Genomic DNA, 72,089 nt, shown 5'->3' on the forward strand with positions numbered 1-72,089 from the left:
CTCCTCCTCCTCCTCCTCCTCCTCCCTCCCTCACTGCAGCCATCCTCATCGCCCACCTGAAGCTCTCCACCTCTGAGCTGCGTGAGGTTCTGATGAACATGACCACGGAGCGTCTGGAGCCCGCTCACATCAAGCAGCTGCTGCTGTACGCCCCCAACGAAGAGGAGGTCAAGCAGTACGAGCAGTTCGAGCAGGACCCCGCCAAACTCAGCGAGCCAGACCAGTTCATCTTCCAGGTACAAATAACTCTAACAATCACAAGACTAAAGAAAACCCTGAGAAAAAATATCTTCAATGTTTAAAAAGCTCTTTATTTTTCACTTTAGTCACATCCGTCACAATTTGATATATCATTTGATTACTGACAATTTTTCTTCGCAGCATCTCAGAAAAGGGTCCTTGTTTTGAGTTTGATTACCTCTTTTTATATTTAATGGACGCTGATAGAGCCTAAGGCCTCGTTTACACGGAGACGGAACGGGTTGTATCCGCTACAGTTCTCTATCGTATGGACGGTTCGTTCACACGAGGCCGGAACGGAACCGCGGAAACGGAGCCCTCAAACGATAACGGGTCCCAAGGTGGGTCGATCTGCGGACAGAACGCTCTGTGGGGCGAAACGGCTCCGTGTGTACGCCATAGCCCCGCCTCTCCCCACCTCTCCTGCTCACCCCCGTGTCACCCGCGTCATTGCTGATGTGTTTCGCCAACAACAACAACAGTGTTTCGAGTGTTTCGAGCCAGGTCCCCGGTATCTCGCAGGACAGTGCACCCAGCAGGAGCCTCCAGCAGACCCCCCCCGCACGGTTCCCTCGTCCCTTGGAAGAGGCGGAGAGGTGGGTGTTTTTCATCTGCTGGTGGACTTTTCAACGCTGGCTCAGAGTTAGTGGCAGGGGGGGCGGTGCACCTGCCTTTTACAGCAGGAGCACACGCTTGCCTCTCGGGGAGGGAGAAAAAGAGAAACAGAGGCTGCCGAAACAGCCAGAGCCCCGCCTCTCCCCACCTCTGCTGCTCACTGCTGTAGCATGGTCAGCTCTACTGCTACTGACCATGCTACAGATGTTAGTGCAACATCTACAGCTCCTCTACCACAACCATCAGCAACAAGTGGACATGGAGAACTACATGAACAACATGTTGCTAAATCCACCGTGGAGAATAAACAGTAGGGCAACCATGGCAACCATGCTCGGGGGTCTTCTTCGCTGCTTTTGGTGTATTTTGTGGCGGAAGTACAGCGCCACTTACAGGCCCGGCATATGTACTACAGCGTCTCCAGCGGGTCGAGCGGTCTCGTGTGGACGGACATGTTTATTGAGCCGATACCGTGTGGACGGAAGACTTTTTTGATATCGAATTCGGTTCGTTCTCCGTTTCGTCTCCGTGTAAATGGAGCCTAAGGAGCCTTGTAATTAGCTGCTCTTAAATTACTGTTTGCTCAAGGATCTCTTATGTTTGCAGAGATTAACAATGCCTAAATAAACACATTTAAAGGGGCTCATTGTCAGGTTCATATCAGTATGTAGTGTCTCTACATGTCTCCATGCTTTAATGTTCAAAAAGCTCTTTATTGTTCTCATACTGCCTGTGCTGCAGCTCCTCTTTTCACCCTCTGTCTGAAACCAGAGCCCAGTCTGCTCTGATTGGTTAGCTGATTGGTCTGTTGTGATCGGCCAACCTCTTAGAGAAGTCCCTTCCCTTAGCCTATCACGTACAATGTGTTGGAGCGCTAGCCATTATGACTTGAACAAAGGAGTCCAATGGAGACTGCTTGAAATGTTGTCAGATTTTCTGTTGCAATTTGTGTGATGTTTTCAACTTTTTTTCTCACAAGTTGCCCGTACAATTACAAGAAAAGATCCTGTGAACCTGACACACTTTTTTTTTCACCTTCAACATTTTTATTTTTTTTATTTTTAAGAAACCAAGAAAGATATTCATGTCCTTAAGTCATGAACACAGAAAAGAACATATTTTAGATCAAACGTTTTCGTCGTTTTTCTCAGTTTTTGCATGAAAAACACTCAATTCAAGTTAGAAAAAGAAATATGAAATGAACTAAGTCAAGTTTGTTCTTCAGATGCTGACGGTTCCCGAGTATAAAACCCGTCTGCGGAGCCTCCACTTCAAGACCACCCTGCAGGAGAGGACGGAGGAGATGAAGGTCGCGTACGATTACATCTACAAGGCTTCAGTGGAGCTGAAGAGCAGCAAGAAGCTCGCCAAAATCCTGGAGGTAAACACCCAGAGAAAGGAGAGGAAAGTTTAGCTTATTATTGACCTCAAAAGCAATCATTAAGTGTTTCTACTTTCCACAGTTTGTACTTGCAATGGGGAATTACCTGAACAATGGGCAGCCCAAGAGCCACCGGACGACCAGCTTTAAGATCAATTTCCTCACTGAGGTAGGGGAAAAACTCCTACGCTAAAACCACAATAGACCTTCACTCTTAGCATTCATTCTTTCCTCATTTATTTCAGCTTAGCACAACCAAAACAGTAGACGGGAAATCCACCTTCCTCCACATTCTGGCCAAGTCTCTGTGCCAACACTTCCCCGAGCTGCTCAACTTCTCCAGAGACCTCACAACGGTGCCTCTGGCCGCCAAGGGTACGATGATGTTTCAGCCTCAGGAATATCACTTAGTAGCAGAATGCAGTCATTTTGCGAATATGAAACACTTTATAAGCATCTAATGCAAGTTGATTCTCTTTACCTGCACCTGTTTTACAATATTTAAACAATGTACAGTTGCTTAAAGAGGACATATAATAAAAATGTTCAGGTGTATATCAGTATGTAGTGTCTCTACTGGGACATGTCTCCATGCTTTAATGTTTTTTTCACATACTGCCTGTGCTGCAGCACCTCTTTTCACCCTCTGTCTGAAACCAGAGCCCAGTCTGCTCTGATTGGTTAGCTGGCCGGCTCTGTTGTGATTGGTCAACCTCTAAGTGATGTCCCGCCCCTTAGCCTATCACGTACAATGTGTTGAAGCGCTAGCCAATAGAAGCACAAGTGTTACATAGTGATGTCACTACAGTTTGGATGTAAACAAAGGAGTCCAATTGAGTTGATTTACACTCACAAAAACCTAAACAAAGCACTACTGTACATGAAAGGGAAAACCCAAAAAAGGATAACAGGGTCCCTTTAAACTTTTTTTGTAACTAACCTCCATATATTTGAATATGCCTTCAGTGAACCAGAGGGCCATCACTGCAGAGCTGACTGACCTTCACTCCACCATCCTGGACATCAGGAAGGCGTGTCTGAAGATCCCGCCCACCTCCGAGGACCACTTCGCCTCCGTCATGAGCGTACGCCAAAAACTTTAAATATATGATACACACACATCAGACATCTAAGCATTACAAATATATGTGTTCATGGAAGCTACTGATTACTGACAGTTTATGTAATTAAAGGATCATTTTTGATATTTTGGGAAATGTACTTATTTGCAATAAGATGAAATGTTCAACCCCCCTCTCTCTGTATAGATAACAGTTTAGCTTAGCTTAGCATTAGGACTCGAAACGTGGCTAAATAGCTAGCCTGGCTTTGTCCGGAATCAAGAAAAAGTAACTATTAGCACACTTTATATCTTGTTTGTTTAATTTGTGTGTAACAACAACTTTAGTCTAGTACACAAAACCCATAACAAATCTAATTTGACATTTAACTTTCACAAATTAATCATACAAGATATAACATGTCTTGTCTTTGTGCTAAGCTAGCTGTCTCAAGCTTTATTAAATCTCTAACAAATCAGATGGTAACGCAGGCTGTCTGTTATAATTGTTTTGGACTGCAAAGCTGAGAATAAATCAGTGGTTTCTCAAACTTTAGAAAGGTCATTCAGAGCCGCAAGAGGACTTTTTAAAGTTTTACTGGCTGACAATTCCTCATGACAAGTTAGCTGACTTTGATGTGTTGAGTGTCGTGAATCTTGAATGTGTGACCTTGTTGTTCCCACAGAGCTTCCTGGAGAACAGCCACCCTGCGATCCAGTCTCTGGAGTCCCTGCAGACCCTAGCCATGGAGGAGTTCTCCAAAGTGGCCTCGTTCTTCGGAGAGGACAGCAAGTCCGCCAACACCGAGTCCTTCTTCGCCATCTTCGCAGAGTTCATCGGCAAGTTTGAGGTAAGCTCACCACAAAAACTCGACATCTTGCCAAGTATATTTGTCTAACATCTAGTCAGAATATGTCTCTACACCTGATATAAGACATAACGTCAGAAGTAACACTGCAGTGAGATATCGGGTCTTGTTGTTAGACAATGCATCATCTTGTTAAGTCAAAAAATCTTATTTTGAGTCGTATCTCAGATGAAACACATATTTTCTTTACATAATTATTAGAAAATCACCAGCTAACATCAGAAAACAGAAAACTTATGAGCATTTGCGGCTTATATTGTAACAACATCTCCTGATACTGGTCAAATATAGTTCAAAATGAGTTCTCACAGCTAATTACAAGATCAGATTTATCTAAATATCCCTTCTCATTTCAATAAATCTTACCAAGCTAATTTTTACTTACTTTTGTACTTATTTCAAGTGAAAACACCTTGTTTTCCAACTTGTTTTTGTAGCGGCATATTTTCCAGTGCTCAGGTTTTAATTATTACAATTTAATCTGTTTTAGTATCGTTTACTTGTGTCTTATGTATCTTTACAATATATATATGTAGTGTTGGTTGCTGCAGCCCATTGTGCTTCCACCTGGAATAAACTACGCTATATAATTAAGTTTTGCTTGCTGTTTTCCTCAGCTGTGTCGATAGAAGCAGCTAGAAATAATGTGGCTTATTCCTGCAGGTGAGCCGTTCATATTGTGATAAATGCATAATCAAAACCTCCAGAACAATTAGGGATCCAGCTGACAGCCGCCTGCAGCTACCAAGTCATTACTCTGCAAAGTGCTGCCGTCTGTGGAATACATCTGCTCCAAGTCTGAGAATAACACGGTAAAAGTGAAATAAAATCACATGAGATTTTGTTTTGTTTTGTTTTGCAGAGAGCTCTCAGTGAGACCAAGACTCCAGAAAACCCCAGAAGCCCCAGACTGTCCTCCCCTCTGGTCTGGTAGAAGAAAAGAAAAAAGAGGATTATGGTCAGATGTCGGCTTCATTTTCACTCTGCTCTCCAACAACCAAAGTGCCAAGATCACACACAGAGACACTCACAGCGACGGGAACAGAGAGCGCGTCATCTATAGCAAACAGAAGGGAAATACTGTAATCTAACTGTAGAAAATCACAGATAATGAGCGCCCTGTGTGCATCATTACTGTTATTTCAGGTGTGAACAGGAAGTCACCGCACACTAGTCTTTACTTTATTTACTTTTTAAAGCAGGTAGTCAAATAATTAAACCCTCTATTAGCTCCGGTGCATCTCGATGAAAGAACTGGATATTTAGGTTACTAGCGATGTTTAATACCTGACTATATAAAAGTTTATATTTTCTATCAGATCATATTTGAAAATTGTTAAAGAGTAAGCGTAGATGTAGATGGATGAATCTAGAAGCAGGTGTAGTTTAGGTAGCGTGTACAGAGCCAGAGAGTTCATACAGCGGTGCGTTCACTGCCTCACACACAGCATGAGTTCATTACTAATGGTAAAAATCTATGTTTTATTCCAGCATTATGTATCCACATTACTGATTTAGAGTTACATATGTTACAGTATCATCCTATCATACTGTGAGTTTAAAGGGCATCTACTGTATCATAGGAATTGTAATACAATAAAAAGATATAGGGAGATTAAGTTAAATTCATCCACACCCACTGGTTCAGTTAATAATCTCTATGGAAGCAAAACAACGCCCTAACGTTTTTTTTAAAAATCAAACCCCCCCCCCCCCGAGGTAACTTTGGGATTTTAGCCTTTGCAGACTATTTACATGCACCAATAACACACTACAGGAAAGGGAAAATACCCCCAAAACGGGTTTAAACTGCAGCAACTCATAGGCATTGTGATTGATTGCCTGCAAGGACTCTAGATTAATCCGATAGCACGACCGGGTACGTTTTTTAAAATGTACTTTTTCACATTAATAATAACATATGTTTTTGTTGAGGGCCTTAGTTGGATAAAATAGAAAACAGATAACATTTTGGAACTCTCTCTGCAGGGAACTTTGGGATGTTTGCCTTTGCAGACCATTTACATGCACCAACATCTATAACACACTACAGGAAAGAGAAAATACATTAAAGGGCCCCTTTAAAAACGCAGCTACTCATTTGCATTGCGATTTTTCTGCTCGCGAAGGACTTCAAGTTGAATGAAATAACATATATTTATTCCTGAAACATCCTCAGACCAGCTTTCACAGAGAGGCGACACTGAACACATCAGCATGTGGAGAAACCTGGCTCACAAATCCTCTGTTTGGCAAAGCGTGGGTCTCTGGGTTTAAATGAGAGCCGAGTGCTTCAGGCAGAGACTCCTCAGTGCGGTAAACACAGTGTCTGATGAATGAAACGCATGTGGAGGAAAATCTAAACGTCCTCCTGTAAATGGTTCCTTCCTGATTCTTGGTCGTCATGGTGACTCCTCTACAGTACAGTGTGTTGTATTTATGTCGATGAAATATTGTTGAGATTGTAGATTTACAGTTTTTGCTATGCACTGCTCATCATTTCATTTTTTACCGTATGTGTGTTTTAAAAAACCTTTTCATATTCAAGAGTGTGTCATCAGGACATTCTTGTTATTTATTCTTTATGCACTGCTTTAGTCAGGCTCATACAACGGCGTCTTAGGGACATTTGTAGTTTTAAAATAAGTAAATTACAGAGCCAGGAGAGGTGAGTAATATCTGAAAGAAATATCCAAAGACTAAAGTTGTAAATACATAAAAAAGTGTATTTTAAGAGATTAAAACGGGTCTTTTATGTGAAAAAACATGGATATATTTTGTGAATAAAGAGGTCAATTTACGTGAAAAAACATGTACATTATTTGAGATTAAACTAGTAGGAAAGAGTAATTAAATCATCTTTTATAATTACATGTTTTATATTATTAATCTGTAAGTAAAAAGTCATAAATTGGCAAAGAAATCTGAAATACCCCAAAATCAAAGGCTCACATTTTAATTAAAAAAATCACAATATTCAAGTTTTTTCCTCATGAATGTATTAATAATATTAACTTATTCCAAGAATATATAAATACTTTTTAAAATTTATAATCCTATGCTTTAACTCTAAATATGACTCCCCTCTGGCTCTGTTATTATTTACTTTTGAACCTCTGTGGTCCCAATATGCCGTTGTAGACGAGCTGACTGATCTTGTAAAATGCGACCCCAGCTGCGGCTGCAGTCTCAGTGTTTTTTGTCCAAATGGATCGCATGTTGGTGCAGTCGATGTGCGTCTGGTAGCACTCCCCCTCCCCTGGATATTTAAGTTTTAAAATAAATACAGTTCTGTCTACTTTATCTATTGTTTGTCTACAGGCTGCCTTTTATTATCCTTTCATTTGATTCCATGGAAAGTTGCTCTAGTTTCGACTGAGTAGTTTTTGTATACAAATAATATTAACCATATATAGATTTGAAATATATAGGTATGTTAAAGGGGACCTATCATGCAAAACGCACGTTTTGATGTCTTTTATACATAAATATGTGTCCCCGGTGTGTCGGGGAACTCACGCAGCGTCAGAAAATAAAACCCTCTCTCTTTTCCTCCGTACCCAAATCTATAAAAACGGGGAACAACGGAGCTGATCCAGATTTGCGTCCGATATGACGTAATATCTGAAATGTGGACCCACGGCCCAATCAGAAATGTTGCTATCAGAAACAATGCGCGACTGTTTTGGACGTAATATGGTCGGTGTTTACATTAGCATCGCTAACACTGAGAGCTAACCTGTACTGGAGAGCATGTGTGTGAAGAAGCAGGAAGTAAAAAGGAACTCACCTTGTGGTGTAACCGGCAAGAGAGAAAGCCTTTGAGCTCCAAACTGTTTCAGAGAGAATCCTTGATAATCCATGATATGGCGTTTCATCACGGCAGCATTTAGTTTAGACAGTAGCTGCCGGGTCCCGCATGAGCTCAGACCCCTTTTTTTTTTTTTAAAAGCTTTATACCCAAAATCAGCACTTTTGAAACAGGAAGTGAAATAGAGGGATATGAGGCATGGCTAGAATGGGTTTGGTATTTTGAGCAAAACACTTCATAGACATGTTTTTTTATATAACACCCACAGTACAATTATACTTTAACTCCTTAAAAGGTTTTTTGATATTTGTAAAGTTTATGTATATTGTAATATTGTGCTCGACACACAGCCCCCCCCCCCCCACATGAAAACAAACTCTTGAACCCCTCGATGGGGAGCGTTCATATTACATGTTTTTATTCCATATTTCAGCTCACCAGATGGCATACATACAAAACAATGGCGCTTTAAAATGCAGCATTATCACTTTTTAGTTTAATGGCGTTTGTTCGCCTTCAGGATAAGGCAGCAGAGAAGAGAGGGGATTATAACGCTCGAGTTTCTCTGAAAAAAAACAACATTTTCAGGGAAGGTGCAGCATCCAAGACGTTCTTCATTGGTACCGTATTGGGTCAGAACATCTGAGGCCGAAGAGCAAAAGCTTACAGAGATACGTTTTTTTTCATAAAGCATTTTTTTTGACCTGGCGAAATCTGACACCACTTCACTACTGAGAGATCACAGCGCTGCGTGCTCTCAGCTCAGTGGGAAAGACAGACAAAAAACCTCTCTAAACCGTTCACTCATAAACCACTTGCCTGCGCTCGGGTGCAACATCAGCTGTTTGTGCGTCTTTCTGTTCAGGCTGGAAACACCTTTCACTACATTCACTCACACACAGCCTGCTCAAAACACACACAGGATCGATGGAAAATAAACAGAAAAAGGCAAAAACAAATACTGACTGTTCAGGCTGGGCCGGTGGTTGCTACTTCTCCTTATAAAAACCCAAAGAAATCAACCAAAAAAACACATTTAAATAACAATACAAGACTTCTATTGCAGAGGGTCACCTTCCTCACGTCCCTGAAACAAAATACTGTAGTACTAGGAGCCGATACAGTAAATATATATGTATATATATATATGTTGGTTCTGGGAGGAACCCTTAAGGCATGATTTACATTTAAAGACTGCATTAATTACGTCAAGCCACAGGGAATGTGTGTTGAATCGGTAAATAAATACAGGAGTGAGGGGATGCCATACAAAAATCAAGTGTTTGAGACGACTGGAAACCCGCAGTCACACTTTACCAGTTTTTGTTTTCGCCGTCACCTGCTGACCTTTTGTTTTAGTTGATACCCCCCTGTGCTGTAGAAATACCTCTTCTTTAATTCATTTATTGATCTAAGGCCTTTTTTCAACATAAAAAAACATACACAACCTCACACCAAGGTCCAAAACGAGTCCATGTGTTGGCGTTCCCCCCGCGGTCGGTACCCACGCTCTTTACTCGTTTTCTGACGTGTTAGCGGTGAGTCAGAAGTCCTTTTTTTGTCCTCTGCTGGGTGATTGTCTGCGGAGTGGAGACAGCCGGGCGTGGGCAGCGGGGGTGCTTCAGTGGCACAACGCTCCCCACCGGCTGCTACCATGATGGAGGTCACGAGGACTCTGGGTAAATAACGGCGAGTGACGGCAACTCTGGGACACCTGAAGAAGAAGGGGTTTTGGTTTGGAGTTTCTTTCAGTTTTCATTAGCTTTCTTCATCTGTTTTTTTGTTGTTGTTGATCACTAGATAGATCTTAGATTGAATTCAACTGAGCAAAATCTAATTTAAATATTAAGTATTTAAAAACAGAGAAGAAGAAGGTGGTGGTGGTAGTGTGGCTGGAGGTCATAAAGAGTGGTCTAATACGATGATATCCCCCATGATAAGGGCTGCAACTATTTTTTGAATCTGCTGGTTAGTCTCAATTAATTATTTGGTCTATAAGATGTCCCAAAAAAGTTGAAATGCCCTCCCAAAAACCTTAGTTTAAATATTCTAGTAGTTTTTTTTTTGTGGTATTTTTAGCTTTAAAAATGATTTATGGATTATTAAATTGTTAAAGTAAATATCTATTGAATGTCTTTCAGATCCAACTATGACAATATATCAAAAAATACAACATAAATAGTCATTTTAAATATGGATTTGACTTTATCTGTGGGTTCTGGACTGTCAAAACAAGACATTTAAACTATTTTCAGACCAAAAGAATAATCAATACATTGGGAAAATAACCAGCAGACTAATCAAAGATCAAAGTTATTTGCAGCCCTGAGCCCCTAGATTTGCTTGTGACAAGAACATCAAGTTTAGTTCTTCAAATAAATTGGATTCCCATTTCAGTTTGGTGAAACTGGTTTTATAGCCGTTATTTACGAGAGCCGGACCTCCACCATGGTTTCCAAAAGTGTCGCGTCACATTAAAGTCCTGGGGTTCCAGATATGGGACGAGCCGATTAAATGAAATGGAGGGTGTGTGTGTGTGTGTGTGTGTGTGTGTGTGTGTGTGTGTGTGTGTGTGTGTGTGTGTGTGTGTGTGTGTGTGTGTGTGCGGTCTCCTCCTCTTTACAGGACGGTGCTCTCAGTGTCCAGCTCACAGTCTCTGGTTGGCAGGCAGGGGGGGGGCGACTGCTCTACAGCGATCTCAGGGACCAACGCTCGACTCAGGCCTCGGAAAGACATCGCCGGGTCTGAGGGGGGGATAAGTCAAAATAAGAAAGTAAATAAAAAAACAATAACATCAAACTTTTTTTGTTATCCTTGTGAACTTAAAAAAGTTACTCCGACATCCCTAGAGGACAAAAACATATGTATTTATATTATTTTCCACTAAGTTAAATCTCCTTTCGAAATTCAGTCCCCATTATCAATATTTAATATGTATTTATTTTCTAGAATACATTATTTATATCTAAATAATGCCATTGTTAATTTAAATGAAAAAAATGTTTTTCATTCAGCGACTTCACTTAACAGGAAACTAGGACAATTGGATGAATTTGCCCCATAAGACCAACAAAACCAAGTAGCACAAACTGGTGGAAAATAGCAACTGAGATATATGATTGTATACCTTAATGTATAATTGATCAAATGTTGTGGTTTTCATGAGTTTGAACTTCCAAATTGAAAAATAATAACACCCTAACTTGAACCAAAATGTATGCTATATGCACAAAAAAAGCCAAAAAGTCCAACAAGTGATGCAGAAGTTGAGCTGCACTAAACAAGACTTTGTGAAAGAAAAGAACAATCATTAAAATATATATATAAAGTCAAATAGAAAATGCTTATTTTAGTAACTGGTTGTGTTAGTAAGTAATGGTTCATATGTTTGTGTTGCATGCAGGCATTCACACAGAACACAACAGAAACGTCCTCAGAAGATAAAGCTCCTCTTTAAGCTGCATCCCCGTTTCACACCGCATCCACTACAAACTCCTGGTCCTCACTTTCAAAGCCCTCCACCATCTGCCTCCCCCCCCCCTACCTCACTGACCTCCTCATCCTCTACCAACCACCCCGGTCCCTCAGATCCACCTCAGCCGGTTTGCTTTCCATCCCTAAGGCCAAACTCCGGAGCTTTGGGGACAGAGCCTTCTCTGTGGCAGCCCCGAAGCTCTGGAACTCCCTCTCCCAATACCTCCGTGAGTCTGAGCCCCTCACCCTGTTCCAGTCCCGCCTCAAAACCCACCTCTTCAACTCTGTATCCATAAGCCCCCCCCCCTCTCAATCAACTTCCTCCTGACTGCTTTTTTGTTTTTGTTTTGTTTGTCTACCCTCCCTCCCAAATGTAAAGCGTCTTTGGGTTCAAGAAAAGCGCTATAGAAATAAAATATATTATTAAAATATATTATCACAGGAACAATGAGCGTAATCACTAACATGTGCAGCTCCTTCTCTGCTGCAGGAAAACACTTCACTGCAGCTGGGTGATACTTTCCAAAGCTTAGAGAGCAGCAGGTAGTCGTACAGCAGGGGGCGCTGTGGGGCCACACACTGAGAGAAGCAGGGCAACAGCTGTGCATAGTGGATATTAAATGGGAAGTGTAAAGAAACCAGGTTGGAATTCATTAGCTGTGCGATCAGAAGTGCAGAACAAGCTGTGCTAAAGTCCACAGGGGACATTTTAATACTTAGATTGAGAAAAATGCTAAAGTTTTGAATGTGTTGTGTTCATACTTGCCAACCTTGAGACCTCAGACATCGGGAGCATTTCAAAACCACCGCGGGGGGGGGGGGGGATAGTGGATCGCCGGAGCTGTTAGATTAACATTAACATGCTTAATGTGGTTCTAAGTACGCGCTACCATGGAAACCAGACAATGGTGTAGCTGTATTAAAGTCCGAGTGGAAACAGTCGTGAGTAAATCTGATTTTGTCAGAAATCGGGATAAATATAACCCCGGTAGGAAACCGGGAGAGGGCTATGAAATCGGGAGTCTCCCGCGAAAATCGGGAGGGTTGGCAAGTATTATGTTAGATAAAAGCTGGTTATACTTTCTGAATGTGTGCATTATCTTCAGCAAGACAAGAAACATGCATGTTAGAGTTAAACATGCGCGATACACGGACACTGGTTTAAAAAAAATATATATAGGCTATATATAATTGTCACAACACCTCTGATGACAAAAAACAAAAAAGCTTCACAACATAAAAAAATCAGGAGATACGTGCTGACAATTCAGAGTTTGTAAATTCAGTTGTGAAAGTGAAACTTGTATTCAATGCTGTTTCAAACCCCCACTGTGTGACTGATGAACATGTAGTGACTGTGAATGATGAAGAGTGACTGATGATGAAGGTTAGCCCTGATGGAAGACATGTCATGGTGCATAAAGTTGTATTTTATTATTAACTGAGGTGTTGCTTTTTCACATTTAATATGAACTTCTGTAATAGATGAACCCACTGTGGGAGACAAGAATCACCCATATTTGTTTTTGGGACTTAATGACCTTATTTGGACAATCTGTTGACAGTACATATTCACACACTGTGACAGTCGAGCATCAGGGCTTCACGTTGGCACATGATATCTGGATGAAGCAGCAGCTGCACAAAATGAAGATGATAGTGTGATTTTAGGGGCAAACAAAAAGTGATGGTGCTATTAGTGAAAAGTTCAATCAACAACAAACCTCAACAGGTGCCTCTTTAACCTGTGGAGGTATTACAATGCAACACTATTAGAAAGAGAGCACATTAGTATTACTCAGCAGAGAGTAGAGTGGTGCAGGAATGAGTCCTAAAACCTGGAGATGAGTCAGCATTTTACCACTTCCCTCTTCTCAAAGTCAATTTCTATTTTAGCATGTTCTTTGTTAGATGCATGAAATAAGGTGTGTGGTTAAAACAAGCTCAAGAGTTTTTAAGGTTTTGTTCTCAGACAGAAAATATGTCAGTAAATCCCCCACTTGTGCATCTCTGAAGCCTTTAAGTGTCTAATACGAGTTGGATGTAAACAAGATTATAAATGAGACTACTTGAGGTCATCACACTAAAAGTTAGCCACCTTTAGCTTAGCGGTGGTGACGTGAAGTGAAAGCAGGGGTGTCAAACTCAAGGCCCGGGGGCCAAATCCGGCCTGTGACTTCATTTTCTGTGGCCCCACAAGAGCTTGCAAAGAATATAATATGTTTATTATACGGTTACATGCAGATTTACAGAAGCACGTTGCCCATAAACTACATGTCCCACAATGCATCTCAATTGTACTTTTTCCTCATAATTTGACCTCTTTTTCAAAATGTTACTTTTTTTTCAAAATGTCCCTTTTCTCAAGATTCTGGCTTTTCTTTTAAAATCATTTTGTGACATTCTCACTGAAAAGACTTGCAATTATTTGCCCTAGACTTCTTCTTTCAGACGTAGTTAATTATGAAGTTATTACCCTATCCGAAAATAATCCAATGCAGAGGCAATCATGTAATATATTATTTATATATATATATATTTATATATGTATTTTTATATAGTCTTAAAGTTACAACCGGCCCTTTGAATGCAACCATAATGTTAATGTGGCCCGCGATGAAATTGAGTTTGACACCCCTGATGTAAAGGAACTACAGCATGGAAAACACATGATGCTCCATGACACTTATGACACCACTTTTATAATAGTTGAAGCCAGTTTTCGAATTACCCATTTGCTTTCGGGGGAGCCCTATTTTTCAGTGCACATCCTGCTACTAAATATATCACACGCACGCTCTGTTGACTGGCGCAGCAGCGCAGATTCGATCAATTGCTATAAAATCACTCTGCTACTACTACAGACGGTGTCACTACGCCGGCGGCTGTGGCCGTTGTTGAAGCCTCTTCAGGCTCCGCATCGGCAGGCCTCTCCCTCGGTGTGGAGCTGTCAAACTCGACCCTAACGCCGCTTACAGCCGGCCAACTAAAAGTTGTTTTCCGTTCACGTTGTCATTTTTAGACTCCTTCACTTCTTTGCTTGTGAATCCAAAAGCTGTGACGCTTGGCTGTTTTCGTTTTGCCATATTTTTTATTACAAAGCCAGAGTTAAAAAAATATATGAAGATATATGAACATATCAAATACCGCGCCGGCATCGCCACCGTAACCATAGCAAAGTAAGTAGCGTAAAGAACGCAGCGCCGCCACGTACACATGGCAACACCCAGAAATATTCACAAATATAAAACAAATATTCAGAAACTGTAATGAACAATAACTATTATTTATTTCAAGAACTGTTATTTACAGAAACTCAACATTTCTAATCGGTGTGACACAAATATGCACGATTGTTTTGGGCTCCCCCTATTTATCTCAAAGTCGGCCTTCAGGGGAGCTCCCTCCCTCTTCGGGGGAGCCAAGCTCCCCCCCATTTCGAACAGTGGTTGAAGCGTAAATGCAATGGCCAAAAGGAAAAAGCTAAGATAACATGATGTAGTTCCTTCATAGCTTAACGTTAGCTTTTGAATTTTAGCAATTGCATTTACGCTTCAACTATCAAAAAAGTGGTGTCATAAGTGTCATATAGCATCATAAACATAGCTTACTTTCTGCAATAAGTCTATGATCAACTCCCATTGGCTTGTTCTCAATGGAACCGGAGTGATGCTAACTCAGTTTCAGACTACAAACTCATCACTGCACCTCTCTATTATTATAAACGTTTCTACACACGAGACACACTCACCCATCATCTTGTAGGCGGTGGCACAGATCCCATTGGTGTCTCCGGTCAGGGTGGGGGGTGGCTGTGGAGGGGGGGGGGATGCTGGGCCGGTTCCTGGGTTTGGGGACGGGTCTGGGCCGGGGGAGGGAGCCAGACTGGAAAGGAGACGGGGACGGAGGAGCTACTTCCTGGGCAGCAGCAGTGGTGGAGGGTGGAGGGGTATCTGGAGGGGTGGGGGTGCCTGGGGGCGAGGGCTCCGTGCTCTGAGGGTCTCCACCCCCCCCGTGATGCATTTGAGGACTGGCGGGTGACGGGGGCTCGGGGGGAGGGTGGCTGGGCGCCTGGATGGGAGGCTGGTTGCTGGAGTGGCGTCGGGGCGTGGCACAGGGCTGTGAGGAGGGGGTGGTGGGGGAGGAGGGTGAGAGGTAGGACACGGGTCTGGGGGAGAGGCTGAGGCAGTGGGAGGAGGGGGGGCCGTGGTTTGTCATGTTACAGGGCTGAAAGAGGGGAGGGTTCGGCGGCTTGGGGGGGGCCGGAGCCTGCTTCTTGGTACCTGAGAGGTGAAGGTGAAGATCGTCATTATTGGTGGAAAGATACACTTTCAAACAGCAGCCCCCCCCCATGCATCTTTAAACAGTGAATATGAAGCTACAGACCGCTAGCCAGTTAGCTTAGCATTATCAAGGTGTATATTAATAGTAGGGCTGCATAATCAATCAAAATAGTGTCGTGGGCAGTCCCCATTAATCAGCTGTCACAAAAAACAGTAAATGGGGCAGCTTTAGCCAACATTGCTAATTTCCTGCTGCAGATGAATAGACACCTTTTTAAAATCACAATACATCAACAGCAGTAGTTATACATTTAAAAAGAACAAATCTCTTCAGTTTAGTTCCAGTTGCTTTAAACGTCTTGTAACCCTGATGTGTTCTTAATAGAAATATACCAATTTGAAGCAGATAATCACACAGACTCTTACCTCTGCGCATCAGATGTGGACTGGGCCCCAGGGGTCCAGCCCCGGGGGTCCCAGTGCCCAGCTGCCCCGCTCCAGAGCCGTTCCTCTGGAGCGGGGGGGTTGGGCCTGGGGTGTGGTCACGCAGCTTTGGGTTGCTTTAAAGAAGAAAGAAAATAATAGAAAGTATTTTAAACTTGATAGCGTTCTGACATTCTGGGTAGGGGTTATACCACAGCACCCACTGAGGGTTAGAGCGAAGGAGGTAGCGGAAATCAGTTAGCATTTTAACATTTTGTTTCCTTCATCTCAAAGTCAACATGTTTTTGGTTAGACGCCTGAAATAAGATCTGTGGTTAACACGAGCTGAAAAGAGTATACCATCAGTCAGTAAATAACCAATTTTTGAATGAGCAAAGCTTCCATGTGTCTTAAAAACTCAAATGTCATCACGACAAACATTAGCCGCAATTAGCTTAGCAAGTGCGACCCCATGTAGATCATTTATAGTCTAACGTTACCTTTTTACTCTGCGTTTACGCATCAAAAATCATAAAGTGGTGTTAATATGTGGAGAATATCCTGCTGAACAAAACTGGCAACTATAAAAAATGTGATAATGGAAAAAGCAAATAGCTTTTTGTTGAGGGAGCCTTTGCGATGCTACTGTAACATCCGGGTCGGCCTTCAAAAATATCTCTGCAACGCTTTATTAAGACAAACATCCCAGCTCTAATCTGGGTGTGTCATCTAAGTCTATCAGAGTCTAAGGACCAGGAGAATGCTGAATGGCGCTAAGTGTCTGGATATGAAGCTTGTCCTTTCAGCAGCTAAATCAAAGACACCCTTCAGTAAAATGCGAGGCTTTTCAAAGCAGTTTGGGCCGGTCAGTGTGAGATTCCTGCTGATTCCAGTGATTTGGGGGGAAAGCAGAAGGATGGGAAGTGGAGAGGCCCTGGGAGTGACCGTTAGCAGAATGACAGCGGCCATTGTTGTGTCTGTGGGATGGACTCAGACACTTCTGCATATCTGAAGCTGCTGGAGGAGTGTGAAGATTTTTGCACGAGAAACAACAAGCTGAACCAAAGTGACCCAGAGAGGAGGACATGTCTGTAATGTACCAGTGAAACATGCATTAATAATCAGAGGTGGAAGAAGTACTCCGGTATGTTACTTAAGTAGAAATAAGAGATATTAATTCATTCACTCATTTGGAGCTAATTTTAAAAGATTTTTACGGTCATTTTCAGGTTCAAATTTGTATTTAGTGCCTCTACTGCAGTGCTTCTCAAAGTGTGGTCCGTGAGCGGCCCCTAGTGGTCAGTGAGTATATTGGTAACATTTCACATTTGAAATTAAAAAAAATACATTTAAGTTTTCCGCACTCTCGCGGGAATAGCTCCGCAATGGAGTGAGCTTAAGTTTCACTTTCGATTGCATGATATAGCGCAGCGCAACACCTTCGTCACACATGTTGCCATCTGTTTGTACCATTTTCAGGCGATTTGTAATCTGTTCTTGAAAAACGATGTGTTTTTGGATATTTGTGGAGTTAGGTGGTCCGCGAGTGTTTTTTTATTGGTTAAGTGGTCCTTGGTATGAAAAACTTTGATCACACTGATCTACTGGGACATGTCTCCATGCTTTAATGTTCAAAAAGCTTTATTTTTCTCCTACTGCCTGTGCTGCAGCACCACTTTTCACCCTCTGTCTGAAACCAGAGCCCAGTCTGCTCTGATTGGTTTGCTGGCCGGCTCTGTTGTGATTGGTCAACCGCTTAGAGATGTCCCGCCCCTTAGACTATCACGTACAATGTGTTGGAGCGCTAGCCAATAGAAGCTCGAGTGTTTCAAAGTGATGTCAATATGTTACAGAAGTAAACAAAGGAGCCCAATTGGGAGGGGATTTTAGCCCTTTAGACCATACACTAAAACCTACATTATATAACACACTAGAGGAATTGGAAAACCCCAAAAAGCAGAATGGGGTCTCTTTAAGTTGAACAACTGAGCTCTTCTTCCACCACTGACTGAAGTTTAGTTGAGTTTATTTGTTTATAGTGTCGTGGACAGTCCCCATTGATCAACTGTCACCAAAAACAGTAAATGGGGCAGCTTTAGCCAACATTGCTAATTTCCAGCTGTTGTCCCCGGAGTAAAGTAATAACAGCATGCGTTCTCCACAGTGTTTCGATGTTACCTGAGCTCCTCCGTGTGCTGCGCTAGGAGCTGCTGCGCGGCGGCGAGGGCAGCGAGGCTCTGAGCGAGGCTCTGCTGGGTGTCGGGCCCCGGACCCCCTGATGGAGCCGGGGGCGAGGGCTCGGCTGAGGGGGGGGCCTCCACAGGGGGTAAAGGGGGCTGGAAGGCAGGTGAGGTGTGCTGCTTTCTACCTAAGGTGTTACTGCCTCTACGCAGGGTGTGGTCCGAGTACTTGTTAGGAGTGCTACACGAGGGGGGGGGAGACAGTGAAGGAGAAACAAAAAACACCAAAGCTTTGATCAAAAAGAGGAGAGAATCACCAAAACCCCAGAGATTTTAAAAACAGTGTTAAGGATTAAAAGGATTCAATTAAATCTACCCCAAAATCTACAGGAAGGGATCAGAAAAAGCCCCCGGATTAATGGCAACATTTCTAAAGCAATTAATCGGAGGAATAGATTAATGTTGTAGGCTTTGGAAACGAGAAGGTTTCAAGGTAAGAAAACTCCAGATGAATTACTTTTCTTTGCGTGTCGAGTCGTTCTCTGGTCCCACCATGCTGCCCGGCCTCTTCCTCTCGATGGTGCTACAGTCATAGTCCAGGTGGTTGTTGTGGTTGGATGCAGGGGTGGGCATCGCAAACATGCCGGACACATTGAACTCCACATCTGTAAGAAAACAGAGGAGACAGCAAGTTCAAACTACATGAAAACTGGACAGGAAGTGAGGATCAGGATTTTGACAGATGCTCATGATATGCTTTAATTAAGGCGTACGTATCAAACACCCTCTGCATGTTTATCACAGAGAATACAAATCAGAATTGGAATACCTTTATTAGTCCCACAGAGGGGACATTTACATTGTTACAGCAGAAAAGAGCCAAAGATAGCTTAATGTTACCTAAGAAGTACTTACACAAAAAAGTATAATCAAAAAAAGTTACACAATTTACAAAATACACATCCTGTAACAGCAGCAATTGGAGCAGGGCAGATGCAGCAGTGATTTTGATTTCTGCTGACTCTTCCTTTCTCACCAGGCAGTTCCTATTAATTGTGTTAATTTCTCAGAAATGTCCAATTTAGCAAAACAACACTGTATCAAATAGTTTACACAAGAGACGAGCATGACCATAAGAATAGACAAGCTACATCAGGCCATCTACGGGCACCTAAACCCAGGACAAATCTTCTGACATCTTCTGTGACTTATAGAGCTATAATGGAACTCATTGCCAAACTACCTTGCTGAAATAGAGTCCAGAGCCTCTTTCAAGAAGAGATTGACGTACCATCTACTAATGTCCATATACCCTTGTGAGCTGTGAACCCTAATTGAATTTGATTTCATGCTTTGTACTGGTGGCTGTCTTGTGCACTCATCTTTGGCTGAGTTTGATGTTGAAAGTGGATGAGATTGTTGGTGATGTTGTTAATGATGTCAGGACTTATGTCTTGAATGTTGTTGTATTGTTTTAAGTGTTGGACCCCAGGAAGAGATACTTTTGTCAAGGGTAAAAGCTAATGGGGATCCTAAATAAACATAGTGACTCCCTGGTGTCAAATAGTCTGTGATTATCTACAAAGATAAAACAGGACCTACCCTCAGGAAAGAACCAGTCAGCGTGCTGGATGATCGGCTCGATGATGGCCACCACGTGCACAGAGGTCGCTGCAGCCATCTCAGCCAGACTCCTACACACACACACACACACACACACACACACACACACACACACACACACACACACACACACACACACACACACACACACACACACACACACACACACACACACACACACACACACACACACACACACACACACACACACACACACACACACACACACACACACACACACACACACACACACACACACACACACACACACACACACACACACACACACACACACACACACACACACACACACACACACACACACACACACACACACACACACACACACACACACACACACACACACACACACACACACACACACACACACACACACACACACACTTAACTAATGCTGCTATGGACAGTCTTGCACTAATGTACATTTTTCACAGATTTTGAAGTGACTGTTATTTTGTATATATTGATTGTCATGCTTTTATTTATGTCTTTAATGTGTGCATATTTATAAATGTGTCTGTTGATTATACTTTTTTATATATATATATATTTGTATTTTTCGGGATTGTGGGAAACGGTATTTCGATCTCTCTGTCTGTACACACAAACTGAAAGATTGACAATAAAGTTGACTTTGACTTAAATAACTGGTCATCCTCTCCACCAACATGTACTACAATCATGCCTCTTGAGATGATGATGATGATGATGAATACATGTTCCTTGTTTTACACAGTAACTGAAGTGTTCCCCCTCTCACCCCTCAGTTTTGGCCCACATCAGATTGGGTCCCAGGACGATGGCGAGGTTGCTCGGAGACATTTTGTTCACATCGCTGTCCTGGGCCAGTTTGGCTAGAAACTTCACCAGATACCTGAAGGAAAACGTGGAGGTAATCAACACAGGTTCCAACAATAACCAGGTTCTAAAATTGATCACAAATATCACCTGAATTGCCAGAATATAAGTAAATAAAATGTGACTTGAGTGCTTGTTTGAATTCACTGATGATATGCAATTATTAGGATTCGTTTCAGCAAGATAAGCAGAAAGTGGTTTTTATTATCCCGAAAAAGAGTGGACAACAAGTAAAATAGCTCAGAAGAACCTCAAATGGTGAAAAGAAACTAAGAAATCTAGATAGAAATATACAATATTAGTTTAACACCTGGGCGTCATGTATTATTGTGAGTGTGGTTACATCAGAAACTATTTGAATCTGCTGCTCATTATGTCATTTCCATGGACGTTAAAGTCACATACATGGCGTGTTTTTATTCACTCAATCTGCTTGCATTGAACTTTTCTTGCTTCTAACAACTATTGCTCCTCAACAAGCATTTACCTTTTGGCTTTAAAGATTTTATCATAATTCGCTTCAGGTTTTCTTCATGCAAAAGTTGAAAATGCATTAAAACCAGTGCATGGACAACAACAAATTAAACCTAGGAGACAAAGATGATAGTAACAAGGCTTGAAAGTACTCACTTCAGGTTGTTCTTGTTGTTCTTTGGGAGATTATCACACACAACCCAGAGAGCCTGGAGCCTCTTGTCCGGGTCTGACACGCTGCAGAGAGAGACATGTGAACGCAGAGCTTGTTATAAATCGAGTCTAGAGAAAGCTGGATCCATCATTCTATTGCATCCATATTGCTGGACAGAAATACAACAATGGTTCATTTTATCCCCAGTGTTATTGTTACCTGCATGCCTGTATCCATTCATCGTAAAGCTGGAACGTCATCAGAGGCTCAGGGAGTTCCCTCAGGTAGGACTTCAGTGCTCCTGAAACCACACAGACAGAATTATTGAGCCACTTTTCCACACAAAATGGGGTAATATTTCATTATATCAAACTGATTAGTGAAATTATAACCATTTAATAAAACATCAAATAGAGTTCTTCCTTCTTTAATGAAATCTATGGAAGCCCTGAGAGGCAAACAAATCTGCGCATCTGTTTTCTTTGTCCTTTTTTTGTAAATATGACTAATTTACGTTTTCTTCCATATAAGTCGGAAGATTAGTACCGACCTGTTTTCGTGGAATGGAAAGAGCTACCGTATAATTTTCTAAATCCAACCCAATCCACTTTATTTATATAGCACATATTAAAAACAGAGGGTTTACCGAAGTGCTTCACAGCCACATAACATTATAATAAAATATAATATTACAATAATAGATAAAAGGCACACATAAGAATAGATAAAAGGCACATAAGGGCTATGGACAGACAAATAAAAGCATAAAGATCGATAAAACATAGCTCAAACTGACTCGAGGGAAAAGAGGTGGGTCTTCAGGCGAGACTTAAAAGTTTTAAACATTTAAACATTTTAATTTGCAGGTTTGAGACAGTGGCTTGTAGACCGTGTCAATACATATCAACTGCTCTACTGTCAGTAAAACAATCTCATTAAAATTGTACATTTAAATGAATTGGTCCGAGCAACCAAGAAAAATAATTGATAAAAAAATGACTAGTTTGGGACGTACCAGCGACAGCATGGGGGTCAGAGTAGAACTCCTCCAGTTGTGAAGTGGAACAGTCCAGTGCGGCCTTTAGCTTCTTTAGCTTCGACGCTCCGGCTGCGATTCTGAATAGACCCTGCCACACAAACACAAACACACACACACAGATAAATAAACCACACTACACTGCCAGCAAACAACAGAGTTGACACAGGCCGGCATTCACTGAGCACACGAGACCCCGTGCTTTTCACTGTAACTTACACACTCCCTTTCCTCACACTCAATTACACATAGACTCTGTATAAAGTCCCCTACCAGCTGCACATAATGAAACCTTAAAGCAGGCGAACAAACACGCACCCACCACTCTTTACTTTGACACACAAACAAAAGCCGTCTTCACACCGTAATGACACAGAGAGGAATGAATGGCTCCACAAATAATGTGCTGTGCAGTTACCACTCTCTCAGGCTCTTTTCTGTACACACACGTACACACACGTACACACACACACACACACACACGAGTCAGATTTATGGTCAGGAGACAAGTATTGTTTTCTATATTTGTATCAGGGTGGGGCATCTCAAACTTGTCATAAATCGTCTCTGGTGACACTTTCTTTGGAGTTTCCCTTGTTTATAGTTCGTCTGTCCGCCCATCTCCCAGTCCCAGATGTGAAACAACAAGTTGGAAGCTTGGTTTCAATTAAGTCAATGACCAGCGGAGCCGCTAATGGCAGCCACGGCTCCATGTGACTTTTAATGACCTACGCCAGCACTTCTTTGACTTTCATGGTGAGGCGAGGAACACAAAAGGAGCTACTGTCAGTTAAAGCAAACTAATACGGATTCTTCATTATAAAAGACTGGCTGTTATTTAAAGAAGGTTTTCCCTTTCCTTCAGAGTGTTGTATAGGTTTGAGTGCATGTAAATGGTCTCCAATGGCTTAAATCCCTGGGTTCTGTGTGCAAAATACGGCCCCTTTAATCCTGATTAATCAGAAGTTTATGTAATTCATGGTAAAAATCTGCGCTACAATTTTGGGGGGACATTTTGGGACAAATGTGGTAATGTGATTACTTTGCATAATATCTTAATACGTTAAAGTTTTCCGATGAATGATGGTGAGCTTTATCAAGTTAACGTTGACAGCTCTTAACTTATTCTGTATATTTTATATTGTGTACCCTATAGATGTTCTATAGATATACATATTTTTTACTGTTGATATGTATGTATGTATACACATCATTTAATTTTAAGCATGTGATCTCTCCACGTCTTTTTTATTTTATATATGATTTATTTGTGACATTATTAAACACAGGAAGCATACATACATACATAGACCCTCACATGTACAGGGTATGTGCAGGAATCCTGAAGTCAAATGTAATTCCTTTTAAAACCTTTTTTAAGACCCTTTCCATACATGTTAAGACCTCATCGCCACTTGGAGTTCTAACCGGTTACCTTGGCGACACACTTTACCTCACATTGACTATATACAGTATTGATTGTCCTTCCTCCTTATCTTCCAACTATTTGAACGCAGACTTGCATTTCCCCATAACGATGTTGTTTAACAACCGGCGTAAACGGACCTTCGCGCTATCAAGCAGTGAGCGTGCGATGTCCTGTTCAGATGACGTCAAACCCAACGGGATGCCATCAATAAACTACACAGAATCAAACTACACACCTACGCAATGATTACAATGAGGCACACTGTAGAATACAACCTCTTTGGACCATTTATTTACTTATTGAAAACAAGCTACAAATGTAATACCTTGGAAAATGCCCTTTAATACTTTTTAATAGCCTTCATTTTCGCTACATTGATTGATCAACTTTGAATACTTTTTAAGACACCCTGAATAAAGGCAGTTAAAGAGACCATTCTATCAGGGTCAACAATAAAAAAAAAAAAACATCTCTCCAGGTCTTCACCCCCTCACCTCCTCCTTCATGCCGGTCTCCAGCAGCATCATGACGCAGGCCTCCAGCGGCAGAGCGATCTCTCGTCCGCTCCTCTTCAGGTGTTCGTCCAGCATCGTGCCGAACGCTGGCTTCTCCGTCCACGAGTCTGAAGGCAGAAAGAGAGACGAATGGTGAAATAAGACGCAGTGATAGTTAGAAGATTAATGCTGTTGTGGAATATGTGCAGGGTTGGGCAGTAACGTATACATGTAACGTAACAAACACAAATAATGATATACTCAATTATATTTTGAAAATGTTTTGATGACTTCTTAAAAATATGGCAATTTTATAATAATGAAACTTTCCATGATAAGAAATACACCTGTAGTTTGTTAGTGTATTTGAAGCAAGCAACTGTAGATACACAAAATGCATTTCCTTGCATTAAAAATCCTTTAAGGAGTTTGGAAAGAATAAACAATACATTTGGAGATCTTATTTTTTTAAGCTACCTCCATTTATTAGTGTAAGGTGCAATATCTCCAACGTTGGATCTTGAAGATTAGACCACTTTTATATATTTGTTTTGGTTATAAAAAGGGACAGTTATTAGTTTGCGCTTTGGGAATGGAGAATAATTCCCATGTAATGTGTATCTAGTAACTGAATGACTTCAAAGTAATTCAACCTGTCCTTGGTCATTTTATAAGATCTGTCTTTTACTCTGGTATTCATTAAAGAAATATAAACATGTTTATATTTCGGCCCTGCTCCAGGCCTCTTGCTGATCTGAATGGCAGATTTTTGGTTCAACAGTCCTCTCTCCCCCAGCAGGGAGCCGTCAAATAATAACCACAGGAGTGACTGTTGAATCGTCTGTGTGTGTGTCTGTGTTGTTAGAAATTAAAATCAATGTTGATATGGCATAATTTGAATTAAATACACTGTATTTAATTTAAATCAATTTTATTCTGAAAAACCCGGAAGTTCACACTAACTATTAACTTAACACTTTTATTCTGAAAATTAATCATTTCCGGTTAGCTAATGCTAACCGGAAATGAATAATTTTCAGAATAAAAGTGTTAAGTTGCTACGTTGTCAAACCGTGATTTGAAGGTGAAATGGCGTGATGTTGTACCCTTAACACACAGGGTTTAACACTCATTTATTGACGCTGAAATCACGTTTATTAGGGAATGTTTAAATAACCACAGACACCAGAATGATGTAATTTAGCAACAGAAAAAGGGAGGAATTGCATTGGACCCGCCCCCCGACGACGTCGGCCAATAGGAGGAGACCTCGGATGACAACAGGAAGAGGAAGCGAAGAATCGATCTCTTCTACCCCCTGACCTGGGCTGACCGGACGCATGGGGCCAGAGCATGGGGCGAGAGCCGCCACTCGCACATTTCATTTGTACATCGCCGCATCTTTTGTGTAATTAAATGCTGTTAAATTGTATAGGCTTCCCTTAACTCTTTTCAGTATGTCCTGCTCTCAGGGTTCTAGAATTGCTAACAGTGTGCAAGTAGTGTGTGTGTGAGAGCTAATACACTAGTGAACAGGGAGGAGGGGGAGGGGGGGGTGTTGCTGTTAGCAAAACCCAGGTGGGTGTGAAGTGAGAAGGGTGTGTGTGTGTGTGGTTCGTGAGTCATCGCCACATGCTGGGAGACCAGGCTCGTCTGGTTTAGACCACATGTGTTTAACACTGAAAAAAAACAAGCTCCCTTCAATGAGACACATGTAACATTGGCTAAAGAAACTCTAGGAAATCTGCGAGGAGAGATGATGTTTTAAAAATGGAAAATGTGATTCTTTTTGGAGGGCAGAGGAGCGCTGAAAACAAAAGGCCATTCTTTAAGATCTGGGCCTCACTTGTAGAGTTTGACAGTTACCGCTTCTGGGAGAAAACAGAGTAGAGTGATGTAATTGAAATGTACAGTAGCTTTGAGGAGGAGTGAATAAGAAAAGTGTTTCTCCTCCAAGCAGCTACTTGTCTCACACCTCCTTCACAGGAAAATGCGTTTAAAGAGACCAAAACATTGGCGGCCCCTCGGTGAAAGGTGCATTCTTAAGAGCATGGGTGTCTTTCTGTCTGCAGTGTTTGTGTTGAACAGCTGTGAGTGCATAAAGCCATGTTTGCATGTATCTCACCTTGCTGATCCTGGATGGTTGGCAGCACGCTCTCCAGCACAGTGAGAGACTTTCTGTGGTAATCAGCTTGAGCTTCTAAGAGCTACAGAAACCAAACCACAGAGAGACGAAGATTAGGGTCGATTAAGACCAAGCAGTAAAAGACAGGCAAGTAAATAAAAAGCATTGCCAAGTCTGTGTTCCCCGGTTACTCTGCAGCTGGGAGTGTTCTCACAACAAACTCATGCACACACACATTTTTGTGGCTTGCTGATGACACGCTGTACTCACTGTTATGAAGTAGCGGGCATTGTCCCCTTCTTTGGAGAAGAAACTGTACATGTCTGCAGCGAGTTGATCCTGGTGGATACAACACAGATTACAAAAGTTAGTTCACTGATTCACGTAATATTAAAGAGGGCTTAATGTGTTTTTGACGTAACTGTCTCCATCAATGTCTGGTAAGACACTTTCATTTGTGTTAAAAGAAGAGAACAGTGAAGAAAAGACATGTAAAGGATAACATGGAAATAAATGTACCGAAACAAACAAACAATATCTCTGTGTGATGTGTGAGCGCGTCGGCCAGGAGCAAAACCAAAGGACAGAAAGGAGCAGAAACCAAGTGGGAAAGATTGCTCTTTTAGGCGGTTTCCTTTCCTGTAGTGTGTTTTATAGGTTTTTTGGCATGTAAATGGTCTGCACTCTAAAATCCCTGTGTTCCCTCCAGAGGGAGTTACTGTAGGGCCCCTAAAGTGGGGGGAATAGGGACTAGTTCAGATGTTTTGGTTTTGTATCTAATACATTTCCATATTCACTGTATAAGGAGATGCCGGTCACCCCCGAAAAACCAAGATGTGTCCGAGCCTGTTTTTCAGGTCTCCGGCTTGAAAATGACATTCCCAGAACAATTGACTATATCTTCACTTCTAAAAAGGGGTACATTAATAATCTGTGAGTTGGATGTAGAAAAGTCAGAATCAATATAGATTTTTTTTAATTTTAAAGTAAATTCAGATTGAACACACATGTAAATTAGATTACTTAGTGTATAGTGAAAAGCACCTTGAATGATGGGTTGGTAGACTAAAAGCTTTAGGAATCCAAACTATAACATATAATAAGTACCCTGTATCAAGATTGATGCAAAACAAGTGACATTTGACCTTTTTAGAGAGATTTAGAAAAAGAAACCCACTTCTGGGGTCATTTGGGTGCATTTTCCATATCTCTGGCCCCCCTCGGTCGATTTTGATGATTGACATCTCTTTTTAACCGTTAGCCAATAGAATCGAGGGGAAGTTCCTAAAATCCATCTAAACATTACCCATTGGTGAATGAGTGATGCGCAGCCAGAATGTGACTTCCTCGAAGACAGGAGTTGTTTACCGCTTTGTTGAGGCTCCATTTGTTATTGTGTGGTTCTGCTGCTGTTAACTATTATTAATGTATCAAAGATCTTCCATCTCCACAGCGTCATCCATCAGATGAACGTGTGCAGACGTCAGCGGTCGCTAAGCTTCTGTCCGTTATCGAACTGACTCATAAACCCTCCGGCTAATGCTGGCAGGACTCTGAGAGAGCGGGGGGGAAACACACGGCTCCAACCTTCCTGGATAGAAAACCTGACGCATCATGCAGCCGCTGGACACTCAGACTCACTAGTGATTCAGCACACGCACACACACACACACACACACACACACACACACACACACACACACACACACACACACACACACACACACACACACACACACACGCACACGCACACACACACAACGGTGCATTTTCAGTGTGTGCGTCGGCAAACTGGGTCAGAGGTCCCGAGGGTCTTGGGAAGTCCAGAGTCATCTATATTCAACTGTTAATCTCTGCAAACCTCACATTTCTTTGGAGCAAATATCTGGTTTTATAAACATATATTTTTTTATATTTCTTGTTTTTATATATTGAAGTACAATGTGTGTACAATTGACCTTCTCTTAATAAAAAAAATATTTAAATGTTATAATTTTATTCTAAAAAAGAGCTACTGTCATAAAATCCATTTCTCCCGGGGATACATCCAGTATTTCTGATTGTGACAACATGCTGGTTACCTTGCAGAGCTCCACTTTGTTCATGGCCTCGTCCATCTCCTCTTTGAGGAGCTCAGCCTTGGCCGTCAGTGCGTGAGTGTTTGTTCCTGAGATTATTGACTTGGTTGCCTGCAACCATCTAGAGTTTGGAAAAACAAGGAAACATCGGACATGGAGTTAGAATACCTGAAGCTGTTTACTGTCATACTTTAAAAAAACGACATTTTCATAAAGCGTGACAAACCGTGCTCTGGCAGAATCGTAGTCCAGCACCAGTTTGGCCAGCTGTTTCCTCTGCTTCAGGATGTTGGGAATGTCCACCTATACAATTATACAACACACAGACATGTTGAATGAGCCTGAGGATTATTAATGGCAGACATCTGTTTTGATTCTTCTTCCAGGATGACGGTTTTAAGATTTTCTTCTGATTTGGAAATACCTACAATTATTTCTAAAAGGTTGACTGAAACTATTGGAAAATGTACTCCTACTATATAGTGAAATAAATAAAAATATATATAAGTAAATTAATAATTTGGCAATATAAAGAGAAAGGAAAAAAGAAAGAAAATACTGAAATATTAAGACATACGTTTTTTTTTACATTTAAAAATTGTTCATTTATTTATGTATATTTAAACTATTTTATTTGTATACCCTTTCATTGATAAATAATTGAATTTACTTCTATTGTATTCCCTTTATTTATAATACATGCCTCCAGTCCAAATCTCAGTAGTCAATTCCTGCACACATGAATCCTTCTTTATCAAAACCATCTCGCACGGACAACAGGAAGGAGATGCAACGCTGAGTTTCTCACGCAGTGTGAATGTGGTGGGAGTTTGGGGAAGTTGTACAAGAAACAACCGAAAATACAAGTTTATGGGAACAGAGATACACAAGTCTGATAGCTAACAGTTACTCATATTTGGAAAACCCCCAATCATTAGTGACGAAGGGTAAAGTTCCTTAATTCATCTCGTGCTAACAGATCTGGAATCAGTTTTGTTTTGACCACAACACGCGAATGTGACTGTGTGACTGGGCAGTGTCCTCCAAGAGGAAATTAATACAAATGATGTTTAAATGTTAAATATTACACAAATAGTGAGGGTGTGACTGCACTTAAATACACAAACCAAGAGCTATGACAGAGTTTTAAATATGTAACTTGTGTTTAGTGGCTGTTATGTGCAGAAGGAGTTTTTATTTGACCTCTGCGAGCTGGCTTAGAGGATCCAGGACGTCCTTCTCGATCTGCAGCTCGTGGAGCATCAGCTCTGACGCCAGGCGATTCTCCGCCTCGCCGCACACTTCCATCATCTTCCTGTCAACACACACACACACACACACAGCAGGGTGTTAGAGTCACAACGGCGTCATATTCAGGCCTCGTTAGCATTTTAGCACTGTTGTTAGGAGCGAATGTGACACATTTTGTGATAAATATAACAACACAGAAGGATGAAAATCTGTCCGGTCTCTTCCGCCGCTCCAAATCAATACGTGAAAACTAAACCAGGTTATTGTGAGGATGTCATTTCCATCTGCCTATAGCCTGAGGACGCAGAGTGGCCTACTGACAGGTCTCCCACGGTCATTTATCAGGGGTTTCGGGTCACAGTCATTGCAGGAATCTGACTCCTAAGCCTTGAATTACAAAGAATGTGGCATCATAGTGGACTCACTGCTGTGTGAGTGACGGTTCTGTCCAGGTCTGTGATCAGTTTATGATGAATGAATGACAATAAATGATTATCTTCACAGAGCATTTGGTTATTTTTGACGGTTACGGCTAAAGCAGCTAATCCAGTTAGGAGAGCAATCATTCACTTTAGCCAATCAAACTTGTTTATAGACAGTCCACTAGAGAGACATGACAGAAAGAAATGACCCTGATTCTTTCTGTTTAGACACCATGTCTCACCATATCTCACCATGTCTCACCATGTCTCACCATATCTCACCATGTCTCACCATATCTCACCATGTCTCACCATGTCTCATCATATCTCACCATGTCTCACCATGTCTCACCATATCTCACCATGTCTCACCATATATCACCATATCTCACCATATCTCACCATGTCTCACCATATCTCACCATGTCTCACCATGTCTCACCATGTCTCATCATATCTCACCATGTCTCACCATATCTCACCATGTCTCACCATGTCTCACCATATCTCACCATATCTCACCATATCTCACCATGTCTCACCATGTCTCACCATGTCTCATCATATCTCACCATGTCTCACCATATCTCACCATGTCTCACCATGTCTCATCATATCTCACCATGTCTCACCATGTCTCACCATATCTCACCATATCTCACCATGTCTCACCATATCTCACCATGTCTCACCATGTCTCACCATGTCTCACCATATCTCACCATGTCTCACCATGTCTCACCATATCTCACCATGTCTCACCATATCTCACCATGTCTCACCATATCTCACCATGTCTCACCATATCTCACCATGTCTCACCATGTCTCACCATATCTCACCATATCTCACCATGTCTCACCATGTCTCACCATATCTCACCATGTCTCACCATGTCTCATCATATCTCACCATGTCTCACCATATCTCACCATGTCTCACCATGTCTCATCATATCTCACCATGTCTCACCATATCTCACCATGTCTCACCATGTCTCACCATATCTCACCATGTCTCACCATGTCTCATCATATCTCACCATGTCTCACCATGTCTCACCATGTCTCACCATGTCTCACCATGTCTCACCATGTCTCACCATGTCTCAACATAGTAGCGCGACACACCTAAACCACGTCCGGGTCGACTTGAGTCATATTATTTGCCGTTAATATTAATAAAATAAATTATTAATCCAGGCTCCTTTGTAAGTACTTACAGGTTGACACAAACTTCATTCAAGCCACTATTCAAACTACTGGCAGTGCAGTCACATGTCCTTTTCTTTTACTTTTGAAAAAACACATATATATATATATATATATATATATATATATATATATATATATATATATATATATATATATACAGTAACTGTTGCTCTGAACTATTTTTGTATTTAGAAGATTTGTCTTGTTTCTTTTACTTGACTACTGACATGTAGTTTCACTGTTCTGGGAGTAATTGTATCATTATACATTTATATTTATCTTTATTATATGTATTCCAAACAAGTGGCTTATAGGTTTAATGTATCTACTGTATATGTTAAAAGTATTCTACCTAAAAAAATCACAATGAATATTGTTGTGCTGATATGTACATTTGATAGGCGTATGGGTCATCTATAAGTCACACTTTAAACAATGTGAGGCTTTTGTTGGGAGGACATTTTAGTAACTTGACCTCTTTGCATTTTAACTTGATACCCCTGGTCTACGCTGAAGTCCAGACCAATGCATAAAGTTTACCAGCTGACCATCTGACGCATTTTCTCTTCCTCATTTCTCCCATAGAAATGTATAGATAGCTTTATAGATTTGGATTCACTTTCTAGATCCTCAGCTTCAAACTATTTCTCGGTCACGATGAAACATCTAAATAAGGGAACTAAAGAAAAGTCCCTTTAAGAGAAAACTGGGTGGATTTCTTGCCCTGGGTGCATGGCTTCATATTTCATACTCTCCAGGGTGCATCTGCTCCTTTAGCAACAGTTGCTAAGAGGGAGCAATTGGTTAACCAGCCTGTCACTCATTCCCAAACTCACCCTATCAAGGAGTCCTCTCCCAACTGGTTTCCTCCTTCCACCATGGCCTGGGATAGTGCAGTGAGAGGAAGCTTTTTCTGTGAGAAAGAGGCAATAATTAGACTTGTACAGTACGTAGAACAAAGCATAAGCACTAAAAGAACCCATTTCTATACAGTAGCTTCAGTATTTGATGTTGAAACCAATGGAAATGCATCAAGGACTTTCCATTGAGCAGTAAAGGAAGAGGAAGAGATGTTAAATGGGACTTGAGATGCAAACTAGGGAAGTGAGACATCTATCAAGCGATAACACCGGCGCTCGCTTAACGGCGACATGGTTTACATCTGTGCAAAACATGTTCAACATCCTGTTTTTAAACCAGAGGATCCCAGAGGCTGAAAAGTGTCATGCATAAAGAGCAAAGATGACAGATGTCTGAATGGGAAACGGAGCGAGCGGTGCTGAGAATCAGAGAGGCGGAGGAAGTGATCTGTGTCGTTACCTGACCGTTTCCTGTATAGAGGCGTGGAACGGACTGTGGGGCGTATTTGGTTTGGGGGAAAACAAAAGAGAAATGATGGACTGTACGCCTACTGTGGACACTTCGAATAAAAACATCTTCAAAATTGTGTGCGAGGTAAAAAATGAAATTACACATCCTGGTTCTTTAATAAAAACTAGAGATTTAACAAGTGTTTTATTATAACAAGCCAGACGTCTTACATGTCTCTTTTCTGCCTCTGCTCCGATGTGTCCCTGTAGACACGACACCATCCTCTTGTGTGTGTTGTGCGACACGACTCGCACCAACTCCATCCGCCGTTCAATCTGTGGGCACAAGAAAGGATACGCAAGGATAAATATTAAGCAAATACCTTCTACAAACATGTCAGATTTCATTTTATGCCATCCCAGAGCAAGAAGCAGCAGCATTTGGTTAAAAGTTCAGCAATTTGAACAAGATATGAGATCAAATTGAATAAAAGTCATCAAACAATATTACAGGATTATCATTAAATAACTCCACAAACATATTTGTCCCACTCTTTTTGTAATGTTGTTACCTTTATCAAAGCCTGACTATACTATATTGATTCCTTCTTGTTTTGTAGAGGGGTAATCTGTTGAATATTGCTATGATAATACTTGCGATATATAAAACAGATATTACTCAGGCCTGCCTTTCTGGTGATTTCCCTATACTGCTAAAGATAAAACAAATTGCAAAGATGTGCAGCTCCTCTGTCTTGGAACAGTCTGCAAATTAAATGGAAACTGAACAATCTGGTGCCACTAAATGTTTTTAAAGCTCGGTTGGATGCTAGTCAATCGGAAGCTATTGGTACCTGTTTATGTGGATAATTATGTAAACGATGCTGTATGATGTCCTTTTGTTGTTCTATTTATGTTTTTATGTTTCATGTGGAACTACTTGAGCAGGTCTCCCTTGAAAAAGAGATCAATGATCTCAATGGGATTTATCTGTATAAATAAAGGTTTGAAATGAAATGAAATGAAACTGACCATTAAATCAATTCAAAAGAAATTATTTCCAAAAAAAATGTGTTGAATAAATTGAACACTAACCTGAATGAAAAAGGCCTCAATCAATAGAAGAACAAGTTACATTTCAAAGTGACATTTTTCTACTGATACCCTCTTTCAACTAACGTAAAAAAAGAGTGTAATATCACAGTATTTCTCGTTGTGTTTATCACTGAAGTTCACATTGCGAAAATATATAGTGTGCAGCCAAATAAGAGGTGGAAAATTGCTGTTGACTTTGCCTTAAAGTGCTTTGTGATGCTTTATAAAAAAAGAAGCTTTCTTTACTTGTACAACCCTTCAATCCTGGCCTGAACTACATCCTGACATGTTTGGTTCAATACCAGAACACACAATAACACACACATGGCTAACATGCTTTATGACCACAAACACACTGGGTCCATAAACCATCACAACAGTGTGTGTGCTGTTCTGATGACTGATGAGGCCCAGCTCCACACACACACACACACAACATTTGTAGCTGCCTGGAGGGAGACGTGGGGGTCAAAGTTCACGCATGATGGAAACAGCTCGTCCCTGCAGGAATGTTATCTTTCAAACACATGACTCATCGGAAGTGTCTCTATAGCAACGGGCCCTGGGCTGTGACCGAGAGCGAGGGGGGGGGGGGGCTCTTTAGTTTTTGCTGTTTTTTTTTTTAAAGACCTTTTTGATTACACAGGCTTTCTCCTGTCTGCTGCACTAACAGCTCCACTCTGTGCTTTCAGATTTAAGATATAATACTGCCATTGATGGGAGTCAAAGCTATTCTGGCCTAAAGACAAGAGGCCGACTGACGCTCTGCGGGACGACTATTCTCTGTCCTCGTCATGCCAGGTGCCCGACTGTCAGTGTCAACATTCGGCAGGCTGTCACCGCCCATGAATAGCTGATAGATGATTGCACGCTACTGTTCGAGTCTACTTGAAAGTCTGACGATGCAAAGAACTGGTTTGTGTTGGCAGCGCTTGTGAGATCGGAGCAGGTGTGTCATCGCGTTTTGTGAAACTAAAAAGCACAACAGAAAGTCTCAAATGGAAAAAACACGCTGGCACAAACAATGTTCCAAATATAAAACGGGAACACTGAGGTCTGGAGAGCGAAATGAGCAGAAACGCACAGGGAGGTTCAACCAAATACCAGACAATTGTGTTTCCAAAAACAGAATGCAGTGGGACCTCTGGAATTCCACAGCAGATACCGTTTCCCTTCCCCTCCCCTCCCCTCTCGCGCTCTTACGTCATTCCCGACCCATGCTGGCCCCTGGCATTCCTAAAACAGCTGGGTCAAATATAAACCTGTCAAAAACATACGCATACACACTTTAATAAGCTTGGGAAGAACAGTAGGTACCTGGCACAGAAAAAGCAGGGGATTCCCCTTTTCTGTGATCCAAGAGGAACAAAATTCCCATGTGGGAGAACTGGAAATGTTTTGGTTACAAGGCACCGGGAGTACTCCTTTTCCTTTCATTGTAACCAAATGGACACAAGAAATTAAATAAAGCGGAGGAGTGGGAGAACCTGAGGCCAAGAAGTCCACAGCACCGCAGGCAGCAGGGTGTGATTTTCCTCCGGCTTTGTGATGAGGTTAACGCTTGGTCTATCCCATGATGAGTCACAGAGGGAATCCCAATACTGAGCGGGACAGACAGGGAGTCTGCCTGTGTGCCGGTGTTTGTTTATTGGTTCCTAAGAGAGGATGTTAACATGTCTGGACAAGTATAAAATGAACTAAAAAAAACTACATGACGCATTAAGGGTGGGATGATACAGTGCTCAAAACACAGAATACTCTTTGTTTGCATTCGGGATTTGTGACATCAGTGTTGAAGGGAAAATGTTATTTTTGAACATGGAGCTTATTCAACGTTTTGGTGTAAAAGTGACTATTGCCATTTTTGAAATTGGTCCAGTACTGAGCAGGAGAGCTGCAGCGGCTAAATGAGCTGCAATAACATCATTTGGGGGAATTGCAAAGCATTACTCTGCCTCTCCATAAGTCTGTTTTGCCTGTCTTTTCACCCTCCGTCTTAAACTAGAGCCCGGTCTGCTCTGATTGGCCAGCTTACCTGCTCTGTTATGATTGCTCAACCGCTTAGAGATGTCCCGCCCCTTAACCTATCACGTAAAATGTGTTGGAGCGCTAGCCAATAGAAGCACAAGTGTTACAAAGTGATGTCATTATGTTATTGAAGTAAACAAAGGAGTCCAATGGAGGGAACACAGGGAATTTACCATTTGCAGACCATTTACATGCACAAAAACCTATGTAACACACTAGAGCAGGGGTTCCCAACCCCCGGTCCGCGGACCGGTACCGGGCCTCAAATAGCTGTGAGTTTATCGTAATATTTGCAGAATTATAAATATATAAAAATATTTGATCATAATATTTTTTTCAAAAAGTGTTTAATGTTCGCACCTATACCAGTCATATTATTTCATCCAGTAGCCTAGTTCATCTTTCACCAGATAACCGTTGAAAATGGCTTTTATGATGTTCTGAGGGATTCGGCGGCTCAGCCTCAGCCTCTTGTGCGCAGAGAAAGTTACCGGTGCGCCAAGTAGGAAGAGGAGCGCACAGGAGACAACCGTTTCATTGCAGGCTGTTATGTTTATGTGGGGAAATGGCAGTGCATACATTATTTGAGATATATTTCAAACTCGGACTTCATTTTAAGGACATGTCGGCTAGGGGTGTAGAGCTATGTTTATTTTATTAGCTTTTCTTTTTAATGACTGATTTTAAATGCCATTTTCTTAATGTCTTTCATTTTTTTGTAAAGCACTTTGAATTGCCTTGTGTTGAAAAGTGCTATATAAATAAACTTGCCTTGCCTTTGTTTAAGCACCGGATTGGCAAAACAGGAGAGTAAACCAGTCTGCCTTGATCTATGAATTCATGTCCGGGACTCTCACGGTATCTGCTGCCCGCAGCTGTTATAGAAGGAAAACCTCCTTCACTTCATGAAATGGCTGCAGCATCAGGAGGCAGCGGGACGTGTAACTCCGCTTCTGAGAAGTGCAGCACCAGCGCGCCAAGAGCTGTGCCTTTTTACGCACCGCCTTCGCTGTGTTTACCTTCATAAGAACAGCGAGTGACTGCAGGCTGCTACGTGTTAACCACACACACCTCTACACACATCGAACTGCCCGATTACACCCCCTTTTATTAGTTTTATGAAGGAGATGTCCAGTCACCAAGGCGCATGATGTGTGTGTGTGTGTGCTGTGCTCTGCTCTGTGTTTTGTGTCTGTCCGACACCGGCATTTGTTTTCAAATGACCATGAACAGTAATTTACACACATCTGGCTAACTCCATAGGTAGCCTATATGCGGGTGTTCCCAAATAAATTAGTTTAATCTTAATCTCGAGGAAGGCGAAAGGCGGGCGGATGTGGCACCGCGAAATGACGGCGACGAGCTAGAAGAGCGTCGGAAAACAACACACACCACACACACCGACACACCCACACACACACACACACACAAACACACACGACAGCACACACACACACACACACACACCACACACACAACACACACACACACACACACACACACCACACACACACACACACACACACACACACACACACAACACACACACACACACACACACACACACACACACCACACACACACAAACCACACACACACACCACACACACACACACACACACACACACACACACACACACACACACACACACACCACAACACACACAACACACACACACACACACACGATCACACCATCACACACACACACTACACACACAAACACAGCACACACCTTACACACACAACACGTACACACACCTTACACACACAACACGAACACACACCACACAACACCAACACACACCACACACACACACACCACACACACAAACACACACACACACACACCACACACACACACACACACACACACACACACCTCGTTTTCCCATCACTGGATTCTCCGTAAATCATACAAACAAAACAAAAACAAAAAGTAAATATTAAAATCAGTTAAAATTGACAACCGGTCCGCGATATTTTTGTAATGTATCTGCCGGTCCTTGGCACAATAAAGGTTGGGAACCCCTGCACTAGAGGAAATGGAAAACACCAAAAACCATAAATGGGACTCTTTAATGAATAGAAAATACAGTCCTGACATAGAAACATGGGAAAATAGGGTTCAGATTAAAAAATGCCAACGTTTTCATTTAACAGCAGCTTTCTGCCACCTTATAAAAGGTGACACCCAACTACCAGGGTGTGCAAGCAGGCTCCTTGGTATGTCTGCTGCATTTATTTGGTATCTTTCCCCCCCCCCCTTGTGGATCAGCGGCTATGTCGAGGAGATGAAGGAACGGACAGCTGGCACAAGAATGCTGGGTGGCTCTTTGGCAGCCAGGAAGACCAAATACTAAAGAAGTCTTGAAATACAGGGGCTGACAATCAAATATAAGATAAAAAATGGGATCAAATGGAGGATCAAAGTTGATATCAGATGATGGTAAAGATGCATTCTCACTTTCATTTCAGAACAAGACTTTGCAGAAGAACACGATTTAAAGGAATACGACATGGGGGAAATCCTGGTTTGTTGTCGAGTAAAGTAAAAGAAGAAGTGGGAAAAGAAGGGGGAGTCTGAGCGACACTAAAGACACCAAAGTTAAACTAAAAGTCTAAAATAGCTTGCATATAAAACACTGCACAACTATTCCAGAGTCTGTTTTCCTGACGATAAATAGGGCAAGAAACAAAGCAGCAATCTCAGAATGTACTCCCCTTTTCTCTAACGGACAGCAAGTGAGGAAACAGTGCCGACAACGGCTGATTTCAGACGGAGGCAGAACAATTGTGTCTTTGAGGAACAGAGAAAGTCAATTGTCAGTCATAATGCAACGTCCTCTCTCTGGTGAAAAGCCCCCTGAGCGGTTAGTCATCACTGTCCTCTTGTCTACTTCCATTTCATCCACTCATGACACCTCTAAGTATAACTCTGATGTTCTAGCTGTCACTCAAATACATGCTGTGAACACCTGAGAGAGAGGATGGTGTTAAAAGCTCTGTTTGTTTATGCACAGACTACAATACAGGGTGTGGGGATGAATCACGAGGATAAAAGGGCTTCAGACGTCGTGGCTGTTCTCAGACGAGTTTGTTTTAACATCCATGAAACCCTTCATCTCAAACACAATAGACGATATTCATCCCAGGAATGTCTTTGCTGAGCAGCCAATATTTTTTCCCACCTGCCGTCTCAGAGGCTGGAGATTTCCCCCCCGAGGAAAACCCTGTACCGGCGGCTTTCACACGCAGGCATAAAGCTATATAATACTAATAACGGAGGGTCTATTTGCACCCGGGCGAGAAAAAAAAGTCCCACTGCAGCTATTTGGCCATTTACGACCTACCGAAACTGACTGTATTCAAGGTGGAACGTCACTTTGTACATCTTTGGTGGGATACACGGAGAAAATAAACACAAATAATACTCTTAACAACAACTATGACTTCTCACTGCTTGTGTTATTCAAATGAAATGGTCTAAAAGAACAATTGTTATGTGCTTAGCTAGTTTAGCCAAATTGAATTTAACTTTTAGGGAAACTTTAACAGAGGATACTAGTAATGTTAGACGCAAATGAATTATGATCGGTCTTGCCGTCCGATACACACCCGGGTGTAAATCGCCACATGTATTTACTTGCACTATTTTATCTGTTATATTTGTTCTATGTCCTATATATATGATGCACTGTTGGAGGAGCCTGTGACCTAAGTTTTTCATTGCCATATCTACACTTTAGCTCATGTGCTAATGACAATAAAGCCTTGAAACTTGAAACATTGTCTACGGCAACCAGGGTGCAAATAGCATTGTTAGCTATAGTCACCCGGGTCCAAATAGCATAGTTAGCTATAGTCACCCGGGTCCAAATAGCATTGTTAGCTATAGTCACCCGGGTCCAAATAGCATTGTTAGCTATAGTCACCCGGGTCCAAATAGCATTGTTAGCTATAGTCACCTGGGTCCAAATAGCATTGTTAGCTATAGTCACCTGGGTCCAAATAGCATTGTTAGCTATAGTCACCCGGGTCCAAATAGCATTGTTAGCTATAGTCACCCGGGTCCAAATAGCATTGTTAGCTATAGTCACCCGGGTCCAAATAGCATTGTTAGCTATAGTCACCCGGGTCCAAATAGCATTGTTAGCTATAGTCACCTGGGTCCAAATAGCATTGTTAGCTATAGTCACCCGGGTCCAAATAGCATTGTTAGCTATAGTCACCCGGGTCCAAATAGCATTGTTAGCTATAGTCACCCGGGTCCAAATAGCATTGTTAGCTATAGTCACCCGGGTCCAAATAGCATTGTTAGCTATAGTCACCCGGGTCCAAATAGCATTGTTAGCTATAGTCACCCGGGTCCAAATAGCATTGTTAGCTATAGTCACCCGGGTCCAAATAGCATTGTTAGCTATAGTCATCCGGGTCCAAATAGCATTGTTAGCTATAGTCATCCGGGTCCAAATAACATTGTTAGCTATAGTCACCCGGGTCCAAATAGCATTGTTAGCTATAGTCACCTTGGTCCAAATAGCATTGTTAGCTATAGTCACCCGGGTCCAAATAGCATTGTTAGCTATAGTCACCTGGGTCCAAATAGCATTGTTAGCTATAGCCACCTGGGTCCAAATAGCATTGTTAGCTATAGTCACCCGGGTCCAAATAGCATTGTTAGCTATAGCCACCTGGGTCCAAATAGCATTGTTAGCTATAGTCACCCGGGTCCAAATAGCATTGTTAGCTATAGTCACCTGGGTCCAAATAGCATTGTTAGCTATAGTCACCCGGGTCCAAATAGCATTGTTAGCTATAGTCACCTGGGTCCAAATAGCATTGTTAGCTATAGTCACTCGGGTCCAAATAGCATTGTTAGCTATAGTCATCCGGGTCCAAATAGTATTGTTAGCTATAGTCACCGGGGTTCAAATATTATCCACCAACTAATACATATATCTACAGCTTCACTAACATCTGTGCAGCTAGTTGAGACCTTATTGTTTCTGCAAAAGATGTTATGAACCATGTATCAAAGTCTTAATTTCCACCAAGAGCTTCAACCACTGATTATGATGCTTCAACCACAGAAATGGATCGAATAATTGGTATCAGCTGCTGTTACGTTGGCATGAAAGCTTGCATACTTTGGGGTTTGTCCAACACATGGTCCATCTGCTCTTTAATCTTCAATCAGACTCTTCCTGTCCAAGAAATACTGCCAGGATGTTGCATGTTCTGAAGCATGTAATGCAGGGTTAAAAATTACCTTTTTTTGTCCACAAACAAAAGGCTAGTGAATGTTCAAATTATAGCAGGCACGTAATAGATTACCACCGTTTTTTGACAAGTAAGTGAAGCAAATCTACTAGCCATACATATTAAACCATTATTTCCTTGGTAAATTGTGCTAATTTCTAGCCTCGATGTTTTCAGAAGATCTCAATGTTTTAATGTTTGTCGGCCTCTAAGCTGTCAATGTAGAAGTGAAGCAGAGTTTCCAGGTAAAGAAGAAACTCTTAAAGGTCACCTATTATATTGTTTCTCATCAATATATTATAGGTCTCAGATATATACAAAACATGTCTCTGAAGTGTTTGGCTCCAAACACCAAACAGATCATTGCAGCATTACCCATAATCCCCTCTGTTTCAGCCCTGTTTCAAAAGTGCTGATTCTCTGTCTGTTACTTTAGATGAAAATAAGGAGCCCCTCCCCACGCCCCTCTGAGAGAGATTTGGTTCAAAGGAACACAATGGTGCTCTAGCAGGAGATTCAGGTCATAAGGTGGGGGGGGGGGTTAACTTGGTTGCTGATTGGCTAATGGTTACTCAAGCCAAAAAATCGTTATGACATCACAAAGTGGCCAAAATCTGATCAGCTCATTTTCAGACAGGTTTTTATAGAAATGGATCAGGACGAAAAGAGAGAGAATCTTTGTTCCTGAAGCTTTCAGAGTCTCTTTACACAGAGGGGACACATGTTGATGTAGAAAATACGTGAATAATTGGATTTTGCATAATAGGTGACCTTGAGAACAGAAACCAAAGTGTTGGGAATTTTGTTTTTTTAGCCAGACTGATTTGCTTCAAAAGGGACAAACACAGGACTATGTAACAGCCGCCACTGTCAGACAGATGCAGCCATTCAGAGGATTAATGATTTACCTGCAGGAGGTCATCGCTGAGGACTTCTGTTTTCTCCGCTCTGTGGGTGAGAAAAGACAACAGAGATTAACACTGACAGGCAAACCAGAGCAGATACAGCTGTATTTCAACACACAGAAGAGTCACTGTGAAAATATCTGATAAATGAATGATATCGCTCCTGAAAGACTGGTTTCCTGCTCAGCGTAATCACTCAAATAGTGTCTGGTGTTATTGACCTCGATAAACGTGGGAATGCTTCAATTGGTTTGTTGCCAAAGCTCAACAAGCAACATCATGAAGGCAAAACATGTCTCTTACTCTGCATGTTGCCTCAACAAGTCAGTGTGCAATATACACATGTTTTACTGTTATTACTGGCTGCTACGTCACTATTTGTACATGTTAATTTACTCTCTTATAATGCGTTACTTCTTTTTTACCATGGATGTATTCTTATTTAGTTTTATCATAACTTGCCTCTTTATTCAAATTCTTATTACTTTATTGTTCATTAAATCCACATAACATGGAAATGTGTCTTTGGCAACTGCAAATAAAACGTCACACAGTTTACAAACACGGGCTAAAAGTCACAGACATTAAAGTCACAGTTTATTTATTGCATTTGGCTTTTACTTGCCCTGTCTCTTTGCAGTAGCACTGAAACATATCTCCCCTACAGCACGAGATGAATGAAGGGTGTCTGATTTATGATGAAGCTCAAATGATATCTGATAATAAACACTAACAATGTATAACAAATCACCTCTGGCTCCATAGTTTCTCTTGATAACTGGACTGGACTCCTATTGTATTTTACATTTATATTCAATTTAATATGTAATAATCCCTTCCTTACACAATTTATGTCCATATAATATCCTGCTTTATATATTGTTGCTGTACATTTGTATCATAACATGTATATTTTGTACTTTGTAATCCTATTTTATTTCTATTTGAGATGTTTCCATTTTGGATTGTTTATTTTTTGTCTTTTAATTTCCCTAATATATAATGCCTTGTCTTTTTACGCTGCTGCAACGAAAACATTTCCCAAATTAGGATCAATAAAGTACTTCTTATCTTAATCTTATCTTAAATAATGTGTTGTTCTAAGTCACACAGAAAGCATGTTTCTGCTGTTCAACACGTTTTGGTGTCTTTAAGCCACAGCTAGCAGCTCCTGTGTGCACAGCAGCTCGGCCTGAGCCTATTGATAGTGAACCAATAGCTGGACTTGAGGAGGTCAGACAGATTAGATTCACTTAAAGGGAGAAGGCTGAGAAACACACTGTGAGCTCCTGCTGCTCATCAACACCTTCAAGGGAGGCGTGTGGCGCAGTGGATTAATGCGCTGATCGAATCAGAGGATCACAGGTTCGAGTCCCACTGCAGTCAGCATGTCGTTGTGTCCCTGGGCAAGACACTTCACCCCAAATTGCTCTTGTGGGGATTGCCCACAGTATTGAGTATGTAAGTAACTTGTTAGTCGCTTTTATCCAAAGTAACATGTAATGTAATGTTCAACAGGCCTTCTGTATGCAACAGGAGACTGGAGACAAGGTGGTTTTACTTGCAACTCAGCAGAAAAAGCAAGTAGGGTATCGTTATTGCAATATGAACTAGTCCAATATTCAAATTGCAAGCTTAAAATATTTGGCAATAGGCTAAATATGTGTTAAAATATCATATTAAATGCAGTATTGTGGCTGCAAAGATATCCCACCCAATCAATCTTATTCTACAGACGTAACAAAACACATTTGGCAAATCACACCATAATCATAATACTTTTTTTTAAAGGATTGTATAGAAAAGCAATGTTTTAAAAATAGACTATTCTGATTTGCATTTGCCGGTATTGATATAATATGGATACATTCCTCAGACCATTACTTAAAGTGGACCTATCATGCTATATTTGAAACATATATTGTAGGGCCATACCTATATAAAACATGTCTGTTAAGTTTTTTTTTCAAAATACCAAACAGATCATGCATTTTAGCCTCATGCCTCATTTAGCTCTATTTGCTCTATTCCAGCCCTGTTTTTGCAAGGGCTGATTCTGTGGCAAATGAGCTGCAGCTGACCACGCCCCCCTGCAAAGGAGGGGGGCGAGGCACGAGCGTCATGTTACCATGCTGTTACCATGCTGTTACCATGCCACGCAACCTCTCATTCCCCTGATAGGTGGAGAGTTGCCCATACTGTATATTAGGGCTGTGCATCTTCACTGGTCTCACGATTCGATTACGATTATCCTGTCAACGATTCGATTCAATTCGATATCCCGATGCATCCTGATGCATCCCGATTCATACCAATGCGTTGCATCCTCAATTTTCTATATTACTGCACATGGCTTATTTTTCATCAATATATACATGCAGTAAATACATATGAACTCTCTTTTTATTATTTAGAAAGTGCTTCAGAAATCAATAACATATATGTCTTGACATTAATTTATAAACCAAAATAAATGAATTGTATAGGTCTAGCCTCCCTATATCTGTGTGTGTTCCATCCTCAAAAACAAAAAACTAATGCTTCTGCAGTCTAGCTGCAGCTTCTAGCAACGGCCTTCTGTTAAAGAAAGGACACTGAATGTCCTGAATGTGGCATCACACTCAGGACTTGAGTCTGAACACATCAGACAACAGGAGTATTTACAACAGCATATAACAACTAAAATACTGCATGTGGGTGCACACTTACATTCTCTGTCTTACTGTTGCATAAATCCCATGAATGTATGAGATTAAGTTAGCTTCATTATATCTCAGTGATTAAGTGAATAATAAAGTTTCTATCGGGTCACTATCAGCCTGTCACTCATTATTTTCAGGGAGGGGGCGGGGCTTGGAGGAACGGAGAAGAGACGGTGATCGCGGAAGCTTTTTTCCTCCTGCCTTCACAAACTTTACACACGTATATATCGTCTGAAAATTGCTAGAGGACATTCATACTCTGCAATCCAAGACTTAATTAAATCCACCAAAAACCTGACATGATTGTAACGCGATTATTTTTGAAAAACATAAATCTCTGAGCCGCAGCGACACGGAGTGGTTCAGAGCGGGTCCTTCTGCTGTTGGTTCTGGACTGGTGGTGTTGTGTTGGTGGATAAAGCAGACTGCTCCGTGTTTGGTGTTGCTGTGCCGCTGTCACGTCTGTTCCCTGATCTCTGCGTCACCGACCGATTTGATATTAAAGTGACAGAAAAAAAAAAACGTTATAGTAAAGCCGCGGCCGGAAAATCAGGAAGCAACGTTACTACGCTATAACCGATTATCTTCCGTCACTGCATCGAGACCGAATCGTCCACGTCCGCATCGCAATGCATCGTAGAAACGATTATTTTCAACACCCCTACTGTATATTCTGACGTCAGAACAATTTCAAATCTGTATCAGTCTGGATCAGCTCAGTTGCAGCCCCGTTTTTAGAGATTTGGGTATGGGGGGAAAAGCGAGAGGGTTTGTGTTTTCCGACACTTGGTGAGTTCCCTGACACATATTCATGTATAAAAGACGTACAAAAGTGCATTTTGCATGATAGGTCCCCTTTAATAACTTATAGGTTTTTGTCGCATTTGGTTCCGTTTAATTTAGATTTGTGTTGTTTTTGTTCTATATTTATTGCTACACAGTAAAAGGCAGATTAACCCTAAAGTAACAAATCACTTATGAGCATTTAAAGCAGAAAAATGGTAATGAAATATATGCTGTAAATCTTTTTGCAAGTCTGTTTAGATTCAGCAAAGCAATAGCTAGTTCCTATTTGCTGTAAAAATAATTCATAGTCAAGCAGAAGTTGTGATATCTAACTGATATGATGTGAAAGACATATTTATACTGTGACAACAAAGCTAATGAACCAACATGTAGTAATACGCCTCTATTGCTCTTTATTCCCACCTTCTCTCCGTGCAAGTACAGTTGCATCAAACCAATGTGCAAACGTTTCAGAGTGCAGGTTCAGCCTTCTGACTGAAGTCACATGTATTCAGTGGCTTTCCTACATTTTGGGTAACTGGAGCTTTAAATTACGCCTGGGCCTTCCTCCAAAAGCTGCTCTCTATGAACTATAGTAACCCTGTCACAGCTGCTTTCAATTACAACACAGAGGCAGAGAGCGACTGACAGAGAAGGGATGATAGGTTGGGTTTTTTTTTTAAGGAAAGAAGTATAAATACTGAGATATTTTGAGGGGTAGGGGGTTTAAAGAGTCTTAAAAGTGCCAAAAGCAGAATAATCTAGAGTCTGGGGATGAATGGAAATATTTTCTCTGGAGGAGAGCCATAGTGAGCTGGTGAGTGAGTGGACCCAAAACCCACAGAAACCAGACAAGACTTCCAGCTAGCCGCGGTACAAAATGTGAGGCACACACACATTTGAAATGCTCACACACATGCAGAGCGAGATTATGTCGCCACAATATGGAACCCATGTTCTGGTGTAGTCTACATATCTACTCTTTATGTGGTCCTGTCAAGAGCCTAATCTTAAAAACCAGTTTAATAATCAAGCAGAATTATAAATCCACGCTTATGGATCATACACGCATTGATTATCTGTTAATTGATCTTCCGTCCAGGGAGATCGTGACAGAGAAACGGATGAAAGCATATAGGAAAATACCTGGGATGATGGGGTTGCATTGATTTGCGTTTAACGTGTTTGAAATGACTAATATCAAAACCAGTTATATTATGTAAGCTCAAACTCACAAAATGTTGCTAGACATTAATTAGTGTGCTTTATTTATGCAGGGACGCTTAGAAAATATAAAATTATTACCCTATTGAAGGTTTTTCACACCCTAAAAATGTGGTCTTTATCTTTCTTGATGGAATAAAAATATGTATTTATCAACAAAATGAAAGGTGCCTCTTTGGAAAAATGCTAAGCTAAGCTAACCGACTGTAGCATGTTCAACTGACAGGGACTGATGGGAGAGAGCTTTGTTTTTAAGGAGCTCAGACGTCACGTTGTTGTTTACGCCCGCGACGCCATCTTGTATACGAGCATTAGGTTCCCGCGAAAATGTATATATCATATACACAAGATCAGCGCATTCATACTGTATTTTTCTAGAAAAAACCCTGTTTTAGTCTCTTAAACAGGGGCGGTTCTAGGGGGGGCCAGTGCCCCCCTAACACTGCCTTTGGACCCCCCTGAAAATGAAAAAAAAGTGTTATGATTAAACGATTTCTTGGCTGACGGAATAGGTGGAACTAACGATATTTGTAATTCTAGTCGGATCCATTAGAGAGAGCACACCTTTATCTATTTAATATAGTTGTAAAAAATAAAGTAAGAAATCATTCCAAAGCGTACTATAAGACAGTAAGATAATAATAAACAAGTTGAAATGATTTGTTATTGGTTGTAATCATATTCCAAAGATTTGTGGAGTATTGAAAAGTATACAGCTCCCTTTCATCTGAGTGTTGAGAGCTGTGTCCATACATTCATTTTGTGCTCAAAGTGCACCAGATTGATGCATTTCACTTCAACATTTAAAAACAAATCTTCCCAGAGGTGCATGCTCCCGGACCCCCCTAGAGGAGGTGAGGTCCACCCCCAAATAAAGCAGGTTAAAATAATTAAATTGTTTACATTTTCTTTTAGTAAGCACTGAAAACGGGTCCCACAGACCCAAACAGAACACAAAGGTTAAAGGTCAGCATATAATAATGTTAACATGTGCTAAATGTATACACTGCAAAAAACAACAAAAGAGGAGTAAAAGTAGCTCACGACTTGTTTTATATTTTGAAAGTAGCTCTCATCCTAAAAAAGGTTGGAGACCCCTGCATTAGAGCGTAAAAACTGTAACTATAAGTATCTGAAATAAATATGTGTAATGAAACAAATACCAATAACTGTATTGCATTGCTTTCTTATGCACAATTACTTCATACTGTCTTTGTCTTTTTCGTCCTGCATTTATTGTGCCCCCCTCTGAAAATAACTGGACCCAGCCTGGCCCCCCCAGTCACATTGGTCTAGAACCGCCACTGCTCTTAAAGATCAGAAGATTGGGAACAAATTGGGAAAAAAGTGTTTTTAATTACAGGTATGTTTTAATGTGAGTTAATTACATATATTTAAATGATCCTGGATAGTAGCCAGAATACATTTAATTAACACACACTGTTAATTGAGCTCTGCTTACTGACTTTCAGGTGAGCAAGAGGCTGCATGTCATGATATTTCTATATATTGCCTTTATCTGGTTGTAACTGAATGATCAGAAAACATGTGAAGACCCTTAGAGCATAATAAAAGCAACACTTGTGTTCACCAACCCCCCAACAAAGCAGCAGCGTCAGAGGCACAAAAAAAAGGCTGTGAGGACAGGCAACAACAAACAGAACAACAATTGTTTTGCCGGTATCAGCTGACCTCGAGCAAAAAGAGCTGCCTTTACAGAAAGTGTGCCAATGCATGTGACTTCTAAACAACATGAGATCCTCCCTGCACACTACATCAGGAGGTAACCATGGAGATCTACTACTAAAGTGGAAAGGGAGTAAGTGAATACTGCAACCATAAGCACAATGGAGCGGCTGTTAGCAGAACACTCAACACAATCAGAGAAGAAGAAGAATACTCTTAGCGCTGCAACAGTTGGCAGATTGAGGACGAAGGTAATGGATACTGGAAGCACATGAAAGGAGAATAATTGAGTGACTCAGCTCGTAGAGGGTCCGTAATGTGGATCATTATGTGAGCTAACGCTAACATTAGCTCTGGGCAACAACGAGCAAAACATGAGGGTGAAAGCTGGAGGTAGACACCGATAAATCGGGGCTAAGCACCGTGACTAAACAGGACGCTTCCTTCCTGGTGGGTATTTATATTGCAATGTTGAAACAGTAAATAAACATGTTATTAAAGAATATCTAAAGGTCAACAGATTTTTAGTTCAGAACCCACATATATTTTGTCTACTGTATTATTATATAGAAAATAAGCAGCAAACCTCACATTTAGAAGCTTAAATGAGCGAATATTTCACATTAGAAATATGACCCAATTATCTTTTTTAAATAGCTGTCATTATTTTTCTCTTAATTCAACAATTGTTCCTGCTCTAGTTTTGTGACAATTTCTCTAATTCTAACATTAAAACAGAAATGTAATGGTTGGAATTTTAACATCAAAGCCGTGTTAAGTTTCCTAAAAACTGGAACAATTATTTGTCACCATGTTTTCCTTTAGTTTAAAGCTGAATTATGTCAAACACAAAGGCCAGATTACGAAATAGCTTCCTGTGACTGAGGCAAATTATAGTCTCTAACCTAATTAAAATAAGCAACATCCTCATTTTGCTATCCTACCAACTTATTATCTGGATAAAAAGCACAAATGACTTTGACGGCAAACAAACAGCAGCTTAGCCTCATACTGCAGAGGCCTATACTACGAAGCTGGTTCAACCTAACCTGGATATGTTTGAGTTAGCCGGTTGGCCTAATCCAAAACATACGCGCTCTCGCTAAACTGTACTATGACGCGGGTTATCAAGTGGATCGCTCAAGCCAGCCATGCCCTATCTAGTTAGGTGCGCGTTCACATGAAAGGGGTGGTATCTGGAGCATTCGACCAATCACAAACATGGAGAAGCGTACTGACAGCGCAGCGTCACACTTCCTGAATGAAAAGTCAACTATAATATTAGACATATGAAGAAGTTCAACTTTAAACATCCATGACTTAAATACTTTATCCAGGATCAAAGCCACATAGTTGCACCTGCAAGGTGAATACAGCTGGTAACAGAAAAGTGTTTGAATGCGTACATTAACAGGTTTATGATATCACTAAGACATGAGTGGATCTGACTTTAATTACATTTGACTCGAGTGTTTCGTCAACTTAATGTGTTGCTTAAAATAATACTTCTGCATGTGACACTGTGAGTGTTGCACGGCCAGATACGGCTCAGCTGACTCAGATAAGGAAATATATGATACATTATGATGTGATATGCCGCGGACTGTACTTAATGTTACTCTGATCCGGTTACTTATGTTGTGGCAGATATTTAAGTAAGCTTTCTTAACGCTAATGTTATAATAGTCAGATTGCTCTGAAGATGGAGGTGATATTCTATTAATGTTCACGTTCACACAGTCGGTGATTTTTGCCGGCCGTCTTTCCTGCGACTGCAGCTTTTCTGTATTTCCTTTCTCCTGTAATATGACTTGATCGCTTTAAACTCCGCACACTGAGCTCTGATTGGTCAGCAGGCGGTGCTTTCACTGAGTTGAGCTCTTAGCCTGCAACCTAACCTGGTCCGGGGCAGGTTAGCCGCTCAGCATAAGTTACCATGGAGATCTAGCCTGCTAAAAAGAGAACCAGCGTCGTAGGACCGGAAACCCCGAGTTTTCCCTGAAGTTAGCCGGCTAAGCGAAAATCCTGCTTCGCTTCGCACAGGCCTCGGGTCTCTTATAACACTAGCAGAACCACAAAGGCTCCCAGCTGACGCACCTCTTTGTCCCGGAGACTCAGGGGAACGCCCAGAGTCACCTATCCTGGTTCACTCAACAATGACATTTTGTGGATTCCTACGGGGGAAAACTTCCAAAACGTCTCCCTCCTGACTGAATCAAGGACTTTAAAAACACAATAGATGCACATTAGATTACACAACAACACTACTTGTAAGAAGGTTGTTGTTGATATCAAAAAAGGATTGTATGATGAAACTAGAAGATTTGTTGGAACAAGTTTCTCACAGTCCAAGGACGGGTCTTTGTGATATTTCAACTATAAGTGTTGATTAAAACTGAAAAATGATTGCAGCTCCAGAAGTGTATATTCAACATAAACATCTCAACTAACCAGTAGAGTGACTTCAACTACATTCCAGTAGCTAAAATCGCTTGAGCAAACTGAGAATTTGGACTTCAACTTTCAAAAGAAACTCAGCTGTGTTTTGTGGCACTTTTTTTGCAGGTTCGTCTGATTTAAAGTCCCCCTCCTCCTCTTTACTGTACCTTTTACCTTTGAACCCCCCCTTAAAAGCAGCCTCTGTCCACACTCTTTGATTGGAAAACACAGATTATCAAATCTTATCTTAAATAACTTATCAAAGGCTGTTCTTCTGACAGTCAGGGGCGATCACAAATGCACACTCTCAAACATCTCATGTACGCTGAATATTGACCTCATTGTTGGAGGCTAGAGCGTGATTGTTAGTTTACTTTACGCAGGTATTACCTCTGATACCCTATCTATCGTTAACCTGCAGAAAAAATGCACGTATTGGGACAGAGAGTTCAAAGATAGCCAACTAAAAAAAGCTTCTACAAAAACCTTCCAGTCATGTTCCCTGGCATGCGTGAGTCACATGCTGTTTTCTCCCTGCACCTCAGTTTCACCCTCTCTGCACATCAATCTCTCCCCAGATTTCTCTAGAAACCACCGGCGTGTCTCGGGATGCAGCTTCCTGTTTGTAGAAGAAGAAGGAGAGACTTCCTCCGAGCGGCTGCTTGCTGGACACACTGTTCTGCCTTTCGCACACAATCACAGGAACCCAGGGGGCAGCGCAGAGGGCCTCCAAACTCCAGATATTTTGCAGATGCACACACACACACAAACAGGGCAAAAAGTTAATGGCCAAAGCAGAGTATGCTCGCCTCTCGCCTCGAGCCAAATGCTGACAGGTCACTCGGTAAGAAGGGCATACAGTACGAAAAAAGCAAGACACACACACACACACACACACACACACACACACACACACACACACACAACACACACCAACACACACACCACACACACACACACACACACACACACACACACACACACACACACACACACACACACACACACACACACACACACACACACACACACACACACACACACACACACACCACACACACACACCACACACACACACACACACACACACACACACACACCACACACACACACACACACACACACACACACACACACACACACACACACACTCTCTCCACTTCTAAATTACTGCTGTGCACTGCAATGAGGAGGTTATGAGTATTCCAGCTGCAAAGTAGCAGGAGATTTAAATGTTTGCACCCCTGATGAAGAGCCATCTTGACATCAATAAATAGAGCTTTATTTTATCCGCTGATGATTTATTTTTTCGAGCAGCTCCTTCGTGTTTTCACTTAAAGTTGAGAGAAAGCAACGTTTTGTTTATCTCTGAAAGCCAATCCTAAAAATAAGACTTCCGAGAAACATATGCATTTCAATAACTGATAATGATGAGTTTGTGAGCGAAGAATCATAAAACACAAACGATCAAGCGAATCTTCTTCAGTATCGAGCCAAACTAGGAATTTGAGGGAAAAAGAAACTCAGTGAAGCAGAAAACTTATATCCTGCCAACAAATAATGTGTGTTATCCGTGTTATCATGTAAACTATCAGTCATTTAAAGAGGCCCTGTTGTGCTTTTTAGGGGTTTCCATTTCCTGTAGTGTGTTATAGGTATGTGTGTGTATGTATGTATGTATGTATGTATGTATGTGTGTGTGTGTGTACGTACATGTAAATGGTCTGCAAAGGCTAAACTCCCAAAGTTCCCTCCACATAATGACACTCACTTCTATTGGCTAGCGCTCCAACACATTGTACGTGATAGGCTAAGAGGCGGAACATCTCTAAGCGGTTGACCAATCACAACAGAGCCGGCCAGCTAACCAATCAGAGCAGACTGGGCTCTGGTTTCAGACAGAGGGTGAAAAGAGGTGCTGCATCATACTACATATTAATATGAACAGGAAAATTAGCATAAAAAGCCCCCTTTAAAACAAGTGGTAAGTCATTGATATATAATAGGTCATTTGTGAGTTTAAACTATTCCTTTAAAAAGGTCCCACGTCATGGCCATTTCTACTGATCATATTTCCATTGTTGAGGTCTACTAGAATAGATTTAAAAATTGTGCAATTTTCCAAACTCACATTGGTTTCTCATACAGCATTTCTGTATAGTATGTGTATTCACTCTCTGTCCTACACGGCTTGTTGGAGCTCCTGCCCCTCCCTGTGAGCCCAGTGTGCTCTGATTGGTCGGGACGTTGCGAGGCTCGCTGCTGCGAGGAGCGGACAGGTTTCCGGGTCGGCGATACAGCGAGACACAACGAAACTCATCCTGAGCACACAGAAACACTCACAGCCGAAGTAAAAACAATAAGTGTGGCTTGATATTGAGTAAGAAAAAGGTTTATAATCAGGGGTGCACATAACTTTTTTGCCCTGGTTCTCAAAGGAGCACCTGGAGATGTTGCTTGCTGCTCATCCTTAAAATGAAATAAACCGTAGCTTTTGAGGGGGTCTTGACTTTATTTGTGAACACAGAACACACATGCAGAGGTGAACACAAGACAACATTAGCACGACCAGTAATCCTACAAGCTGTCATCACTACCCTCCTGACTGTTCTCCTCTCTGTCTTCCTCACTGTCTTCCTCTCTGTTCTCCTCACTGTCTTCCTCTCTGTCTTCCTCTCTGTTCTCCTCACTGTCTCCTCTCTGTTCTCCTCACTGTCTTCTCTCTGTTCTCCTCACTGTCTTCCTCTCTATTCTCCTCACTGTCTTCCTCTCTATTCTCCTCTCTATTCTCCTCTCTGTTCTCCTCACTGTCTTCCTCTCTGTTCTCCTCTCTGTTCTCCTGACTGTTCTCCTCACTGTCTTCCTCTCTGTTCTCCTCTCTGTCTTCCTCTCTGTCTTCCTCTCTGTTCTCCTCACTGTCTTCCTCTCTGTTCTCCTCACTGTCTTCCTCTCTGTTCTCCTCACTGTCTTCCTCTCTGTTCTCCTCACTGTCTTCCTCTCTATTCTCCTCTCTGTTCTCCTCTCTGTCTTCCTCTCTGTCTCCTCTCTGTCTTCCTCTCTCTCTCCTCTCTGTCTTCCTCTCTGTCTCCTCTCTGTCTTCCTCTCTGTTCTCCTCACTGTCTTCCTCTCTATTCTCCTCTCTGTTCTCCTGACTGTTCTCCTCACTGTCTTCCTCTCTGTCAGACATGGTAGCTGATGATGTAGGCCTACTACTTTCTCTCTGGTTGAGTCTGTGATTAGCTGCTTGCATCCACAAGTCAACAGCTGGGTTTGGGTCGAAAGTCTCTGTTGTCATCTTAGACAAGTGGATGTAATCAAATAAGTATGTGAACATAACCAATAGCCTACCATAGCCAATAACAAATGAATGTAACTTATTTTATTTGTGTTGTTCATTCATATCATATCTTACCTTAACATTTATTTATGCATTTTTTATCTCTCCAGTTTTAAAGGATATTTTTGGTTACTGTCCTATAGTATACATTGGAATGATTTCAAACCTGTTTATCCCAATAATTATAAAGGAGTGCCTTGGAAATATGTGTTAACATAAATTGTGACCAAACTGTTTGAACTTAGACTAAAGTGAACTATCTAAACACTCAGAGTCCTTTACCTCACTGAGCTGTAGTATCAGCCTCTCAGTCTGACTGGAGAGGACTCTCCCTCCACATCATTGTAGAAACATCTTCTTCTTATATCCGTTAGAGCAGCGAGCACCAGATGCTAATAACAACACCGGGCGGTGTGCCCTTCTCTCTCTCCCTCGCTCACTCGCATTTTGGCTGTGAGCTTCGGGCGCCAGATAAGCCAACATCCCCCATTTTCATCACTTACAGCGCCCATCGTACAGGGCAAATGAAACGTGTAACCGAGGTGAAAAGGGTGTTACATTTACTTAATTATGAATGTTGTTACATCAAGGCCGAAAATTAGGATGAGCGCCAACGGTCAAAATTGTTTTTTCCCTCCCAGAACTGCCAGCGCAGCGCCTCCCCAGGTCTGGCGCCCTAGGCGAACATCTATAACGCCAGTGCCAGCGCCATGGCCAGTGCTACGGGCCGACCCCTGAGTTCATATGCAACTCGCAAATATCTTTCTCTTTCTCTCTCCTCTCTTCTCCCTTCTCTCTCTCTCAATTTTGGTACACAAATGCGCCTTTTTTCAAATGACCCGGTGCTCTTTTTTTGGCGGAGGTGCGTATGCGCACCTGCGCACCAGTTATGTGCAGCCCTGTTTATAATGCTGTGAGAATGGGTCTGCGGAGAGCATTTCTCCGCCATCCCAACTCGTCTATTACCAGCGTTCAGGGAGCTCTATGCAAGTCAATGGGACTCCCTGTTAGTTAGCCAAGGGATCCTGGTGTGTGAGGTGCTCCGCGGATTGGGCCAATCCGGTCATTTGTTGTTGATTTGGGTGTTCACACGTCACAGAACCCAGGAAGTAAACAATGGAAAATAAAAATCTCCAACGAGGCGTTCTGGGGCAGCATAGACAGGTCTTCTCTGTGTTAGAGTTTTACTCGCTACAGGGTGTACTTTGAGGGGTTTTGACTCTGCAGACCGTTTACATGCAGACAAACCTTCATAGCACACAAGGGGACGAGTAATAACCAGAAAAGCACAACATGGGACCTTTAACATGGAAATATATCACACTTTTTAAACGTAGAAAAGTATATTCTATGTGGTGATAATGCCTGTTCAGCGTTGACACAATATTGTTTCCAGCCTGTTGTTGGCTTTATCTGGTACCATCCAGTACTCTGGTGCACATGCGTTGTCTGCCTGAGGTACCACACACACACACACACACACACACACACACACACACACACGGTACACACAAAATCTCACACACGCAGGGTTGGCCCTCATGATGAAAACATCCTCTGGCTTAACTCGCCCCCCCCCCTGTCAACACAAGGCCATGCTGAAGCTATTGCTGCTGTGAATATTCAGTCACAAAGGAACACTGTGGTATTACTTAATAAGCTGCAGAATGCCTCCTCATTGTTGGGATGTATTATCTTAATAGCTTAGATACTGCTGTCTGTTAGAAGTTCTGAGAGAGGGAAGTTTTGGATTGAAGACAGAAAGACAATTGTGCATCACTTAGGAGCATTAATCTATTTGATATGTTTTAAGTTTGATGTCTGGTAGAAGCGGAGCGGCTAGAGTTTCACAAATGGAGAAGGCTCTTACTGCCTCTTTATCAGCACAGAGTGAAAGCTATGGTGCAGAGTATTAAACATCCACTGCTGCAGGATGTGAGTCCTGTAAATCCTTCTCCCCCCTCCCTCAGCTGCTCAGGGGGCAAGTGAGGCCGGACATGGACAGTGCAGCAAAGACCAGGAACACACCTTTATAAACTCATGAATTAAGGTCTGTTATCAGCTAAATATCTGCTTTAAAACGTCATCAGTGCCATAATAATGAAACATTTTACCTGTCAATATTTGGATGCACCTATTTTACCTTTTTAATCGCTGGTTTAGGATGTTGGCTAACCCCATTGTTATTTAGAATGAATAAGGTGTATGCTTCACTAGGTAGAAGAGACTATGATCTTTTATGTGTAAGGCAACATTAGGGTTGACCTTTGTAAAACAGGATGTATTAAATACATACGTTAATATATAAATGTACTGAATTGTTTTTATTAAAATAATGGTATCAGATATGAGATTGGCCTACTTTGACATCAAGCTTTTTGACTTAGTATTGCTGCATCTCTACTTTTAATCTAGATTAAGCATATTTGACTGTCAAGTTTGCAAATGTTACAAAGCAAACTCAATCCCTATACAGTAGAGAGGTAAAATGATAACCCTTTACTGCATCAGTATTTCTAAGAAAGCTCTAAACTGTAGGAGAGGAATGTAAAACACATGATATGCTGATATGATATAATGCAGTACTGTGCTACTTATCAACCCAGTATCTAAAATTGGTTCCACATTGACAAACTACAACTTTAAAATGCGCTTAAATGTATAAATTAGGGATAAAAACAGGACAAAATGATATTCTATACTGTTAAAAGTGTACTTTTGCTACTTTAAGTACATTTAGCCTATGATACTTTTGTACATTTACTTGTAATGTAGTATTTTAAGACCAAACTATTTATTGTTTTACTTAAGTGAAGGATGTGAGTACTTCTTCAACCACTACTGTATTGATAGTATAGATACTGTAAAATCATCCAAAAGTAGGAATTGGTTTCCCTACTGTATGTTTTCCAAAGCACGTCAGACATGCTATTTTGCACAGATGTTGACAGCAGAATACAACCTTATAATGAAAGAAAGTGACTCAGCTCAGGGCGGGTCAATGACCGAAAGCAAAATGCACACTCATGGGGCTTCTCGCTGTTGCTGTTTATTTCCCAGGCAGACAGTGCTAATGTGCAGATGGCTGATTCAGACTTTTCAGGAGGACATCTGGTTGGATTGCACACATCAAGTACAGCTTTTCCCACATCCAGTTTAACTGTCTGCAGGCCTGTATGTCTGGCTTTAAAAGCAATGGATTCATTCAGTCTGAAAACTAATGTTCTCTTGTTACAACATTGCATTGTCATAACTGCAGTGGTGTAATGTAACTAAGTAGATGTATACTCATGTACTGTACTTAAGTACAATTTCGATGTACGAGTATTTTCATGTTATGCTACTTTGTACTAAAAGTACAAAGTAGCATAACATGAAAATACTCCACTACATTTATTTACTACCCTTAAGTACTTAAAAAGGTAAACAACATAATCAACACTTAAATCAGACTTTAGTTACACCTGAGGTAAATTCACATTCTACCCTGCAGTAAATAAAGTAATCACATTTAGTTCCACCTTTACCATCTTTGATAAACACACCAATAATTATAACCAATACATATCATAGATGATTCTGAACTGGGTCAATCTGCAGAATGAGTATTTTTACTTTTGGTACTGTAAGTATATTTATATGCAAATACTTTTGTACTTTTACTTGAGTAACATCTTAATTGCAGGACTTTTACTCATTACTGAGTATTCGTACTCTATGGTACTTCTACTTTTACTCAAGTAGATGATGAAAGTACTTCTTCCACATCTGCATAACTGATAGAAAGCAAGTTAAGGAATAGTATGGGGTTAAAATAAATCGAAAAGCATGGAAAAAGAGCAGAATGAAGTGTGTTTGCTAACTAGTTTTCCCATAAGCATTAACCAGCGGTGACTTGAATACTTGCCTGCCAACTGTTTGATTGGCGAGCTGCTTCATCCGATTGAACTGCTTCTTCATTTTGGGTCCCTTTGGTAGCTTTTCTTCCCAAATTACGCTTTAAATCCGGGCTTTTGATTTGTCATGAAGGGCCTCTCCCTTTCTTTTTTAATTCCCCAAACTGTCGCTATGACAGGAGAACACAAGCAGGAGCCATTCAAAGCCAATTAAAAATAGTTTGCAGCCTCGCTAGCCCCTAAACTAGCCTTCCCGTTCCCGAAGGCATGATCCGGGATCCTCCTTTTTTGTGCCTTTCCGTGCATTAAAGTCTTCGGGTAAACCGTGCGTAACTTTCACTGGAGGGTTTTCATGGCTCCCCCTCGGTGGCTTGTTTTGGTGTTGACCCGTTAGCCGACGAGCTAACTGTTACTGAGCTGATAATCCGTCCGTCGGCCGCTTTTTCTTTCCCAGAGTGAAGTGCAGCAGCAGCAGCAGCAGCAGCAGCGGGGCTCACCTCTGCCTCTGCCCGCTCAGAGAGGGAGGAGGGCGGCAGGAAGTCACGTTGGAGCACCACCTCCCCCTGGACATCGACTGGAGAACATATGGAGCCCTGCACTGTGCACAAAAAGACTGTACTGCAACAAAATAAAAGTGCTTTTAGGACGAACAATTCCTTTGGAGCTCTAAACTAATGTAAAAAAAAAAGCCTGTTCTGCAAAAATAATTAAACAACTTTTATTTAAAAAAACACACTTTTGGGTTCAGTGATGCAAAAAAAACGACTTTTATGAAAAATACTGACTTTCTAGCAGTGCACTGATGCAAAAAAGCCTGTACTACAATGAAATTAAACAATACTTTTGAGTACTTAACTGATGAAAAACGAGTGTACTGCAATAAACAAATACTTTATTAAAAAATACTGACTTTTTAGAAAGGCAAGGCAAGGCAAGTTTATTTATAGCACCTTTCAACACAAGGCAATTCAAGGTGCTTAGCTGCAATGATGCAAAAGAACCTGTACTTCAACAACCACAAAACGACTTGTATTAAAATAACACTGACTTTGGAGCTCTGGACTTATGCAAAAAGCCTGTACTACAATGATATAAAACTACTGTTAGAAAGCCTCTACTACAAAATTAAACAACTTTTATTTAAAAAAACAGACTTTTGAGTTCTTCACTGATTCAAAACAGCCTTTAATGCAATAAAATAAACATGCTTTTAATAAAAATTCAGATGTTGGAGTATTGCACCGATGCTAAATTGTCTTCCTTTAAATCAGATGGTGTAAAGGTAAAGTACCAGGGAATTCATTTGACTGGAAACAGCATTAGTAAAACCCCACTTCCTTTTTGCTGAGAAGGCAATAAGGCTAGACTGACTCCTAATGGTACTCAACATAGGTAACTGATAGCATTCAAATGACTCAGACAGGCATCTTTCAGAGGCCAAATGCATTATGATTCTATCAGATCGAAGTCACAGTTAATGATGCCTTTCAGCTGGATGTCAATCTAAATTTAAATATTGCAACGTCAGCTTTAAGACATTATTGTAAAAACACATGTTGTGTACAGCCATGATGTTTAACAGTCCACAAAGCACATAGCACTTTGTTTCTCCAGGAGAGCAGAGCTGAGATCTTTGCAGCTGAATGGTTTCTCACCTTTATTGATATTGAAATAGATGCTAAAGTTTCTTATTAGTATGTCTCTTTTTATACATGCTGCAGGTTTCAGACACACTGATGCCATAAGAACATCTCAATTATCTGAGTGACATCCTCAATGACGTTGGCTTTATAATAGCAGGATTTCCCCCAACAACATATGCGAGAAAATGTTGCACAGTGCCTTAGATTCCATATTTCACATGGGAATTGATGGAAGCACCATTTTATTGTTTCCCCCCTTTGTTAATCCCCCTTTTTAAAACTCTTCAAAGCGAGACATTGTTTCACTTTTATCATCAGGCTGTATTCACCAATCTCCAGAATGAAACAGATGAAAGTGATCGGCTGATTGTGGTGCCTCTTTTCAGTTGCATCTTTTACTGTCTGTGCCTCATTTCCAGGATAATAATCAACCGGGCTTCTATCTAACCAAAAGATGAGGCTCAGTGCAAAACACAGAACATCAGATTAAGAATCCTATAATGCAGAGAGTGCACTCTATAGGTGAAATACTTAACAAATTCAAATCTCAACCACTAATATAGAAACAGAAAAGACAACAAAAATGTGAAAGGGACAGGAAACATGTTTTATTTTTATTTAATCGTTTACATTACATGTCACTTGTTAGACGCTTTTATCCAAAGCGACTTACATACTTAATACTGTGGACAATCCTCACAGGAGCAATTTGAGGTGAAGTGTCTTGCCCAGGGACACAACGACATGCTGACTGCAGTGGGACTCGAACTTGCTACCTCCTCATTCGAGCACTTCGAGCATTCAGCACACTAACCACTGAGCCACAGCCTTTATTTAGCGGGGACATTGCACATTAATGAACATTAAAACAATAAAATGTGTCAAGCGTAAATATGCCAGATTTAGCTTTGAGCCCCTCAGATAAAACACATAAAACATTTAAGAAAACGAAATTTTACAAACAAATGACATTTTACAAACATAGCAAAAACAAAATACATGGTATATGCAAACAGTGCAAAAGAGCAAGAGCAGCATACACACGTATTTATGACATGGTAATACAATATAGCAGCAACGGCATATAAAGTGCAAGAGAAGATACAAGAGCTACCTAAAGTGCAAGAGGAGATACCCCTGTATTAAAGTGCATTTAGCGGTGATTGCGTCTGTTTCTCAACCATTCTTTGAGTTGACCTTTGAAGCTATTGAGAGTGGGACAATCCTGTATCTCAGTTGGGAGGCTATTCCACAATGCCTCTAACGGAGAGGACATTTTGTCCAAAAGTTGTCCCTCTGCTTTGGGGGGCAGTCCATGTAAACATTTATAAATAAAGCACATTTTTCAAGACTTCTAATTGTCAAAACTCAAGAAATAATGTTTTTCAAGGATGGTGCAGTGGTGGTATGAATATGGCTTTCTGTCATGTTGATGCTGCAGAGAGGGTTGATGTACGCCTGCTGCAAATATGGGCACTATGGCTACTGATTTTAGAATTATTAACATTATTCCTTTTGTTTATTTTCTATCTCATGTTATGCCTTCAATATATTCCGTTTATCTTTCTTTAATAACCCTTGTTTGTAATGTAATTGTCCATTAGTTATACCTTCTTTTCATGATAATTGTATTCTATATTCCCAAAGAGTAAAGCATTGTGTGAAAGATTCTACAAATAATGTTTATTACTGTAAGTGAAATTGGGGTTTACTTCATACATTTTCATTGTTGTTTACTTTTGCAGGGTTTCTTTTATTCTGAACATATCAACCGGAAGTGTTTACCATCTGGTCGGAAGTGCTCATTCATTTCTTGCTGCGAGTTGTTATTAGCCTGCAAAATATTACTCTCTCGTTAAATATCGCTTATTGTTATTCAACTAATACATTGTTTATTATACGAAAGTACTTGAGCAACCCGACTACGTTCACAGCTTTTTTCTTCTTCTTCCTCGTTTTTATTAAACAGCCCCACCTGTCAAAAAAGAGCTAGCCAGTTAGCTTGTGGCTAAGTTAGCCCTTGTGGACGAGCTGGTGAACGCTTACAGTTTTAATGTTAAAAAGTTAACTTTAGGACAAGAATAGCTAATGGCAGCTCGGCAGCCTTACATAGACTCGGACACTTCTGATGAAGCAGTGAGGGCGACCTGTGACGATGCAACCATCTGCAAAAGGTAACGTGCTGCAGCAGCTTTCATTATTTAACATGCAATCAATGGCCATTTAATAGGTGAGTAGTATAGGATATCATGCATATGCACGAATATTAACTAACGTGCCTTATTGCTAAATGTTCTCGTTGGCTCTCAACATTTTGACACTGCGCATATGCATATGGTTTATCATGGGAGTGGTCTGAGATATGGATCAGACCATATAGTATGAACAGTGGTAGAACAAATATATACAGATCCTCTAAAAGTACTTACCACACTTTGAACGTACTATGTAATAAGTAATAGTCCTGCATCTCAAACCTTGAGCAGTGTTTTAAAATTATATATGAATATTGGATTCATATTGTTGACGCATTAATGTGAATGGTACTGCTGTAGATGTGTATGGTTGTGCTACATTTGAATCATGTTAGTTTAAATCACATCATACTGAATAAGATCATCACATGTCTGTTGTCTCTTAAAAGTAATCTTCTCATGAGCTCAGGAAACTTCATATTTCTCAATAAACACTTTATCTTTCAGTTTATCAGGAATATTCAAAAGCAGCACATCTGGAGGTACATTGTTTTCACTGGACAGGAAGGGGATAACAATGTCAGATAAGTGTAGTGAGGTAAAAGTCCTGCATGTCCTAAACAACTGCATTTCCCCACAGGGATTAATAAAGCTCCATCTTATCTTATCGTATGGAACAGAAGCATAAAGCTGCATGAAAGGAAAAAGGCTTATGGAAAGTACACCTAACTCGAATTGCACTTAAATAAATACTTTAGTACGTAAATGTACTTTGTCACCACTGGTATGGTGCACAAAAAATAATAATAGGGGTTTAAAATTCGACAGATCAATAGAGCCAGTTCTTGATCCTTAGTGTTAATATTCAAGGGGGTACATTGAATAAATAATAATACTACTTAATACCTAATCATCGATGCCATCTACTAATCAAATGTCTAATTGTGTTCTAGGTTTGCTTCCAGTAAAAGCTACTGGAAGGATCCTTATATACAGTATTTTGTAAGATCTGTAGGGGAGCGGAAGGCCCCTGAAATCAACAGAGGTGAGCTATAAACTCTCATTTTACACATGTTTTCTTAATTGGAAGTAACTCATTAGCTAAGTGAACATGTCGTTACGCCGGGATCCTGAGTCGTGGCTGATCCTGTTGCTGTGGTCGTGTGTCCTGGATCCTGAGTCCTGGATCCTGAGTCCTGGATCCTGAGTCCTGAGTCCTGGATCCTGAGTCCTGGATCCTGAGTCCTGGCTCCTGAGTCCTGGATCCTGAGTCCTGAGTCCTGGATCCTGAGTCCTGGATCCTGAGTCCTGGCTCCTGGATCCTGGATCCTGAGTCCTGGATCCTGGATCCTGAGTCCTGGATCCTGAGTCCTGATCTGAGTCCTGGACTTCGAGTCGTGGCTGAACCTGTCTCTGCGGTCCTGGCTGACTCTCGCCATACTACTTCCCTGATGGCTTCCACAGGATTGTTGACATCCTTGTGGATTCATCTTCTTATTATACACACATGCATTTCCTAACATTCGGTCTATATGCTGTAAAATGTATTATCTCTTCGATTTACACACGGCATCTATTGCACGTCTGTCCGTCCTGGGAGAGGGATCCCTCCTCTGTTGCTCTCCCTGAGGTTTCTCCCATGTTCCCTTTAAACTGTGGGTTTTCTCTGGAAGTGTTTCCTTGTACGATGTGAGGGTCTAAGGACAGAGGGTTTCGTATTGTCATACTGATATTCTGTACAAACTGTGAAGTCCACTGAGACAAATGTAACATTTGTGATATTGGGCTATATAAATAAACATTGATTGATTGATGTGGTGCGTGCTCCAATTCAAAGCCAGAGAGGGTCTGAGAAATGTCTTTCTTAATGTGATGTTGTCCCGGCATGTGTTGTTATTAGCTCATCCCCCTCTCTCTTTCAACAGGTTACTATGCCCGTGTTCAGGGAGTGAACCATCTCCTGGACGCGTTCCTCAGGAAGACGCATTGCGACTGTCAGGTGATCAACCTGGGAGCCGGGCTGGACACCACCTTCTGGAGACTCAAGGTTTGCATCATGGCTCAGTGATAAACTCTGGTCTAAATGTGACTCCCCATTGCTCTCATGTTGCTTTCAACTCTGTGTAACACAAAGGTATTTAGTTTAACGCTTTAACCCGGCTTTAGGGACATTTTAGGCTTTCTCTTTTGAAATATTTATCCAAAGGTAACAAGTGGGAGATTTCTTAATAGTCTGACATTGCTCAAAAAAGATATATTGTTTTTTATTCATAAAGATAAAAGGGGCACTGTCATTTAAAGGGTTAAAATGAATGTATATTATTGTATCGGAAACATTTATTTGTAACTTTAGTATACAGATTAATGTGTGTTAATTAATGTGTGTGTTATAGGATGAAAACCTCATGCCACGGAAATTCTTTGAAGTTGACTTTCCAACAGTTGTGGCCAGAAAAATACACAATATCAAGTAAGACAACCATGCTATTATTATCATTTGAAGATCAGATTATGAAGATTATAAAATATAATGTTACATGCATATGAATAAGAACAATGTGTTTAGGGGGTCAGTATGGCAGTCTTTATGAGGACGAACATTAGGAAGCACGACTGTGATGTTTGTATTCCCTTCTCTGGCTTTGGTATTGCAATGTGGCGTCAAAGACTGTAGAGGGCGGCAGAGCTTCATTTAAAACTGTTCAGAGTAATCCAGTGTGTTAAGACTGTTCTCATTACATGTATGCAAGATTCCATTTTATATAACATAACGTATATTATGTGTAGAAAATGATTATCATTATTCACAATAAGCTTCACATCATTTAACCAAAGAATGTATAGGGCTGTTTTATTGGACTACATAGTGAGGAATGAGTCTTTACCTAAAGATTATATAAACTAGTAATCTGAACATACATGTGCTTCTTGTTGCTTTTTAGCTATATAGATAGTGTATCCTGTAAAATGTGTTATTGTAGTGCAGCTTAAAGTTTATTGGTGATCCGCACTTTATGAATTGAATTGCTTTTTTATTTATTTATTAGGACGAAGCCACCCCTGTCAAAACCCCTCATCGAAACCCACTCAACAGACTCCTTACTGCTAGGTAATGACCAATAAATTACACTCATTCCATACAAATATTTTGTATTTTAGGTCAGAAAATATACGCGTTTGTCTTGTATTGGTTCCATTCTTCACAATATGTTGTTTGTGTTTCAGATGCCCACAGCCTGGACTCAGACCGGTACTGTATCATTGGAGCTGACCTCAGAGACATCTCTAATCTGGATGAGAAACTGAAGAAGTTCCAGCTTAATCCAGAGTATGTGAATTCATATATTTCCTCTCTTAGTTTCATCCCAATATCACGCTTCATTCTGAGCAAATGATTTAGTTTTTGAAGAAATAATTCAACTTGAGGATTTATTTTGATGTAAGAAGACTCACTCTAATAATAATAATAATCCTTATATTTATTATAGCGCTTTTTCAATGACTCTCAAAGCGCTCCTTACAGATACATATCAGACATACATGTAATGGTCATGTACTGTGGACAATACCCACAGGAGCAAATTCAGGTGAAGTGTCTTGCCCAAGGACACAACGGCTTTACAGACGCAGCGGCGGCGGGTTTCGCCCCCTTGATCTGATAATCATTGCACAGCGCACTGCGCCACACCGCCCATCTTCACACCTCAAAGTCATCAAGGCGCTTTACAAGTACACATTGATATCATACATGTAGTGTTGCACGGTGTACCGATACTTGAAAGGTACCGCGATACCCTGCCGTTAAAAACGTTACGATTCCTCCGTTTCATTAGTATCGGTACTTTAAGAATGACGGGGAAAAGTACTCCGGTGAGAAAGCGCTGTTTTAATAAGAGCCGTGTGTGTTCAGCGCTCTGCTTCCACTCCCTGCACTGCAGCCGTGCCTGCAGCCCCTCCCCTCTCAAGCACGCTCTAAGTGCCTCCCCTCTCAAGCACGCTCTAAGTGCCTCCCATCTCTCAAGCACGCTCTAAGTGCCTCCCATCTCTCGTGCACGCTCCAAGTCCCTCCCCTCTCTCGTGCACGCGCTAGCTGCCAGAGCATGTGAGAAAACGAGAAGCATGGCTGCAAGTGGGAGTGCAACTGCCGCTGCGCCTCGGCTTGTTGACAAAAAAGACGCCAGAAGCTAAATTTGGAAGTATTTGAGCGATATCTCTGACAGTGAGGGCAAGCCTACGGACACCACGAGGCCTGTCTGTAAGACATGTTTTAGATCCCTGCAAACCAAGGGAGCCAACACATCAAACTTGGCTAAGCACCTCGCCGACTGGCATCCAGAGAGGTTAGCGAATGTGATAGATAACATAATTACATCATGCTCAAGCCCATGCCCTCAAATCTAAGTCAAACCAGTGTAATTTATTTTGTGACAAATGAACGTTTTCGTAGTTTGCCGAGGCAATTAATGCCAATGATAACTGTCTAATATGGCTATCTTTTTAGCTAACTTAACAATGTGGTTCTGGTTCTGGTGTGAAATATAAAGCACAATAATTACATTTAAGACTGTTTCTCTTTTTTTAAGAAAAGTATCGAAAAATAATCGGAATCGCAATTCTTGACTTTGTATCGAAACCAAAATGTTGGTATCGTGACAACACTACATACATGTACTGTGGATAATACCCACAGGAGCAACTTCGGGTGAAGTGTCTTGCCCAAGGACACAACTGCCTGACGCAGTGGCGGGTTTTGAACTGGAGTTCCCCAACGCCCCCGTGATCTGATGATCAAACGCACAGCCCACTGTCAGTTAGTTTCCCCATCATGTCTTTAGAAATCCAAGACTTGGAGCTTATCTCTGTGTTACCTCTTGTTGAGTAACACTAGATAACACAGTGACTCCACTGAGTGTCTGTAAGGCTGAAATGCAGATGTAATGTTTGACGTCAGGAGCTTGATTTGAAAGGAAACACCACAGACACTGCATGTTTTGAGTATCAAACACTCATCCTAAAATATTACTAAATGTGCTTCTTCGAGGAGAGGGGTAGCATGTTTTGCAAACCATGTATTTAATCAAGTTTGGAATCGTTTTACCATTGTACAAACTATTTGAATTCACTTTTACTTTTAGTTATTTGCAATGGAGAAAACTACCAACTAAACTGTTTTGATATTGAGTTAAAAAAAGAATAAAGGTTTTAGGTGGAGTACAGTATCATTTTATGGCCGTCAGTGGACAGAGCTACTTGTTTGTTGTAGTACTTGGATGGCAGAGACATCCTTCTTTATATGATGGGATGTTTTCTTTGGTCCTATTCCTTAACACACTGTAGTGCATTAATCTATCTATTGGAAGTTTCACTAAGAGGGAGGCTCTCTTCTTCAGGAAGCTGCCGGATGTGATCGTGTGAGTTTAGGCCTTTTTATTAGTCTTTGTTTTAAAGTGCGGGTCATCACTTTTTGCCTTCCCGCACTTAATGTTGTGAAGGTGTAATACACTTCTGGGAAACAAATAGATTTGAGTGCAAGTCGTTTTAAGGTCATAGATTATAGAAGTCTCCTTGTCTGTTAATCAGTAAGATCTTTCAATAAAATGCAGTGGAAAGGAAATGGCTTTACTGTCTCTCCTGAGCCATTAATGTTTTAAACAATGCAACATTCCAGCTAATCAAATAAATATGATTTATATCAAACAATATCAGAACTAACACATTTGTCTCAGAGGTTTTTATAGACTGTACAGCACACAACCACACCTAATAGTCCGCTTTCTGGTGCGCACCAGACGACAGTTTGTTACATCGTTTCATTTTTCAGAAGGTTCGGTTTGCGTTCACACGGGCAAAACTCAAACGGACTATAAACTTTAAACACAAGTCATGTGCACGGAAATGCTGTTCAACCATTGGTCAGACATTAAGGGGGTAAAAACGCAAATCCCGGCAATTTCTACCGGAGCCTCCGCCATGGAGCATCGGCACTTTCGGCAGGTTATTCTCATGCTGCTGTTAATCTGGAGATCAACAGACACTAGCGGCCCGCGCATATGATTATATAATCAGACAACGTCCGTTAAAAAACATTATAACACACATAATGAGCAGTGGCGACTGGTCATTAGGGGCAGGTGGGGCACAGCCCCACCTAGTGTCAGCAGAAAGTATTAAAAGTAATGATTACAAAAAAATGCAAAAAATAAATTAAAAAAAATATAAAATATATTTTAAGATCATGTTTAATCATCTGTACATTGCTGTTTTAGTCTGTGTTCTTCTAATTAGTGTCTACAGTGTGTGCCTATTGAGCTGTTTAGAGCCATGTGGGACAAAACCCGATCATGCCCCTCCCTCTCCCTGTTTAAGTCAATGGTGACTGTAAAAACTACACTGCGCATGCTCAGAATATTTTCCTATTTAATGTGTGTGGCAACAAAATAATGACCATAGGGGCATAGTGCTGCCATCCCCACCATACGTCATCTCACATAATTCAGAGCTGATTGGCTGTAAGTACGTGTGCCGCGAAAAGTGTGGCGTGTGAAGAGGAGGAGAGAGAGCTGCAGTGAGGCGTCCTAAAACCCGGAAATAAACTGCGCATGGCTTCCCTCGACAAAAAAGCAATGATATTTCTCCATAGGATTTTAGAAAATAGCTCCAAATAAGATCTGTGGGAAACAAACCTGTTAGATAAATGCACGTTTTGTTCAGCCGGATAATATCCACATGTCTACCCTACTTTTATAATTTTCGAATCATAAATCTATTGATTAGATCAGATTTATGATAGACTTTTGAAACTACGAGAACATAAGGAGGACTTTTACAAAAAAGTAATAGAGATTTTTGTCCAGAGGGATAGGCAAATGGACTTCATCTTCATGTCAAGGTAAGACTGCAATTTTATTGAAAATGGGATCTTACTAAGAGAGAACAATTCAATATTTAAATGATACAATTACATTTTTTGGGTATCCTTTTGTTGAACTGTCTGTTTAAAATTAATTGAAGCATCAGACTAAAAAAAGCTTTTGAAAATAATATTATATTTTGATTTAGGTCAAAATATAATATTTGTAAACCTGAAGAGTCAGAGCCTCACCAGCCATGAACCTCACTGCAGAAGCTTATATATAGACATCTAAATTTTGTGTGCCCCACCACTTTTGTACATATAAAAACGCCACTGATAATGAGACGTTCTGCAGTCAGGAGGGCGTTTCACCGACGACAGGTGTTCTTACTTTTATGTAGCTGACGGAGAATTGTTACTTTACACGACACTGTTCAACACTTCATTCTGCTTCACTCTTTAACTAAACAACCGCTGATGTCTTGAAAGACTCTTTCGCTAAAGATTTTGAAGATATCCGCGTTGTTGTGACACGTAAATACTACGCTTCCTATGTTTTGGTGCGGACTGCGTTCACACCAGCAATGAACCGCTCCAGAGTTCGCAAGCAAGCGTTCCGAGACCACCTATTTTAGCGGACCAGAGTCCGGTTGTTTAGTTCACTTAAGAGGTCTCGGATTGTGTTCACACCGACCCAAACGAACCGCACCAAGCGGCTAAACGCACCAGGGTTCGATTCAACCGGACTATACAAGGCAGGTGTGAACGCACCCTAGACTCTTGCTAGGAAAAACTCCCTAAAAGAAAATCCCACTGTCCCACAATTGAATTAATTTATGAACAGCTTTACTCTTATCTTAGCCAAAATGTAATGTATTATGAACAGTTTTACTAATACTGGCTCTTATCTTAGCTAAATATAGAGTAGAGCAGTGATTCTCAAACTTTTTTCAATAATGTACCCCCTTTGAAAAAAAAATCAGCCAAGTACCCCCTGATCAACACAAAAACAATTTGTTCGGGAAGAAATGCCTATATAAAGAGGTACAGTACAGTGATGCACCATCGGTGTCTGATTTATTAAAACAACAACATTGTAACTGAGAAACACTTAAATGCTACATTTCAAATGTTTACAATCCATCACTAAATTCATGGCAAACCAATTTTAACATCATGCAATAACACTAAGATGACATTAGTTGCATTGAACTGATCTTTTTAATAAGTTGTACAATGTAGTGAAACATGGGCTTGTGCTTCACTGAGGATCTTTGTTATTGTCAGTGACAGGAAGGCCACTGCAGTTATTACACTTCGCGTTTTGAAATATGTGTAACTCTGTGAATATAAAACCCACACTGCTCAAACTTCGTTACTTTTTTTTTTTTCATTAACATAAAATAAATCTCACGTACCCCCTGCAGTACTCCAACGTACCCCTAGGGGTCAGCGTACCCCCATTTGAGAACCACTGGAGTAGAGAATATAGAGTTCTAACACTATGTTTACCTTGATGCATATCTGGATCCAGATAACATAAATTGAAGCACATTTAGAGGCTTGTTTGGCAGAATTACAGTGGTTTCTAGTATTGTTGCAGTGGTTAAGTGTGTTGCTGCTCTTCCAGATTACCCACATTGCTGCTGTCGGAGTGTGTGCTCGTCTACATGACGCCCTCGCAGTCCTCCAATGTCGTTCACTGGGCTGCAGAGACCTTCCCCACCGCCATGTTCGTCAACTACGAACAGGTGAACGAAACAAACGTCTTTTTAAAGGTCCCCTGTTTTTCATCAATATGTTATAGGTCTCAAAACATGTCTCTGAAGTGTTTGGCTCCGAACACCCAACAGATCATTGCAGCATTACCCATAATGCCCTCTGTTTCAGCCCTGTTTCCAAAGTGCTGATTCTCTGTCTGTTACTTTAGATGAAAATAAGGAGCCCCTCCCCACGCCCCTCTGAGAGAGATTTGATTACAAATAACTCAATGGTGCTCTAGGAGGAGATTCAGGTGATAAGGTGGGGGGGGGGGGGGGTTACCTTGGTTGCTGATTGGCTAATGGTTGCACAAAAAAAATCGTTATGACATCACAAAGTGGCCAAAATCTGATCAGCTCATTTTCAGGCAGGTTTTTATAGAAATGGATCAGGACAAAAGAGGGAGAATCTTTGTTCCTGAAACTTTCAGAGTCTCTTTCCACAGAGGGGACACATGTTGATGGAGAAGAGACATGAAGAAGAGGGGACACATGCTGATGTAGAAGAGACATGGAGAAGAGGGGACACATGTTGATGTAGAAGAGACATGAAGAAGAGGGGACACACGTTGATGTAGAAGAGACACGAAGAAGAGGGGACACATGTTGATGTAGAAGAGACATGATGAAGAGGGGACACACGTTGATGTAGAAGAGACACGAAGAAGAGGGGACACATGTTGATGTAGAAGAGACACGATGAAGAGGGGACACACGTTGATGTAGAAGAGACATGAAGAAGAGGGGACACATGTTGATGTAGAAGAGGCATGAAGAAGAGGGGACACATGTTGATGGAGAAGAGACATGAAGAAGAGGGGACACATGCTGATGTAGAAGAGACATGGAGAAGAGGGGACACATGTTGATGTAGAAGAGACATGAAGAAGAGGGGACACACGTTGATGTAGAAGAGACACGAAGAAGAGGGGACACATGTTGATGTAGAAGAGACATGATGAAGAGGGGACACACGTTGATGTAGAAGAGACACGAAGAAGAGGGGACACATGTTGATGTAGAAGAGACACGATGAAGAGGGGACACACGTTGATGTAGAAGAGACATGAAGAAGAGGGGACACATGTTGATGTAGAAGAGACATGAAGAAGAGGGGACACATGTTGATGTAGAAGAGACATGAAGAAGAGGGGACACATGTTGATGTAGAAGAGACATGAAGAAGAGGGGACACATGTTGATGTAGAAGAGACATGAAGAAGAGGGGACACATGTTGATGTAGAAGAGACATGAAGAAGAGGGGACACATGTTGATGTAGAAGAGACATGAAGAAGAGGGGACACATGTTGATGTAGAAGAGACATGAAGAAGAGGGGACACATGTTGATGTAGAAGAGACATGAAGAAGAGGGGACACATGTTGATGTAGAAGAGACATGAAGAAGTGGATTTTGTATAATAGGTGACCTTTAAACTGCAAAAGAAAATGT

At 41.2% G+C, this 72,089-nt stretch overlaps 3 protein-coding genes across 6 annotated transcripts in view; 2 read left to right on the forward strand and 1 right to left on the reverse strand.

Annotated features, from left to right (window-relative positions):
- Positions 1-39: 39 nt before the first annotated feature.
- On the forward strand, positions 40-7,468 carry LOC117536062 (delphilin-like; the record flags this gene model as incomplete). Its single annotated transcript, XM_034200796.1, is given in 7 exon segments — positions 40-236; positions 2,081-2,236; positions 2,319-2,405; positions 2,482-2,611; positions 3,203-3,321; positions 3,983-4,147; positions 5,028-7,468. Coding segments are annotated over 7 exon segments (926 nt in total), but the record flags the coding sequence as incomplete, so codon positions are not given.
- A 909-nt stretch (positions 7,469-8,377) lies between these two features.
- Positions 8,378-58,748, reverse strand: arhgap17a (Rho GTPase activating protein 17a). 4 transcript variants are annotated; one of them, XM_034200799.1, is made up of 22 exons: positions 58,197-58,747; positions 42,119-42,158; positions 33,057-33,161; positions 32,836-32,868; positions 32,352-32,428; positions 29,832-29,943; positions 28,855-28,931; positions 28,632-28,749; positions 26,821-26,889; positions 26,551-26,632; positions 24,426-24,553; positions 22,482-22,593; positions 21,686-21,767; positions 21,469-21,549; positions 20,741-20,854; positions 19,939-20,030; positions 18,854-19,001; positions 18,335-18,577; positions 16,160-16,293; positions 15,202-15,733; positions 13,175-13,195; positions 8,378-10,720 (listed from the first exon to the last, which is right to left on the reverse strand). In XM_034200799.1, the coding sequence occupies exons 1-22, from the start codon at positions 58,247-58,249 to the stop codon at positions 10,675-10,677; spliced, it is 2,499 nt and encodes an 832-aa protein (XP_034056690.1). In that variant the 5' UTR covers positions 58,250-58,747; the 3' UTR covers positions 8,378-10,674. The 4 variants fall into 4 exon arrangements, with proteins under 4 accessions (XP_034056690.1, XP_034056693.1, XP_034056692.1 ...); XM_034200800.1 differs by lacking the exon at positions 8,378-10,720 and adding an exon at positions 12,860-13,088; XM_034200802.1 differs by lacking the exon at positions 32,836-32,868 and having other exon boundaries at positions 58,197-58,748.
- A 2,867-nt stretch (positions 58,749-61,615) lies between these two features.
- lcmt1 (leucine carboxyl methyltransferase 1) overlaps positions 61,616-72,089 on the forward strand; it is a 14,768-nt gene continuing 4,294 nt past the window's right edge. Inside the window, exons 1-7 of the mRNA XM_034200795.1 lie at positions 61,616-62,002; positions 62,977-63,068; positions 63,949-64,070; positions 64,417-64,493; positions 65,071-65,132; positions 65,249-65,351; positions 70,507-70,627. Coding sequence (XP_034056686.1) covers positions 61,917-62,002; positions 62,977-63,068; positions 63,949-64,070; positions 64,417-64,493; positions 65,071-65,132; positions 65,249-65,351; positions 70,507-70,627 — 663 coding nt within the window. The 5' untranslated portion in view covers positions 61,616-61,916. The remainder of the gene's footprint in view (positions 62,003-62,976; positions 63,069-63,948; positions 64,071-64,416; positions 64,494-65,070; positions 65,133-65,248; positions 65,352-70,506; positions 70,628-72,089) is intronic.

Source organism: Gymnodraco acuticeps, unplaced genomic scaffold, assembly GCF_902827175.1.
Source record: "Gymnodraco acuticeps unplaced genomic scaffold, fGymAcu1.1, whole genome shotgun sequence".
In the NCBI taxonomy this organism is placed as follows: domain Eukaryota; kingdom Metazoa; phylum Chordata; class Actinopteri; order Perciformes; family Bathydraconidae; genus Gymnodraco; species Gymnodraco acuticeps.

Coding starts and splice junctions, on each gene's coding strand:
- arhgap17a (XM_034200799.1), bottom strand. CDS start 58,249: ATGAAGAAGCAGTTCAATCGGATGAAGCAGCTCGCCAATCAAACAGTT. Junction 22,594..24,425: donor AGACCGGCATGAAGGAGGAG/GTGAGGGGGTGA, acceptor TTTGTGTGGCAG/GGTCTATTCAGAATCGCAGC. Junction 10,721..13,174: donor TTAAAGAGGCACCTGTTGAG/GTTTGTTGTTGA, acceptor TCCCCCCCTCAG/ACCCGGCGATGTCTTTCCGA.